Here is a 72,089-nt window from a genome sequence, read left to right as displayed (position 1 = left end):
GACAGTTCTTTTTTCAATGTGCCTTTTTCAAACCTACCAACTTTGAGAAAGTGCTGTTCTGGATCTCTGGAGTCTTCCTTTAAATACTCTTTCTTTGCTTTAGTCTACTGATATAGTTTTCCACCATAATTACCACATGGGGACATGCAAGAGTCTACTTTAGTCTGCTTCTGGAAAACCTCATTCTCTTGTCATTATTAGTAATGCTGCTGCTTTTTCTCTCTTTATTTCTATTTACAGGTAACTAATTGCACTCTGCACCAATCAAAATAAGTTGACTTGGAAATGCTGAAAGTCATTCAGGGAAATGTAGGAATTCAATCAATTAGACAGTACAGGTTGAGAGAAAACACAAAAAACACTATAGACTGATTTACTTCCAAATTTATGATTTTTTTTTTTCCATATGATAAGTAAAAGTTCATTAAATCACAACAGAAAAATGTAAGCCAGCAGCCAAAGACTGGTAAACACAATTGGTACACATTTTCTTAAAGTCACTTGAAGGAAAACTGAGCAAAAGAATGACTTAAAACGTGATAATGATGTTGCAGACTGGAAAAAAATCAGGATTAAATACTTTACTAAACAGATTTCACTTAGAAACAGTTATCAAAGCATCAGTGTCCTTCGTAGAGCATTGTTCACAAACCGACAGTAGCTAATAATAGAGACTGACCATCCCAATGTCAGATGAACAGGACTCCAAATCGGCCTTGGGTCACTCAGTCAGCTAAACTGGGTATTCATCCTTCAGGGTTAAATATGAGGAAAACATTCACTGAGGAGTGAGGGAAACAGATAAAGGAAGGCATTTCAAACTTTAATAACTTAAGAGAGCACTCACTGTGGGCCTTCGTGAGGATTAACTCTTTGTTCTCCAAATACTCGCCAATCAATAACCAACATGCCCAGACATCTTTATTCGCAGACAGCTCAAATGCTGCTCAAAAGGAGGAAAAAGAACAGAGCCCCCTATTCTGCTCTCTCTGTGTGTTTCAAGGCACAGTGATATTCCTGTCTCCCCTCCTTAATCTGGCTTGCATTCAAGTTGGCCTTCTTTATGTGCAGTGTTTTTTTTTTTCTGCGTGCGTGTTTTTATGAACATATGCCGCATCGAGTGAGCGGAGCGGACACCTAATGGATTAGAGGCAACAACAAATCAAATAAAGCATAATATACATATGTAAAATCAATGTATTTTCTCAGGAATTATTCTTTTTTTTTGGGACAAAATAATTAAAGTTCAGGGTGAAAGGAGCATTTGGAAATTTCAGATGAGGGATGAGAATAACAATAGAGGAGTGCACTAAACATGTGTTTGCCTACCTAATCCTAGGGCTTCACTCCCACATCCTGGCTTCTTCAGGCTAATCCAACTGTAAACAAACAACAATCTTTGCAACACATGTAATTATTAGAAATATGACAGAATCGGGGAAACCACACGAGAGGAAGGAGAAAAAAAAAACAGTTTTCCTCTTAAAATGTGTGTCCTCATTCCTTTCTCCCCGATGGTGGACTCCCACAGTCCTTGGGCCTTTGTGTCTGTCTCCTCTTTATGAATAGAGGCTTAACCATGGCCTGAAGCAATGCGTCTTCTGCTCCCTCACTGATAGCCAATGCATTATTCATTTATTTTCATCATATCATCAGACGTGCATAAGCTTCACCCAGTTATTTTTGGGGACCGACATTTTATTATTATTTTTCCCTCCATTACTTCTCAGGGTCTCGTGAAACACATTCACGCTATTCAATCATTCATTGCCTCTCAACTTTATCAAGACCCCAGCTGAGATGAAAACTAGTCTGTATTATTGATTATCAGAGGGATTAGCTCTCAGTGAAAGTTAAGGTTAGCCCCCCAATGCCGTTGGTCAATGGAAGGGAGCCAGCCCTTTTTGTCAGCAGAGTGTCACTGCACGCTACCCTCTCATGTGAGGGTTAGATGCTTTGTGCGTATGCAAAGACAGGAGAAATAATGTTCAAATCATATATGCATTTTTAATAGTCTTATTTTTGATTGAGCTCTTTCAAACTTCACGAACCTCCAGGTAAATGATGAAAAAGCTTTTTCTGTCTTCAGCAGACAAAACACAAGCGGGCCAATAGGTAAGATGAGGAACTCACTCATAGAGTTTGAAAGTCTATATCCTGCGTCCACAGCCCTGTGTGTAAGTCAGCGCCCTGGACCAATTATCCATAGCTCTTTCCCCTACCTTTCTTTAGTTAGAATGAAAGACAAACAAAAACCCAAAAGCAGCTGGCTTTCTTGGTGCTTCTGTATGAAAGCACTGCTTCTCTCTCGACCCTCTCTTCATCCCAGTGCCCACAAGTCTCCAGCCTTGACCATACATTATCTTCCAGGCTCAATGCTCCTCTTCCTCCTCTCCTTTTTCCTCTTCTCTCCTTTTCTCTACCTCTACAAGAATAAAGCGCTCCTAATGACCGTGGGCTCTCAAGGGCCTGCTGGTGCCCGGGTACTCGAAAGTGCGGCGCGGTGGAAAGGGGGGCACCTCCTCCTTCTCTTCCTCCTCTTTTATCACAGGTGAGAATAGAGGGTCAAGAGGGGTTAATGTGCTGCTGTTGCACAGAGGTTTGGGCTGTCACCATGGCAGCAAGCGTGTCGAATACCAAGGTGTATTTCCTTCCTCCTAAAAGAGAGGTTTGTTTGTGACTTGTTTTTTTGGCCTTTGAGATCAACTTCATTTTCAAATTGTTGGTTGAAAAGGTTTAGCTTTGACACTTTCAAGTGAGTTGAGGGTGAAAAGACGATGTTTTACTGCTGATGAGCCAATATTAAGGAAGTCCCGCAGCCCAGCAGAGAGCACCAATTCATCTCAAAGATCCACAAGTTCCATATCTATCACTAGCACATTTGTTCCTGTTATAGTTGTACAAGGCCTGCAGCACGTGAACGGAAAGTCGCAGGGTTAAGGCCTGAGGTCACTGGATGGCTTGAAGGGAAGATAACAACTGTCCAGTTGCTGTGAGGTTCAGTGGTGCAGCAGGCATGTACACATACATACTGTTCATGTAGAAAAAATACTTCCTTGACTTGCATGGCACAGATACACTTGGCTTTAATTGTGTGAAGCAGAGAAATTGTTTTGCATGGCGCAGACCTGAGAAAATTAATCATTAAAACCCTGCAAGGCTCTACGTGCTAATTTAAATTCCACGTCTACAATAAATTAGCTTGCTCCTTTATTCTTTTCCCCTCAAACTTGAAACAAATGCAGGCAAATCTAAAATAATTAATTTCAAAGGGTGGGAATTAAAGAACATTTCCATCTAACCATTCCGATGCAATTTGCATTTTGATTTCTGCGATTTCTGCACTTTTTTTTATTATTATTATTTTGCTCCCTCACACTCTCGCACTTTTTCTCTCTCAAGGTTCTCGCTTTAATATCAGTGTGGATCAAAAGCCTTTCATTAAGGTTTTCTGCACTCCTTCCAGCATTGTTTGGCTCCTAGGATAACAACAAAGTGCTTTCCCCTACTCCAGGGCCAGGTTAGTAGAGAAGAAAGGAACAGTTATTCCTGGGCTAAGTTCACATCAAACACAAGGGGCTCCAAGTGAGAGAAGATGAAAGCGCCAGGCCTGACCCGGAAGATTAGACCAACACTGCTGCCAGCTCTGTAGCACCCAGGGGCCATTCTCACTCCGGGATCCTACCCCTCCTCTTCATACAGCACAATGGACTTTAGCACAGAACAAGCCCAGAAGAAGAGAGTAAAATATGAAGAGAGAAGGGGATGAAGAAACAGACGGGGGAAGAACAGAGAAACAAAGATACAAAGGAGCAGAGCGAGGCAGACAAAGAAGGAGAAAGGGAAAATGGATGAGAGGGGAAAAAAGAAGAAAGAAAAATGTAATATAATTTAAAGAGTGTAAAACTGCAGACTATCCCAACCTACTTTTCTCGCCTCTGCTTCCGCCTCCTCTGACAGATAGTGGTGAGGGTAGGAATAATGCAGATTATCATAATTGCTTAAAGTGTGTGTGAATATTCATGATTTCTGCAGCCTTATTATAGCAACAAATCCACACCACAATGAATGTAAATGCATTGTGATTATTTTACATAGCGCAATGCCCCCAATCCTTCTCCCCCTGTGTGTGTGTGTGTGTGTGTGTGTGTGTGTGTGTGTGTGTGTGTGTGCGTGTATGTGTGGACTGCAGCTGCGGGTGTCAAGGTTGGGTGCTATCTCTAACTGGCCCTCATCAGCTGGCCGAGCTGTTGCCATGCATCACATAGAGAGGAGAGAAAAAGTGTGATGTAGGAAAGAAAGAAAGAAAAGAAAAGAAAGGATGTAAGTAAGATGGATGTAAGTACGAAGTGGGAAATGAGGAGGGAATAAATGGGCAAGAACAACAAATGTGATCAGTTAGCCAAAGAAGTAAAGAAGGCAGGGAAAAGAATATGTGAGGAAGTGATGTGAAAACATAAAAAGGTTGTCCATGCAAAAAAAAAACAATAAAAAAAAGAAAAAATGGTTTTAAACTTGTAAACGGTTAAAGAATGAAGGACAATGAAAAATAATGTGAGTAAAAGAAAACATGGATACAAGATGTTAAGGTGTCAAAATTAGGGGTACGAAGGAGTGCGGTTGGGGCACATGGGACATACAAGGCACATAGCGTCGTAATATCCCCCCTGTTCTACACCACACACACACACACACACACACACACACACACACACACAAACACACACAGCCCCCCTCCTGCTCCTGTGCCCATGCTTCTGAGGTGCCAGATGGCACAGGACAAACCCTCCTTAGGGGAAACAGCATAATGACCCCTCCCGCTCTCACCCATACTTTCTCACACATTGAAGACACATGGAAAGAGATGTGTGTGTGTGTGTGGGAGGGGGGGGGGGGGCGTTGAGGTTATCAATGATGCCCATCAGAGCATGCACACACACACACAAGTTTTGCACTGACTAACTCCTGAGATTCAGCGATATCAAGGCATGTCTTGACATATTCTGAGGCAGCCGAAGAATTTGAATAGCCCTTCAAAAAAAAAATGTGGCTAGCCTGTGGGCCTGCTGCTCTGCCTCACGGACAGTGCCCTACATCAAACATTAGCTGCCTTCACTTTGTCTGCCATCCATGCCCTGCTACCTGAAGATGCTATCTCACCTCCGCCTGCATTGTACACAGTGACCCGCCCCCTAGACCTCTGCTGCCGTGCAGCAACAGGATCCGTGAATTCTGTCCAAAAACTTTCATGAGGAGTGGTGGTGGTAGTTATGGGTGAGTGATTCAGAGACAGAGAAGGAGATAGAGGAGATAGGAAGATCAGGAATGAATGTGGGTGAAATTAATCATAGCACCTCCATTATATGTCATATAAAAGCTGGCTGTGAAACAGTTTCATAATTCACTCTATCTTAATATATAACACTAGTTTATTTCAACTTGTTCATACAGCAAAGTAAAAAAAAAACACAAGTGGTCAAATGATTAGACAGGTTGATTAGACAGGTTGTAAAAAGTGAGCACACCCACCGCATGTTCAGTAAAAATCTGTCATCGTACAAGACGCAGTACAGTAAGTACAGTATTACTTTGGCAGTTTGCCTCCTGGCTGCTTGTGACTTCTGCTCTGAATTTTAAGCAGCTTCCTTGCTTTCCCAGGTCTTAGAAATTGACTTCTAATTAACAATTTTGTTATTAAGCTCAAATACATTTGAACTAACATTCATATGCTATACATTCATTCAACATGTAATTTGTTCAAAACTATTAAAACCATCGTAGTCAAATTCTGAACTACAAGACGATGTAGAATTAATAACGTCCAGCTCATTCATGGTGTCTCTGTTGCTTCACTGGGTTTTCTGTAGGTACCTTCGTCATTAAATTTGCTATGATGTTGAATGCCTCCACACAATATTTTTTTATCTATGAATGATTATCACACAGAGAGCGTACATTTCTACATTTTGAGTGAAAATAACAGAAGCTATGTTTAATGAGGGCAGCAAGGCATGTGCTGGGTCAGTAAAAACAGCTTTACTGTTTTGACTTCTTGTCTTAAATGATGAGGATTTAAAATTTCAACAGATGATTACAGATGAAATATTTTATTTTCCCTTCATATGAAAGGTAGTTCAAATGTAACAGCAGTAGTCTCTTCTGATTCATTCAATGATATTTGGCCACAATTGCATCCAAAATTCTTCTGTCTTTCCAAGGCTTAAGAGTGACCTATTTGGTTTCATCTCTCTCCTCTCTCTGCGCATCGGTTTGGAAGGAAAGACTGCACTGGGAGGACAGGCCAAGCCGTCCCAACGGGCTCCACCACTTATCACCAGCCTTCTGAGATTCCACCAAGATTCACCCCCTTATGAATAATCTCACCCACAGGCACAATGGAAGGAGGGGAGGGGAGGGGGGGGACTAGCGATTATTTAGAAAGACACAAGGAGGGTTAGGGATAGTTTGAGGGGTAATGAGAATGGAAAAAAAAGAGAGAGGAAAAGAGGGAGACAAGAGAGAGAGAGAGATGCGGGGTGGAGAAAAAGGAGCGGGATGGAGGAGGGTGGGAGGGGACGACTAAGGGTAGAGAGAAAGTGAGGCGAGAGGAAGTCTTTTGATGTGTTTCACTCTCCAGAGCGGGCACCAGGGCGGATGGTGGATCCGAAGCTGGCCCTGCTGCTTGAAGGGACTGACTGGTTTATTAAACGCTCCCACCGCCCCCATGCCTCGGAGCATGATGGGATTAATGCTGGCATAACCCTTTACTTAATTCATTACAGGGGGACGCTGGCTAATTTGATTTGATATTATTTTAATAAAGTTCTGTGATGATTTGGAAGATTGTTTCAGGCTATCAGAAATAATTTTCCAGTTATTACCGCCGTTCAGGCAAGTCCTTTGATAGCGGCAGTCAGTCTTGGTGTGTGCAGAATACATTAGCCGTAAGTGCAAGTACTTTAGCTACAAAGCTACTGAAGAAATACTAATAATGAGACGGCTCTGAAATGCTGAGTGTTGTGAAATAATGCTGAAATGTGCTGTGGGCAGGCGCCATCTATGACAAACAGGACAGAAGAAGAAGAAGAAGAAGAAGAAGAAAGGGAGAAAGAGAACAGAGAAAGAGACGGAGCAGAGGAGAGATATTTTGTATGCATTGAGCTTACACATGTCACCATTGTTAAATCTCCTAGGGATACATGGTTGCCTTTCAGAGGAGCACCAGTGCTTTGTGTTATTCATGTGGTTATTGAAGAGCCTCTACTGCTAGCGTGGGTGTCTCAGAACAAAAAGATGGACCATTTTCTTTTTTCATAGCTGTGGATTTTGTTTGTCAGTGCGCAAATGATCAGACGTAGAGCATAAAAAAAATGACATGATAGAGTGTTATCCTTTGAAAGTATGTACTAGTTTTATGCACTTTTTTTTAGCAGAATTTGGTACATGCCTCTGATATATTGGGCGGATTTTATTTTTATTTTATGATGCTTAGTTTGTACAGTTTTAGAGTATAATTACGTTCCAAATCTGTCTCTGTAATATATTGCCCCCTCAGTGTTAGAATAATCCTGTTTTCCACCGAGCCTTTTGTCCACCTCATGTCATGAGCCGTTGCCAGTTGCATATAATCCCGCCACTGTCTCTTCACCTATTTACATATTCCTCAAGATAATTGGAGACACTGTAGTTGTCTCACACTATTTCCTTAAGCCTGCGTCCACACTGCAAGTTTTGGAAGAGAAGGGAAAGAAGTGAAGGACCGGGGGTTTCGGGGAGGGGGTCGAACTGTATGGTTAGTGACAATGTTTTTGTTTTGGTTTTTCCTTAAACCCCAAATGACACACATTTCCCTCTGAAAAGATAAGCCCTCAGTCAAAGGCCGCGGGAGATGTCTGGGACCCTGTGAAAGAAGTGGGAGAATTACCTACCAGGGGTCTGGCATGAAGGGAGGGGGGAGGGGTGGTTGGAGTGGAGAAAGAGTTTGGTGGTGGTGGGTTGGGGGTGGGGGGGGTTACCCTTATTCATTAGTCCGTCTGGGGTCCAAGGAGGGGTCACACAATGTGACGGTTGTTCTCCAGACCCCCAGACCCCAGCAGACACGTTTAATGGCCACCGTTTCCTCTCCAGACAGAGAGAGAAAGAGTGGGAGGGGGGCGGAGGTTGGAGTGAAGGTGACGGAGGGGGGGGGACTTTGAGAGGAGAGGATGGAGAAAAAGGTAAAGAGAAACGTGAACTTGTTATAGAAAGAGAGGAAGGAAAAAACAAGATGTAGGAAGAGGAAACGAAGAGGAGGGATTTAGGTGGACAAGCACTCAGAGAGAACAGACACATTTTTGGGTCATTGAGGTTCTCACTCGGGGCACGTTAGTACCTGCCCTGGGAGAGAAACAGCAGAGCATTCCACCTCTGGATGCCTTCGTCTCTGTTTTTTTCACAAGCTCAAAGGTTCACAGGTCACAATTTGGAACAATTATTGGGGTCAGAGTTCATGGTTATTGTAGGTAAGTGCATTCACGAAAATGTAGAATTTCATGGCCCACAACAAATTTTAAAAAAGGAGAAAAAAAAGATCTCTTGAAAGTGGATGGTTTCCACTTTACATAAATACTTCAACAGCAATTGACATAGCCATCTATAAAATCTAATTAAAACTTTTCTGTAATGATCGAGAGCAACACCTGCAAACTAAAAGAGATGATGTGCAACTTCCCCTCACTTATGCAAATGGCATGCAAATCATATGTATAGTACACTGCATTTTCATTCCATATGTGCGTTTTAACCAAGGCATTTGATAATGTCAAAATGTCAGAGGTTTTGGTAATAGCTAGCTTTCTTTAAGTTCATTATATCCGCAGAGATACGCTGCGCCAGGTTCAGTAGTATTGCCCTAGGCAGAAATCAATGTCCGCAAAAAGGTTTTTGATACCACAGCAAGTAATCAAGGTTACAGAAAAGGGCACGCATTAACACAATCTCACTGAAATATGCAGAGTTCATGCGCATATGTTCCTAGATTAAATCAAAAACTCAAATGTCAAGTGTAAATGCATGCGGATTCAAACAAATAGGGCAAAGATGTTGATATTGATACTATGGCTCAGAGAAAGCTCAGAGAGCTATATGAGTTCAGTTGATGACCAGTCAGTGAAAAAAAACAATTTACTAATGTTCAATATTTAGCCTTTCCAAAAAGAAAATCAATCATTGCGTATTAATCATCTGTTATAACTGTAATATAAAACAATTTAGACGTTAACCCCAAAAGACAGACAGAACTAGACTCTAAACTAGAAATATGTATATGTACATACTGCACATTACCATAAGTCAAATAACAAATTAACACATGCTCTGAACAAAGCATAATGGATTATGGCAATTTTGATTTTTATCTAATGGACTGTTTTTACCCCCCATTTACAATAGGCTTTATGATGGAATTAAAAGATATAACATTAACTACCTAGGTATCCTTTCCTACATCCATCTCTAGAGGTTCCCGCTTAGTCCCTAGTGTGAAAGGTAGTAATTTGTCACTTTACGCCGGCTCCAATTAGATTAATTGCATTAGACAGGCTAGTTTAGTGAAACCCCCTCCTCTGGAGCTGAGAGACATGGGTTTTCAGTCTTCTTTTCTTCTCTCCGTCCTTTATACGCAGTTTCTATCCCCAAAGGTTTTAGTCATGATCTTGAAAGATTTTGTGATCCGCTGTTGAATTTTGTAAGTATATGGAGCGAGTTAAATCAATTTAAAAATAAAACTGTATTTCTATGTAAAATATGTTTTATTTAAAGTGTAGTTAAACATCCAGGACACTAATTTTTTTCTTGGAATAACTACAATATGTAGGAGTTTTTTTTTTCATTTATCAAAACAGCAATAAAACAGACAGATACCTGTCCCACCCACCTACATGTCTCAACCATGCTAAAGACACACAAATAAGAACTTGTTCACCCATAAAATCCTCAGCGTTCTGCACCTTCCTCTTAAAAGTCTAGTGGCCAAAACACATGTTGGTGCTGCCAAAGCCTTAGTTAGCACTGTTCGCCCCGCTGACTAGAGCAGGAAGATTAGGGGTCATGTCAGCTCCAGATTATTGGAGGATTTTACATTTATAAACCTGTGCTGGCTCTAATTTAACTGCACCTTCAGGGACCTTAAAGCACGGCTGGAATGAGAGAAACAGATGTGGGGCCCAGTTAATGGGGAAAAAGCAGTGCTGGGATGGTCCAGCAGTCACTTAAAAAAGAGCCAAAAAAGCGCTGTGGACACAAAGACAAGGCCAGACAGGCTTGCTCATGCTCCCATATTCTGCATCTTTTTCCTGGTCTGATTTTTCCCTTTCTGCTCCACCACTTTCACACCATTTCTCCCTCAATCTCCGCTTTCCTCTCTTGCCACTTCCTCTTCCCTGCCCTTTCTCCCCTGTCTCCTCTTCTCAGGTGGAGCTTTGCTAGGCTTTCCTGCCAGGTACTGTTGAGTGGGGTCCCTGCCAAGTGCTCAGCGTCCAGGGATACTTGCCTGGCACTGACATACTGGCCGTGGCCCAGGTCTGTGTAGCTTGTGCTCTGGTCAGCTGGCAAAGCAGTTGAAAGTTAAACACTTGGACTGTAAAATCAAAGGCATTGGAGTGATTTGACTTGTACGATCTTTGCAGAATATTATGTCACTGAGTCCTGAGGGTAAGACGGATGAAATGAAAAGAGGTTATCGGATGTGAAATACTGGGTCCTGCGGCTGTCTAAAGGAGAGAAAGATATAGCCACAGGGCAGCTAGCAGGGCAAATAATACTGACCAGAAAGAAAGTGAGAGCTGATATACGGCACAATATTCTGGCTAACTTATTGGTTAACTATGTGTGTAACTGACTGATAGTACTTTAGTGTGTTAGAGCTTATGTAACACCAAATGCTAATATTTCTGTGAATCTCCCCCCTTTGGGTTTTCAGTCTGAAGTGGGTCAGAGTTTAAAGCAATCTGCTTCCCATTTGAGGGCCCTCAGCCCTCACCATGCCTAATGACAGAGGGCACTGGATTCCTCTTTCTTTCTCAGTCTGAGAAATCTCACCATGGAAGGACCAGCTACCACAGAGAGGGCTGTACAACTGCTGATTGCTAGGTTACAGAGTGCCTTTACATCCATGCAAAATAATGAGCAGTATGTTGCAGTATGCTGGTAAAGACACCCTGTGGACTTTCCTTGTAAACAAACACAGTTATGTTTACAGTGCTTCTCACCAAAGCGTACAGTTTGTTTGTGAGGCACAACAAACTGTTCAATGCAATTCCTTCCACATCAGCGAATAGCATGAAATTGAGCATCATCACATAGCTTACATGCGCTTCAAAATTTACACAAATAAGTAGAGAATTGTTCAGGGTAATGAGGAGCTGACTGAAACCTGAATTCATTTTAAATCTGGGTACTAGTGAAAACGGAAAAATGAGATGTGTTTTTGGATTAGGTGACCTAATGAAAGCATTGAAATTGAGAAAAGAACAGGCCCAAGGAAGGAACCCTGCGGGATCCCACAGGAGATAGAGGTTGTTAATATGATAGAGCTAGACCAATTTATTGACCACATGTATGTTGGCTGATGAGCAAGGAACCACATGCATATGTAATGATGTGATATGAAGATACACTGTTGCCCATAAAGTTGGAATAATAAAATATTTTTTACCTCTTCTCATGAAATGATTATGACAATGTGATTTATTCTTGATAGCTAAAGTGTATCTTCTCAATACTTTATTGATCAATCTCTTCTAAACATATCATAGTGAAAATTAAACCACAATTATGAATTTAAAAAAAAGAGTAATGTGTCTAAAAACGAAATTATTCCAACTTTATGGACAACAATGTATATTTAATAACTATAATGAAAGCCGGTTTAAGGCACAGCCAGACTTCTGTCAGAGCTTCAAACTATCAATGAAAATGAAATGATCAACTGGCAAAAGCTATGTTTAAGAAGAACATTTTTGTCTCTACGTATTCATTGAAACTGTGTACATTTAACCATGGTATGCTCTATCTCAGAATTGCATTAAAACTATCCAAGCAATGTTAAAGAAATCCTTTGTTAAATTTCAAAACTCCAGGAATTTTATTGTAAATCCGTTTTTGCCTCTTTTTATTGTGTGTCATTGGGACCATCAGGCTGAGTAAGTGTCATATCATGTGTGACTGACTGGATAAAGTTGATAATTATAAGCTGTCCCTTTAGATCAACTTTCTCATAATGCCTCTGGCAAGTCCTCTTGTCCCAAAACTGCAAATCTGAATCATCCTCATCCACATAAAATTACTGCCATAATGTGCCACATCACACACACACACATACAGACATACACCCACCCTTGTCATACAATGCCTTGGTGTGAGAGGGGCAAAGCGGTGCCTCATCAGCGGCCAATCAGTGGTTCTGTTCCATATGGCACAGATCGGGAGGCATCACATGCTCGCAGGCTTCCCAGTCCTACTGCCAGACAGGCCTGTTAATTGGGCGACAAGATCAGAGGCAATATTACAAGCCAATTAAAGCGATCGGGACAGATTGCCAAGTGATGAGCTCCACTGCGTAATTGAGAGTGTGAAGTGCTTGTCGCCTCTCTCTCTCTCTCTCTCTCCCTCTCTCTCCCTCTCTCTATATCTGTCTCTTTCTCTCTCTGGGTCCATCTGAATAAGTGATGAGACTGCAGAGGACTGAAACTAGTTAGCACATTAGTAATGTCACTTGAGGCCCCTTCATCACTACTCTTAGAGCAGGACGCAGCAGGATTTGGGTTAGAGGATTTACTGCACCCCCTCACTTTAGCTGTTACTGTAGTGAGTGGGCCCACGGTGCTGATGTACCAACATCTGAGCATACGGCAGACATTATACAGCGAAACAGGCTCTCTCTAGACCCATCTATTCAAGTTTGAGAGATTTGTTGTTTCATGAATCTTTGTTTGTTTGATTGCTGCCGTTCTCCTGTGATTTGAGATCGGCTGTGTTATTAGTTTGTTTTTAGGTTGGTTGTGTGTGCGCATGTGTGTGTGTGTGTGTGTGTGTGTTTGTGTGTGTGTGTTTGTGCAAGAGAGAGAGAAAGAGAGGGAGAGAGAGAGAGACTGATCCATACGACAGCTACTTTAATTTGTTCTGGGAATATTGTTGTACTGGTACAGTCCACTGGGTAGCACCTGCATGCCAAGTTTGCTTAATCATGCAAAAAGAACAGAAAAATGCATTACAGATGTCAGACTGCCTCCCGATAGAGACAGAGATTTGACACCTTGAACCCTGAGAGAACAGTTGTGCAAAATTCATTTTTGTAGCATTCAGGTAGATCTCCTTGTGACCAGAATAAGAGTTCTGCACCTGATATTTAGTACATTAACCACACTTATAGTATTTAATCATTTTCTATTTCGAAAGTGAGGAGGGAAGGTAACAGTTTGTTACATAGAACTATATGGGACCATGTACGAAGCCTTGTCGCAGCAGCCCAGGGTTCGAATCCAACCCGCAGCCCTTTGCTACATGTCATTCCCCATGTCTCATTCACCAAATTCCTGTCACTCTTCAGCTGTCAAAAAAAAATAAAAAATCAAAAAAATCAAAAATAAAAGGTTGAAAAAAGCTCCCCAAAAATCTTCTTAGATCTAAAAAAACAAAACAATGATGAGTAATGTGATCTTGATATGTAACAGCACACCTGTCAATCAAAGCGGCGATGCTCTTAATTATAAATAATTTCTAAGCCTAATATAATTTGAATTTTGAGGTGAGTTAAATAGATATTCAGACTCAGTACAGTGGTCATGAACAAGGAAATTATCTATAGAGACCATAACTGTTTTTTGTACCAAGCTGTGAACATTTCTGCTGTGAAGTTGAACATTTTAATATGGATGCTTATGGAGATTGACTCATTCTGTAACCAGCCTCAAGTGGCTGTTCATGGAACAGCAGATTTTGGCACTTTCCACATTGGTTTTATTTCCCATCCCCAGATGTTGCCTCTTGCTAAAAAATCTTTCAGGTTGCTAGTTTCCTAAACTGGTTCTTTATTTGTTTGTTGCTAATGTCCGACTAAGACAGGAGGCAAACATTCAGTTTTTATTGTCTCAGGTTCAGTCACAACCATGAAAGATCATGACAACCTCAGTTTGGATGAGAACCACTAAAATAATCTCACAAAATAACTTAAAAATTACTTTTTTTTTATGTTACTGTATTGAGCTGTTGGAGACCTCCAGAGAATTTTAAAACAGCTGATGAAACACAGTAGTTATATAGATATGTTTTCATAAACCAGTGGCAACAGAGCACATTTACTGTAAGCTCCTTGTGATTATGTTATGACAGTTATGACACTGAAGACTTATCTTTGGCGATAGCTCCATGTCATGTGTGGTTTGGAGGTATGTGGTATTTAGCGTAGCTCAAAACCAAAGTCTGTGCCCTTTGCTATCTGTCTCTCTCTCCCTCTGTCTCTCTACCTCTCTCCACCACTATCTGTGTCTCTCTCAGCCTCTCCCACATCCCTCCATAATACCACGGTAGCCCTTTAATATCCAACGGCTGTGATTATCCAGTCAAGTCAGAGATTTTCTCTGATATTTTCCATCTGATTTTCAAAACTAATGGGGTGTTGGTGCATGTTTTGTGTATGATACACTTTTTAAAGGATTGTAGGGGCTCCTTCTGAGGGCTCGGAGCCATTTCAAATAGCAGCTAATGCTAGACTCAACTGGCTTTGTTTGTTTTAAAGAGGGGAGAGTGACATTTAGTGGCTAACCGAGGGGCGAGGGAGAGAACATGAAAGTGAAAGTTTCATTTTTAAAAAGAAAATGCCAGCCTAAGGTTTCTGTTACAGGCAGGTTGTCGTACCACACACACCCTCCCAAACCACACGCGCGTGCACGTGCATACACAAACACAGGCACGATTTAACGACCATTTTCAGTTTTCCCCATCAATCTTAAATGTCCTGCAAGGTGCATCCTTGTCACATTTAAACACACTTCTCTTTAAATGGGCCATAACTTTAAAGGGAGTTGACACCAACTTCCCATTACAAAACAGTTACAACTTTCACAACCTTTTTTATGAGCTTTATTGACAACTCTCCCTGCGACAAGGAGCAACAGCAGTTCAATAGTTGAATTGTCCCCCTTTCCTTCTTCCCCTCTGCTCGTACTGCTGATGTTGTTCTAGTACTACTCGGGGAATAAGAGACCTCACACTGTGGGGACTTGTAAAACCACTGTCATGTTGATGGGGAGACTCAGCAGTGTGTATGTTTGTGTGCATGTGTGTGTGTGTCTGTGTGTGTGTGTGTGTGTGTGTGTGTGCGTTCAAACTGTGTGTGCGTCTTTGGATGTGGGTATGAGCACACTGCAGAGACCAGTAAAATGCTGTCTGAATGGAGTCCCAGTGCAGCAGTGGTGAGTAGTGTTTGATGGCCATGTGATTTGTTTGTTCAGCCCCAATGGCCTTTTCTCCTGGCCGAGGGAGGGAGAGAGAGGGAGGGAGAGAAAGAGAAACCAGGAGAGAGGGAGGGCTGATCGCTTCACACCTTCTCCCCTCCTAGCCCCACCAATGAGCCATTTAATCCTCCTTCTTACAGCTAAATCAACACCTCTCACACACTCCTGGCTAGTTCAGACCACCACTGCCGACTGTCTGCTGCTCTGTCCGACGGTCTGTCTTGGTGGGATTTCAGGGTATGTGTCACTTCACCATACAGTATGCAGTCCTTCACTTACAATGAGTCATCGACAGCATCCATTTCTTTACCATATTCCTAATGAGAGTTCTCATGGCACGTTATTTCACGATGGAGAAAAAGAGGGCAAGAGTGAGAAGTAAGGAATGGAAGAAGAACAAACAGGCTGAGTGTGTGAATGAAACATATGAATAATGGAGAGTGAAAGGCCAAAAGCATCAGAGGAAAAGAGGTTCGAAGAGAGTATGGAAGGTCTTTGATGGGTACTGTGGCTTGTGGGCGGCACATTTAGCCCGGTGTGGTAATTGTGTCTCTGGGGTGAGATCCTTGGACCTGATCCTGGCTGAGATCAGAGAGCAAGGCAGATCACTACAAAGCAGAAGAAGAAAGAGCAAGAATGAGACGGAGAGAGAGCAAGGGAATGCTGTGCGTGCTGGTACTTATATGTAGGTTGATGTAATTGTCAGAGTGAATGTCTGCACACCTTTATTACCATTACTCTATGTTTTGCAGAGGTCAGATGCAGTAGGTGTTAATAGTAACAGTGAGTCAGTTTAACTAAATAAACTGTATACATCAGATTAGATATCACCTCACACTAAACATACAGTGTAAGACTGAAGCAACAGATAACAGACCTTGTACACTATTTTGACATTTCACAGCGGCTGAATTCCATTTAGCTGCATCAGTTTCAGCATCCAGGTATTTTTCATGCTGAATAACTGCATCACTGTTGAGACCTATTGCTCCTATGCTGCCATATCATTGAGACCATAATTATGAGCTGCTGAGTCAGAAAAAAAAAACAGTCACGTCAACGTTCTAGTTGTAATGGTCAGTCAGACATATTGGGAATTTCAGTGGCAACAAGGGTCAACAAACTGTTGGCAAAATGGCTGAAAACCACTACTCCTAGCAGTTAGGCCTAAATAGTAAAACCCAATGTTAACACTAAAACAATTTATTCTGCGACTTTAAAATGAATTATGCATGTTTGTTTGAATCTGGTTTCATCCGGGTCAGGGTTAATGCAAAAAAAACTGCAAAAATATCTAACCCTGCAAAAGAAGCCCAGATATTGTAGGTTGTTTATAGTGAATGGTGTGATGTGGATCTTGTAATAAGGCATGAACACTCCTAAATAGGAAGCAAGAAGAAACTATAATAACATGCATGATGTATCACGTTGTTTTCCTGAGCCACGAGGCATTATTAGCATAATTTTGCTAACTCACTTTGACCTCCAAATAAAGTGGTTTGGAAAATCTGATCAGATCACAACAATTTGGTGAGATGAAAAGATGGCCATCTACTAAATTCTCCTTTAACAGTAACAGAGAGCACTGATAAAAATGAACTAACTAAATAGATTAGTCACCACACACTGGGGATGTAACATATAATATGCCACAGACAAATTAATTACCTGTGATCATAACCTGTCAAATAAGCAAAAGTAAGTCAATTTTAGCGCACTTCCACATACTTAGAGCTCGTATCCAGCACAGTTTATGTGAAGGAAGCTGTTCTATGTTGTTGTGAGCCAGTGTACAGAGGGGCCACTACTTTGCTCCCTGCTGAAAGACCAACATACTCTGGTGTGAAACACCTCCTTATCTCCCTCTCCCAGAATGACCAGGTTTGTTTCCCTGCAGGCCCACCAACACACACACACACACACACCACCCAGGGAGCTAGTAAGACTGTTCACAGACACATGCTGATGCACACATAAAATTGTGTATGCAGTCGCACAAATTCAGACACACAAATGTACATATGCCCTCCTCCCCCCTCTCCTCTCCTCTCCTCTCCTCTCCTCTCTCTCGCCATTCCTCTCTCTATCTGGTGACAGCGAGCGAGGGGAAACGTGAGCGTTGGCGGTCCAAGTGCCTTGGTGTCGACTGACAGATATAATTACAGGAGCGGTCTCTAAAATGCCCCCGCCCCCCCTCCCACATCCCCCCCACTCCTTCTTTTTTCCTCTTGCTGCCCCTCTAGTACTAGCCCCCCCCATCCACCGCCCACCGCCCGCCCTCCATCGCCACTCTTACCCCCTCGGCCCTAACCATTATTTATTTTAGCAGCTCCAGCCCGCTTCAGAGGGCTCAGCAGCACTCACAGGGCCCCTGCCAAAAAGTGGCTTTCTGACTGAAAGCTTTCCAAACAAGCTCCGCTGGTCCATTTGGCCGAGATCCAACGCTGTGCGGTCTCCCTACTACCGCTCCCTCTCCCTTTCTCTCCAAGAAAAGAGGGAGAGAGGGAGTCTGGTTTGCATTAGGTTGAATATGTGTGTGTGTAGCCACATGTGCACCCATACTTCTACAAGTTCTTGTGTGTGTGTGTGTATGCGTGTGTGCATGTGTTTCTGGCGATCTGACCCAGACCCAGAGTGATGGTCCCTGGAACCTGAAGCCACACCGTGCTATATAAACAATGAGCAGTGTATTTACACAGAGCTAAGAGAGCAGGAGACTGCGGCTCCTCCAGTGCATCACAGCAAAGCTACGTCTCTGATACTACGCAGACAACCTGTTTATGGCCGTGTGTGTGTGTGTGTGTGTGTGTGTGTGTGTGTGTGTGAGAGAGAGAGAGAGAGAGAGAGAGAGAGAGAGAGAGAGAGGGTAAGAGAGGCCCTGCCAGGACCCTTCTCTGGTCTACCTCCCTCCCAGGTATCTTATCACTGTCTGTGAAGATAGGAATATATGGAGAAGCTGTTATAATGGCCCCCTGAGATAAGTCTGTGTACAGGAGAGCATGGTGGGCAGATAACACATGATTAGATTAAAAAAGGTGGTCATACACTGAAATATAATATGTTCCATATTGCTGCCAGTCAGCACAAACATGTGGAGAAGTGCCTTACAAGTAGGGCTGAGTATTTTCTGAAATTCTTTGATAGAAGTGCCGGTATGAAACTTTATTCAGATGTTTTCTCTGCAAAACTTTCTTTCCATTTAACATAAAACATCAGAGTTATATGATGTTAACGTTTAATGCACCCATACAAGAACTTTGCCCAAATAAAATGGTCTAAATCTGGAAATGATTACAAATCTCAATGGGTGTTTGATGCCAATTTGCACAATTTTGATTCTGGGTGCAACAGATGACATCCAGATTGGGGAGTGTTGAAGTTTGATACTCAACTCAACTTACACGATTCTCTCTACTAGAGTCTCACGAAAAAAGAGAAGCAGTGAGAGAAAAAAGATGTGCTGAGCTCTGTTTGTGTGTCTTATGTCGTGGCATTTGTGTGAGGTTTTGCAGCTGTCCACTCTTCCAGGAATCAGGAACCAGACCCAATCTCACCTGACCTCCCGTGAGTGGTGGAGTGTGACCAAAAACACAAACGTACACACACACACACACACACATGCATGCATAAGCCCTAGAGGAACAGAGCAACAGGACACACACTCTTCCCCAGGCCAGCAGAGAGGAAGGAAGTAAGGGCTGGTGGTCACAAAGCACGCTAACGGTAAACCTGCCTGTCACACACTACAAGTTGCCTTTCAGCAGTGTAACCTCCAAAATGAATAGACGTTGTAATGAAATATGTGGAGTTATTCAGCGTTTGTTCCTTTTTTAAATCAAACATGAGCTAGTTCTATTCATCATCAAGAGCAGTTCAGCTTTGGCTTTGAAACTTTGACACTTGTGGGAATTTCAAACTATTCAAGACACCTTTTTTATGCTTTCCAAAAGACATGATTTGACAATAACGATACAATTCTTAGAGAATATTTGTAAGTTGATTTCTGAAAGTGGATGGAACAGGTTTGGGAAAAGGTGAGAAAGTTTCTGTATATCCTATTTAAAAAGTCCTGAAAAGGTACAGTCCAATGATGAGAAGTAAGTACACCTTAAATATAAAATCTTTGTATTTTCTAAGCGCATGACAGCAGCCGCATAGAACTTTCAGTACAAACATCACTGCAACTCTTCTCCACTGACAGTGATTTGACTCATTGTTACTCATTTTCATTGTTACTCATTAACAGTACCAGCTACATTTTGAAGTACTGCATATAATACAGATATTCATTTGTGAAATACTTCGCTGGCAGGACATCATTTGTGATATGGAATGGAAACCTTCAAACATTAGACATAAATGTGAGATGTTCTATCTTTTGGAGCAGACTTGCATTCATACTTGATAAGTAGATCCGTCCGAGCAATCTGATTGGTCAACTAGACGTTTAGAATGTGCTTTAATCAGCATGACATCACACCTGACTAATCACTAAAAATATCACTCCGCCATCTCCACGTTGTCACATCCTGAAAATATATAACATGTAATTTATTTTAGTTAGTAATTGTTGTATAATTGCAATATTACACTTGAGGGTGTGCTTTAATTTATTATTGGCACTTCAGCATCACTGTCGTGCCAATAATGACATTAAAGCACACCTTTGAGTGTAATATTACTTAAACAGCAACTCACTGGAAAGACCTAATATATTGTTTATTTACTGTTCAAAACAGGTTACAGTGTGATATTCATGTTTCTTGTGTAGACTACGAGGGAAGATGTTTGATCATGTTTAAAAATTGCAATGTTTAGGAGGACTTATTAGCAAAAACGGAACACATAATATTTTTTAATTAATTTCCTATCTTACAGAGGGAGCGGGTCATCTTCACACCATGTTGAACCACCATGTTTCTACAGTAGCCCAAAACAGTTTAACTAAACACTGGCTCTAGACAGAGCCTTTCGTATTTTTAACAAGTTTCATGTCCAACATAGTTTCTCAATCACACTTGGTTGAGTCGAGGGGTATTCACTTGGTTGCAATATGCAATCTCATCGCTAGATGCCGCTGAATCCTGCACACTGGTCCTTAAACTGTCAAAGATCTCTGGATGCACAGTCATGTTCAGGTACATCATTATCAGCTGTAGAAACAGGCAGATTTACCGGCCTCCCCGAGGAAAAAAGGCTGTTTGTGTTGTGATTTAGGTTAGATTAGAGTGCATTGTAAGTTTTTTGTTTTATTGCTCATAATATGAAAATATGATTTAAGAGCTCTGCTTTTTAGTAAAATATCATATTTTTTCTAGATGAATGAAAACATTAAGTTGTGCACTAGTTATACTTTATTTAAATGTAAACCTACTTTGTTTGCAATCTAATATTATATGTGAGAAGTTTTGATATTTTTTCTTAATTTTTAAGCCTGTTTATTTTTCTGATGGTTCAACCAGTTTAGTTCTCTCTCTTTTTACTTTTTTTTTTTTTTTTACATCTTTAGAAGGGTGTGTTTATGAAACATTTGGTGTTATAGTTTTCAGAGCACAGCCAGATGAAATATGTTAAATTTGACTGTTTATTCTGCTGAGTGACAGCAAACAATAACAGCCATTTGAATGACTTACTAGTTTTATGACACCAACAAAAAATGTACAAAACTGGAACAGCTGGTTTTATGTGTGAACACAATGTCCATGTTAATAACCAGCGTTTACAGGAGCACTGAGCGATGTCGCAGAACAGAGAAGTGATTGTTCAGCTGGTTAGTTTGCAGTTGCTGTTTATCAGAGGGGTCAAGGCTGCCGGTTATTGTTTGAGTGCAGCCACTGGTCCTCTGCTGCACGTAGATGACTGTAATGAGCAAAAGGTTGCCCTCACTGATAACTGTCAGCGAACCAGAGTGTCACCGCTCACATCAATCATTTCTCCGGCTGCTCAATTCACCCCTTTGTGTCCGTTCTTTCTTCCTCTCTTCCTCTGTTTTCTTTTTTCTTTTTTTTCCCAATCTTTTTATTACCCTGCAATTACAGCTTATCTGCAGTGGTAAACTTGGCCCCTCTACTTCCTTATCTCTCTGCCTGGGCAGAGCAAGGGTCTCTTGAGTAAGAAGACAGGAGGACGAGAGAGAGAGAGAGAGAGAGAGAGAGAGAGAGAGAGAGAGAGAGAGAGAGAGAGGGAGAGAGGGAGGGAGATAGTGTTGACAATAAGACAAATCAAGGAGAGAAGAAGGAGACCTCAAGCAAATGAATGAGCAAGTTGCAGAAAGGAAGCAGGCTTTACTTATGACTTCCTACACTTCTCTTCTATAACAGCCAGCACAATACACTTTCTTTTCATTTTCACCCTTTCACACTGTCCGGCTGATAAAGAAAAAAGCTGGATTATATGGATTAATAATTCACATTTGCTGCATAATGATAGTTCAAGGTTGAGGAACTTTTTTTTAAGTCGCACTGAAATTATAGACAAATTGTTTTTTTATGAACTTATCTGCTCAGTTAATACGTCTTTATACATGTACTCAAATATGAAGCCACATTTTACCATTAGTGCTTCTTTCTTTTCATTGAACCATCCCCCATCATTCCCTTCTTTTACTTCCCATCACCCCTCCTCAGTGTAACCCTTTCTGCTCTCCCGGCTGGTCAGTGGTTTTGTGTGTGTGTGTGTGTGTGTGTGTGTGTGTGTGTGTGTGTGTGTGTGTGTGTGAATGTGTATCGGTGCGTGTGTGTCTTAAGGGTCACTAGGGTTAGGGAGTAGACCTTGGCCTTGTGGTCTGACCCCAGAGAAGAGACTGGTGTCTGGGTCTGAATGCCCTGTCTGACCTCCCTGTCAAAGACTGTGTGTGTGTAGGTGTATGTGTGTGTGTATGTGTGTGCGTCCATCTGACAAGATGCTTTGTGTGGACGTCTATGTGTGTTCTGTATATTTGCGCACATGTTTGCATGCAAGCACATTCTTATACCCATGTGTGTATGCTTGTGGGGCACCTATTTAGATTTAACTATTTGCATGTGTGTATACACGCATGAACATATCTGTGCTTGTCTGTGTCTTTGTGTGTGTGTGCGTGTGTGTGTGTGTGTGTGTGTGTGTGTGTGTGTGTGTGTGTGTGCGTGTGAATTATCCATCCCTCCCACTGTGTGTTGGGGGTGCAGGGGAGCAGGACTCTGACCAGACGAGACAGAAGTGACAGGTATTGATCATCGTTGTTCCAGTCAAGCAAAGACCCTCTCAAGCCTGTGTGCTTTGGGGAGAGTCCTGTCTGCATCCAGGGGGAGAGAGGGAGAGAGGGACAACCACAATCAATGTCTCATCCTCCTCTTGGAGCAGCGGGGTCAGTCTGGATTTACCTCACTTTTTTGTTCCTGACTGACAGCGGTAAAATAAGGCATGTCAGTAAACAAACAGCCAAATAACAAAAACATCAAAATGTCAATAATCATATTTCTTTTCCTTCCTGTCTTCAGTCAAAAAAAAATGTGACAAAATGCAGCAAGCTTTGCAGCTAGCTCTTATGAGAGCACAAAATCACATCTCTCTGTGCTAATTGGCCTCATTGAAACCCTGCTTATTTGCAACAAATGCAAAAGGCGTCGAGACTATGACATTGTTTTCAGGAGGGAGAGTTGCATACCTCAGTCTTTTCACCGAGTCGTCCTCTGAGCTCCACAATCCCCCATCCCACCTCCTTGCCCTCACCCCTTCCACAGACAAATTGATTTGCAAGGGTCCGGAGCTGGCGAGCCCTCAGAGCACCACCTTTTTTGCATACAGAGCGCTGCAGGGATAGCACAATGACTTGGTCCAACAAAAGACGAGAGGAGAGAGGGATGAGGAGAGAGAGAGGGAGAGGGAGAGAGAGAGAGAGGGGAGAGGGGGAGGTTTGTAAGGGTGGTGAGTGTTTGCAGGTGGGGGTTGGTTGCACCAGGCCAAACTCAGCAGGATGGGGAGAACTGGCTGGTTCAGAGGTCCATGATATCAACTAACACACACACACACACACACACACACACACACATGCGCAAACACAGCCATGAACACACACACACACACACACACACACACTCCAGTGCCCTCATGCCCTCAACCCTCCCTCCTTGTCCCTTTATCCCTGTCTGGTTGGAAAGGTCAGTGCATGTCTGGGAAAAGGGGTCCCAGGATCCCCAAACCCACACACACCCAGACACACACACACACATATAGAAGTAGACAGAGATATAACCATTCATGTTTATGTGAATTTGCTATAACACCAATACTGTACACACTTAAAGATAAAATACACAGCAAAATACCTTTGGTCATGGTGTTAGGGCGTCTGAGAGAAATGTATGTGCGCTGGTCAGGATCAGCTGAGCCCCCCCTCCAGACAGTGCACCTCCCTATTACTCCTCACCCCCCCCCGCAAACCTCAGTGAAAGAAGAGAGTGAACACATTCAAATGGAAAACCTAGTCCATTGTGACCCGTGTTTTGTCTTCTCATGAAGTAAATAGCTACACTGGGCAGCAAACAGAAATATGTAGTTGTAGCAGCAGCAGATAACAACGCAACCGCTGTCAGTGATGTCAGTGATGTCAGCGATGTGACAAATGGTGTTTCAGGTACATCTTTTGTATATTCACAGCACAAGGCATGTGCCTGTACAGTTAATGTATTTCTTCTCTCTGGGCAACTGTCCCATCTACTCAATATTATAATAGAGTAGCAGCATAGAGTAGCATCTGTGTGTGTGTGTGTGTGTGTGTGTGTGTGTGTGTGTGTGTGCACGTCTGGGTGTGTGGCGAGATGATCTGCTGTCTGGCTCTCTTCCTTTTCCCCTGATGCCCCTGAGACACCTCATGCAAACACACACACACACACACACACACATACACACACACACACACAGTCTACGATAGAGAGGGAAGCCCTCTATATCCTTCATGAACCTCCCGACCTGGAGCCCTATACAGCCTACCAGGACAGGGAAGGAAAGAGGGGGGAGATGGGGGAGGGAAGGTTGCAACGAGGGGAGAGAGCGCGGGCCCAGCTGGGGTGGGGGAGGAGAAAAAAAAAACTCCCTCACCCTCTGCTCCCTGACCCGCTGCACGGAGGAGGACTTGCCGTGTCTGGTCCACTACACGGCTGTGGACGAGTTGTCCAGCACTTTGCTCAACTTCGCTTTGATTTGCTGCACCATAATAAGAGACGCTGACTTCATCCTAAGTCCCAGAAATTTATTGCAAGCATCACACATCCCATGCATGTAGTTCAGATGAAAAATGGCGAGCGGTGCACTTTAATAGCTCAACTGTGGAAGAAAGTCAAAACTATCTTCTTATTCTTGGATGTAATAAACTATTATGTTACACTGAGCAGGATTTTAACCCCACCTCAACATTTCTACAAGACAGGAAGTCTACAAATATTTAATATCACACTTTTAGATTCAGTTTTGACTGTCAAGGTTTGTCTGACTGACATTTTGTGTCAAATGTATAAACACGGAGCTACAAATTTAGATTTTTTGACTGTCAAGCTGTGTTGTGTTAAATGTTTATTTAACACCTGCTGAACATGTTTCATTTTATGGTGACATCGACAGTGCACATACATTTGTATGTGATTATATTTTTGCATTCCTTCCTGTTTTTTAGTGGTTGGCTGTTATTTAAACACATGTTGACACTTTCTTTAAAATTAGTACATGAAAGAGGACATTAGGGAAATGAGAACACTTTTCTTAATCTTTTGTGCATCACTTCCACTACAACTGCAGTCAAATAATCTAATCTGTTTCTCAAAAAACTTAAAGATTACTTACCTGCTTCCAGTTTGTTATGTCCAGTTTGCATACTGCACATCCACCAGGAGTGTATCTTCTATATTCTGTACACATGAGTGCAGATATTTGCTTTCCTGTAGAAGCAAACCTCTTAAATGATTTTTTCCCCCTTTTGGTACAAAGTATCTGTTGTTGAAAATCAACTCCAAATTAATTACGAGATGTCAAATTTAGAAACACTAATAAGATAATAACATTATGTAATTTTGCTGTTAGGCACTATGACAGAAAACAAACAGGAGTTGGTGAAATCATCGTCATAGGGGAAATTATCAGACTGAATAAAAGTCAGAAATCAGCTGAAGGAATTTACTCGTACATAGCATCCATCAGCCAGTCAGGCTTGTCAGGACGATGTTGAACTGTTAACCTTGGTTACCAGGTGATGCATGAGGACTATATGCTATGATGCTACCCAGTTCAGTACTCCATGGTTCTGCTTTGATATGTAATATTACACTACAGTTTATGTTACCCTGCAACGTACTTATCTCTACTACAGACTGTGCTGCTAATCCCCCCAAAAACATGTAACCCTCAGCTGTTACATGAAAATTACACTGTTGCAGATGTTTGTGTGTACTCGCAGACACAAAGCTGTTGGGTGTTGACGTCATATTGAGAGGGGTCTTCTTCTTCTTCGCTCTGATCTGCGCTCTGAGAGCAGCTGCCTGGAGGCAGAGACGTACAGACAAAACAGTGACACGGATCCACGTCGAGGACAAATACACAGATAAGTCACAAAGAAAAAAACAGTGGGAGGGAAGGTGAAGGCTATATTATGTCTGAAGAAGTTGTTTGTCAGTGACACTGATGGAGTGCCAGCGCTTTGTCTGTGTGTTTATATATGTGTGTGTGCGTGTCTGTGTAAGAATTTGTGTGTGCGTTTAAGTTTGTTTACATATTTACATATCAGTACTTTTAGTGGATAGGACACAGGGTCTTGTTCACCTGGTACTTAGTACACTAGGTGGATCACACACACACACACACACACACACACACACACACACACACACACACACACACACACACACACACACACACACATGCCATAGAGGTTTTCTCCTGGTCTTGCCCCTGATCTGGGTCAGGGTAGACCCCATTCAGGTCCATTCCATCCCCCAGAACCCCCTGCTGTTTCTGTGCTTCATCCCCATCCCAGCAGCCTCTCACTCCTCCATGCCAGGGATTGTTTCCAAAGATTAGACTTAATATGAATATCCATAAACAGAATGGGACTCCCAGACTGTGAAAGCTATCAAAGACATATTTGCATCTAATCCTCAAAGAACCCCCTCCCACCCCTTACAGAGAGCTCACTACCCCCTTTCGGCCCCCCAAAAAAATCCTACTAAACCTCCCCCGAAAAAACCCTCAAACTTGCCATCCCCCAGCCCCAGAAACCCTCCCCTCTTGCCCCCCGGACCATCCCATCCATTCCCCAACCGTTGGGCCAGACAAGACCAGACCAATTCTGTTGGGGATTATTTGGCTTAGTGATGAATAATGGATGACCATCTCCCCTCTGGCTCTCCACCACAGCAGCACCTCTCAATTGGCCTTGGCATCGAGCCATTCACTGGCCTGTCTGGATGGCTGCTTGGCCGGCTGGCTGGCTACCCAACCCAAGAGATCTACATGATGATTGCAATATTGGGAAAGTATGGACAGAATATTAGTTCTGAATATTGAAGAAATGTTGATCTTCATTTAATTATACAGTGTCAGATCTGTAATATGTGGGGGCACTATGGTGGTATAACTATTATCAATTTACCAAGTAAAATTGTGGATTTCCTTCAACATGTGATATTTATTTTGGCACTTTTATTTTGGTGGCTAATGGTAAAAAAAATAAAATAATAATTTTCAGCCTTAGAAATCTGCAATTTGTATTTGTCACTTTGAAAGCGTTTGTCTCTCCTTGAAATCTTTACTGGAGAACTGCTCACTAGACATGAAATTACTGAATGCTTTTCAATGAATTAAAATATAAACTGATGGTCTCGGACCCTAAGTAGACCACGGGGGCAGAGAGAGTGTTGTACAGAGCGTGGGAGAAAGGCCGAACATTGTCCTTGCCCTGAAAAGCAAGGAAGCCACTCTTCTTTTATTCCTCCTCTCATCCTTGTTTTGCACTTTATCTCTTTTCATTCGCTCCGCTCTCCGTCTTATTTTCAATGGAGCACTTGGGGCCAAAGAGATGTCAGTGCTGTGGATACACACACACACACACACACACACACACACACACACACACACAAGGACACACCTGGGCATAAGAGCGCCAGCTGAAAGGAGACAAGTTCATCCAAAGGGCCTGGCTAACAGTAACACAGGAGGGGCCAAGTCCTATTGTGCCCCAGGTCCGCTCAGAAGCTTCTTACCCCTCACTTTTCCTGAAGACAGGCTCCCAAGGTGCAATTCGACAAGATGGTTTTTGTACACTCATTATTTGTGACCCTTTTTTGTCTTTCATTTTCTTGTTTTACGGCTTTGTTTGTTTGTTTCTTTCAGGCGAGAGTAGAGTAGCCTTGGGTCTTTTGACGACAGCTGTGCTGCCGAGCGCTGCATAGAAACAACACAAGTTCAGCACAATGACTGACAAGCGCTTTGTAGGACAGGAGGCCCACAATGAATGTGTCCCCACTAAAGACCACCGGTTGGCCCCATAAAGACCAGAATATTAGAGGCTGCCTTGTTCAAGAGAGTCGACTGCACTCCTGCGACCCCCTGGAGTAGTTTGGACAACTGCGACCTCAATCCTGCTGGATGGTGTGATGTGGGCAAAGGCTCTTAAAATATGTACGGTCTGGACAGACTAACTGAAGACAAAGTAAGGAAAGAAAAGGTGTCGATGAGGGTGATAAGTTTTATTTCGAAGGCTGGGTGTGACTGTCTGAAAGAGGGAGTGAGACATAAAAGGAAAAAGAAAGAGCTAAAAAAGAGAGTCCATAAAGAGTCCATAAAACACCAAGTATGGATGTGACACAAACTCTCGAACTCTCTCTCTGTGACACACACTTAATACTATCAAATTGACATTACTCAGAGGCAAGTAAAAATGTACATACATCCAAGCTCATACACAAAAAACTGTAAATATTGCAGGCAGAAGGAAGTATGTGCTGGGTGTAATAAGGTTAGTCTGGAAGGTCAAGCATGTGACTGTGGCCCTGCAGTCCCTCTTCCCTCCCCCCATCCTGCTCTCTTTGACCCCAGGGCCTCAGGAATGACCCAGGAGTGAACCAGGAGTGAACTAGGAGTGGCGCTGGAATTCTCAGAAACTTCCAGAAACTTCCAGAGCCCTCTCACCCTTCAACCTCGGCCAGTCTCAGCCTCTGTAACCCCTGTAACAGCTGGAGCGGCTCAGAAAGCTCTGCTGGCCCCCATAGGGAGGGTCAGTCCTGCCATATACACCTTTAGAGACACACACAAGAGAATATATATAAGATAAATATAGATAAGAAAGAATTGGGTGGTTGGATGTCTTATGTTTTTATGGTTATGGACAGGATTGGACAGTGGTTATGGTGAATAAAAAAGGCAAACTGTAAAGTGCAGTAATTTAGTGTTGCTTTTACATAAAACTGAGAGACTCATGGTACTTTTACTGACAAGTAAACTGTGTAATGTGTAAAAAATAATTTTGTTGCTAAAACTGTTTTCTGGCTCAGACCTAGATCAATATATGAATACCACTCTCACATTGAATATGAAGCTGCAGCCTGCAGCCGGTTAGATTTGGTTATCATAAAAACCAATGACAGTATAATGGACAGAGGGGGTGTCAACCATAGATTTCGTGGATCATCAGCGGACCTGAGGTTGTCCGAATGACGCCTGAGTCCTCTAATACGCCATCTGTAACCGCACCTAACCAATCACAGCGGCCACACTGTTAATTATACATAACTTTAAGTATTTAACATGATTTGAACGGGTGAGTTATATAAAAAATCCCTCAGTACAGTTGTCATGAACGGGGAAATTAGTTATAGAGACCAAAGCTGTTTTTTGAACCATGTTTATTTCTGCTGTCAAGTTGGGCATTTTAATTCGGGCACTTATGGAGATTGACTCACTTCTGCAGCCTGTCTCAAGTGGCCGCTGGAGGAATTACAGTTTTTAGCACTTCCGCATTGGCTTCATTTCCCAGCGCCAAAGGGTTGCTGCTTGATAAAAACTAAAAACGGAAGAAACAGCCTAGCTTGGCTCTGTCCAAAGCAAACTTAATCCAGCTCACTAATTAACACTTTATATAATGTTTGTTTTATTCATCCAAAAACTGAAGTTTGGAATGTATTCGTGGGACTATTTCTTGGAGGGGAGGGTTTTGGCACCACCACGAGGTAAGCTAATCAGCTGCTGGCTGTATCTTCATATTCACAGGACCTGTAAATGTGGTATTAATCATCAAACTCTGCATGAAGAAAACAAAGCAAGCAAACAATGAAAGGGGTCAAACAATTGCTTTAAAGATATTGAAAACATAAGAATCAACCAACCCTGTGCAGATGACAGGATGCCAGTGTCTTCGGTGGTAGCTACAGTTCTGGAGAACACATCAAAGACAGGAAAAGTACCCGTAGAAAAGAACAATTCCTATAAAGCTATAAATTATGTATTTACTCACTTACTGTCCAGTCTTCACTGACACCAAATTGTGGCATAAAGAGGCCAGAGGATGAACTTCACTTCTTCATTCACAGGACTGTAAACAGACGCCCTACTGTCTTGCACTGCACACACATCACACACACATAGACACGCACGCAGGTGCAGTGAAAAGCACGCACAAGTCCGAGGGTACTGATAATATGACCCTGTTTTACTGGTCATATAAATTCTGCCAGCGGCGTTGCACCTGGAGAACACACACACGCATGACACAAAAATATGACCTATGCATACTCAGCATACACTAACCAAGCCATATGCAGACGCATGCGTGTGAGTGCACACACCCACACGTATAAGTCTGTCTGGGCAACACATCCATATGTAATAAAGCAAAACACACACACATAAACATGGGCTAGAGTTTTTGGCAGCAGTGGCTGAACAAGAGAGCATGGTGCCACTCTGAGCTCCACGCCCCATGGTTCAAGGTCAGATCAGCCAGTCTCTGGAATCTACTGCCCCTGCCCCACCCCACCTCCCTCACCCCCCTGACCCTCCCCTCTCCTCCAAGCACACCATGCTCTGGAATGAACCACCCGTGCAGTGTGCCAAAGGAAACCCCTTCAGCAAGCAAACCACATACTGATACTGTAAAGTGCAGATAGTGCTGACTTGTGCAAGGCTGTCCCTAATGTTCCAGTGCACACACTGTACACGCACATAGCAGCACAAACACTTGACTGGATGCTGGAATATGGGTAATGTGCTGTACAGTTTGTGGGAATGTCAAAAGTCCCAAAGATCAGTAATAAAGGCAATACCTTAAGGCTTATATCTGATTGCAAACCATGAAACCAAAAGAGTCCGCTCAATTATGGTCAGCGCAGTATTTAAGGCATTCCTTCCCCCTCACCCCTCGCCCCCTGTCCTTCTTTTTCACTCTGGGGTCAAAGTTTTCACCTTATCTGGAAGCCATCAGCAGTACCAGTCCCACCTCTGTGACTCATTTAGTTCAAACTGTTGCACATCGTTAAAATCCTTCTCTGTACGTCTGAGAAGTAGGAAAAAGAGGAAAAAAAAAATCACGCACAGAGACATTTTAAAGCAATACTTCACAAGCGAGGTAATCCGGTTCTCTGCCAAGATTTTCACTGCCAGTTACAGCACATATTGTCTAGCGGGCAGACTACGACTCAGATCTTGTGAAGGCGAAAGAGGAGAAGAAGGAGGAGGAGGAGGAAGGGGGGATTCTGCTGTGATCCAGTTTACTATTTTGGCTGTGGCTTTCTTCTCGCTGTGTGGTCATGGGGGAGATCGGCGCAGCCAGCAGGCACTGAGGACACTGGCTGGCCGCAGCCCGACACAGAAGCCACATGGCCAGAGAAAGAAAGAGAAGAAGACAGAGTTAAGTGAGGGTAGGTGTAAGGAGAAAGCCAAGCAGCTATAGGGTGAGGAATGTGTGTGAGGTTATTCAGGTATTCTCTTTTATGTTCGTACATTTTCTCACCTTCCATCCCTGACTTTTCTTCTTCTATCTCGTGCTCCTCGAACACTTCCCTCTCGCTCTTGCACTTCAACTTCAGCATGACCAAACTTCAACTTAAACCCCGTCCCTCCATCCATCCCTCTGTCCCTCTTTTCTCCCTTCCCCCCCTTGCTCTTTCCTCAGACAGACACAGCTACCCTCCTGGACGTTTCCTTTCTGCCGGCCTGCCCCAACAAAGGTGCTCAGTCATGTGAAACCTAATCTCCAGCCCCCCAAAACCTGACCCTTGACCCCTTCAGTCTTCACACAGCCAGAGGGGGAGGGGAGCCGGGGCAGGAAAGGGAGGCTTTTGGGAAAAGGTCACATTCCCGAAGACACTTTTGTGTACGCACGTGTGTGTGTCTATGTGTGTGTGTGAGTGTGCATGCACCCAATCCATTATGTGGTTTGTGTTCCAGCATCAGCATGTGTGTTTGATTCTGTGTCCGCGTACAAAAGTGCATGAGGGGAAGTTTTCCTGTATACTCCTGTGCACTTAACTGCCTTTTAAGTTTTCATGTGTGTGCATGCATGCATGTCTTTATACAGTAGGTATGAGTCTGTGCATGCACAGGCACACTGTATGTGCATGTTTGTGAGAAAGCACTTTTAGCCCCCAAGCGTTGTTGCTGCCCATAGACAAAACACAGACTTTGTTTTCTAGCCAATCTAGACCTATGAGTCTTGTCTGGGCAGAGCTCCTCTCCTTCCACCCTATAGTGGCAATCCTCAGATCTTTGTGTGTGAGTGTGAAGCATGGTGTGTATATGTGTGAGGCACTGGGTGTCAGCTGTCCTGGGTGATTAGTGCTTTTATATTGTTCCAAGGAGCCCGGCCGAGGCCCCCTCTTCACTGCACCACAGCACAGCTGCAGTCTGCCTCTCCATCTCTGCTCTTCAGCCTTCCTCTGCTCACTGACACTCGTGAGACAGGCTCAGGGCCCAAGAAAAAAATGAGCCCGCAACAGAGGCAAGAACTAGAGGAAGAGGAATGGACAAAGAAACGGAGCATGACAGTACATATAACATAGGGAATGAAGAAATGGAGGTATAAGGCAAATAGAGAGGGATGATCCACTGACAGTTGACGCAAGGAGGAGACGGGAGAGACAGAGGAGATGGAGGAAGGTAGCGGACTAGAGGGAGAGCAGTGGACAGGGAGAAGTGGCATATTAGGAGGATTAGGGAGTCGATTCAACGCGCCGACTCTCTCCTGGACAGGATTTCCCCAGCTATGCCTGGGAGGCCTCCCCTGCTTTAAACACACAGGCAAGTCAGGACAGAGAGAGAGAGAGAGAGAGAGAGAGAGAGAGAGAGAAAGAGAGAGAGAGAGAGAGGGGTGAAGTAGTGGCGGAAAAGCAAAAGGAGGAGGGGGGAATCTTTATCTTTTCAAGAGTGTCTGTGAACTAGTTTTGATTAGCATAATGAACCAATAAATTCTTGCCCTTCAAAAGAGAACCAGTGTATCCCCTTAAGACTCGCCAGAAATTAGAGTAACAAAAATAACACTTTTCATTTCCTCCAACATCTTGTTTTACAAATAAAAAAACAAGCAAACTGTTCAAATAGGACTACAGGCGTTTGTCCCTGCGTGATGAACTTTTTTTGAAATTCCTCCTTTCAGTGTAAGAGCTGTGACTGTTGCCTTTACGAGTTAAGGACATATGTCTACACAAGGAAGAAGAGGAGGGGGGCTGGGGATGGTAGGCAAGGGCCAAGAGTCTGCTATGGGAAAAGTATGTCTGCTATGCATGGGTTAGTTTGGTGGCGGGATTTGTGGGCCAGAGCTTTGTTGCTCTCTTGACATTGAACTTGGGAGATTGGAGACAGTCTTGGGTGGGGGTGGGGGGTGGTGGTGGTAACCACCCTCGTGAACTTCATAAGTGTGTATATGTGCGAGAACACACACAGGCTAACAATTCCTCTCTCCCAACACCCACCCAACCACCCCCACTTCCTTGCGACTCTGCTTTATCTTAACTGTCAACACCTGGCCTAAGCAGGAACCTCTCTCTATCTGTGAACTTTAATCTGGCCCTGCTAGGCAAACAGCGCCAGGCTCGGACAAGGAGAGCGATTAGTCTGTCACGTTGCCCTCCAGTGCTTCAGCAGAGAGAGGAGGAAACGGGGAAAGGGAGAGGTCGGAAGAAAAGAGAGGGAGACTGGGGACATAGGACGATATAAAAAGTTAGATAAAGTGTAATGAAAAAAGACAAAAAACACATAAAGGAGGGTGAAAAAACACAAAAACAGAGCAAAGGTTGAGAGAGTGTTGTGGTAAGGAGATGGGGGAGGGGAAGGGCAAGACAAGAAGGGAGACAGGAGGAGATGGGAGGGTTACTGGAGATATAACACAGACGCTTCACTGACCTGACAAGGCCACAGACCAGAGATATGGTGGTGAACTTCCACCCTCCATGACGGGTGACTCAAGCTGAGCCATGCAAACACACCTGGGTGCAATACAACCAAACACTTATGCTCACGGTGGACTTTGGTGTATTGTAATGTGTGTATTTATGTGTGTGTGTGTGTGTGTGTGTGTGTGTGTTAAATATAAAGTGTTTTTAATTACACTGTCAGTACATAGACTGCAATAAAGAAAGCAAAAGCACCAGATTCAGATATGTATGTATGTAACACTTTTTATTTTTTTCAAGACAAAATGGCTGAGTGAAGAGAATAATGCAGACAACAGCTGAAAATAGAGTGGCATCTCCGTAACTGAAAAATAACAACAACAAAATCTGTAAGTCGAGCAAGAACTCATAAATGTTGGTCAATGACCTTTGGTCATCAAATAGAGAAATTAAGCCATCACAATTCATCAGGAGGGAGAAAAATGAACTGATTTGTTTTGCAGTGACTCTGTTCTGAACAGAGCATGTGTGTGTGTATAGTCATAATAAATAACGTCGACCAATGCCGTAGGTCAACTTCAAGTTCAGTTCAGAACAAATAGCTTGAGAGTAAATACAGAACACAGGATGAGATCAGGCTGAAAACTCAAATGTACCTCAATACGATCAGCAATGATAACATGTACCAAACTTTTTTTCTTCCTAGGATTTCCATTGTATTTAGAATATGCCTTGCATATGAGATGTACCATATTTAAATTATAAAGCACCATGGTTGTTTTGGCAATGAAAAAAAAAGAACAAAAAGAAACTGTAGCAAAACAAAAACAAAAAAAAATGCTTTTCAGATTGATGTTGAATTGAGTTGATTGCATATGACAAAAGGTCTTTTTCAAAAACGGCTGGAATGTTATCAGGTGGTACATGTTTAAGGACAGTAAAAAGTTGGCTACCGAGAAAACCCAACAATAGCTTGTATTACTGCATATAAAATGGCAGGAGAGAAAAATATATAAAACAAACTAAAAAGATATGTACAACCACCTGTTTTTACCTCATTGTGGTCACTCCAGCGGGACTGCCTGAAAAGGCCATTATATGACCTCTCACCCTTGGGGAACACCACAACATTTTCTTTTTCAAAAACATACTTATTTTCAAGCATACAAATTATTCACACTATATTATCCTGCCAAATTAAGAAAATATACGGTGGCAGCTTGTTGGGATTTTTTTCACTACAGAAAAAAAGGGTACATTGAAACCTTTAAAGAGTACAGGCAAAACAGTTAAAAATACAGGCTCCAACATAAATACTATAAGTGCCTACACTAAGTGAACATTAATTTCAAATACCATTCTAAATACAGGAAAAAAGTAGACCATAAATGTGTTTTGAACATAGGAACTTACATGAGTGTGCATTTTCCTATGTGTTTTAAGTTCTCTCTATATATTTATATATCATAAATCTCTCCCCAATGCAAATTTTTGTTCAACCTGAAGACTTGTGTATAGTAAAGGCAAAAAAGATGAGAGACATGTTCATTACAGTTCATTACATAGTGATCAGGTCTTGGATGTCACCAAGACAGAAAAGAGAAACAACAATAATAAAAAAAAATAATTAAAACAAAATTTAAATAAGGTTCTCCCCTAAAGATATTGAAGTGTTACTTTAAAAACTCAACAACACAATTTACTTATCTTTTTAAATCAAATTTGTAGAATTTTTATCTTTCTGTACTGAGCTGTATATTTCTATAGTTGGTATGAAGCAGGAGATTTCTATGGCGGTTCCTGCATTGATACCCCCAAGAGCCAAACTGATGTTTAGTTCTCAGGAGGAGACATGGCTGGCAACAGTTTCTAGTTCAACTCTGTTTTTTTCTCTTTTTTTTTTCTTATTTTTAATGCAAAGCAATGACACCACACTAATCTGTCAGCATAAGAGCAAGTTTTCCCTTGAGTGTCCGACTGTAAACTGGGAAAATTGAACAGTGCACGTAGATAGTCCCAGATCTGAAATCTGGTCCTCATTTTATACTCAACCGACTGTACCTCCGATTAGAGAGACAGATACAGAATCCAAGGCAGAGTGACAAGTGCTATATCATCACCAATGACAGGGGATGGAGATAAAAAATAAAACTACCACAATGAGGTCTCGAGCGTGTTAACTGAAAAGAACACAAAACGTGAAAATTTTACTCTTAAAAACATGTGTGGAGGGAGTACGTTTTGGAAAAAAATGTTTTTACTAAATTCTTGACTTTTGATTTGGACTTTGTTCCCAATGTGAGTTAATTAAAAAAAAAAGGTTTCAGATTACTTAAGGGTTTCTAAGATCTAATGCGGTAAAGAGAATAAGCGCTATAAGGACATAAACATTTGAATTGTAGAGACACCTGGTCAACCCACTCCCCACCCGCTACCCTGACCCTCACCCACCTTTACCCTCCGTCGTCAAACACCCAAACCCCCCACCACCTAAAATCTGTCTGGCTGAGAACAATTAAAACCCACTCTGTGGTCTTCAAATGGCTGCTGGCTACACTGCCTGCTTGCTGACACCGAAGAAACATAATTATGTGCTACTTACAAAAAAAACCTGCAAACTTTTAATTTTCAAAGAAAATAAACACTCTGGAAAATTAAGAGCTTTACGTTGGTTAAATCAACTTGTCAGACTACCCTCTCAGTATGGTACACATGTACCGGAAAACATGAACTCCTAAAACCCAAAACTCTACACACCAAACTCCTACTCCTTTTTAGCATGTAACATGCCAGTAAACAGAATCATAATCTGGAGAATAACAATATACATGAGTCAGGCAGATAAATGATTTACCAGAGATACACATAATCTTTTTTTTTTTTTTTTCGTTTTTGTTTCAGCTGGTTCCTTATGCTCCGCTAAGTCACAAAACGACAGGGTCGTACAGGTGCTTGATGCAAGGACCTGCTTTTTCCATATGTGCAGAAAATGTCCTGTAATTTTCTATAGCTGAAACTCCGAGCTTATAGCAAAAAGGAGGATTAACTAATGCAGGTAAAATATCCAAGGCACTCTTTGTTGTCATTTCACACCATATTGTTAATTTCATTGCTGTTTGTCAAAGAAATATTTAATGGCGCTAGTGCCTAGCATTTCATAGGCAGCCTAAATTTTATATATATATATATATCTATATATATCTCTTATCTCAATCTTGCATGGAAAATCTTTCACAAAGATCAGTTTTAAGTGTGACCCTGCTTGTCTTGATGTTTTGATAATATGACACTGTCCACTATGTTTGAACACAAAACTGTACATGATATGTAAAACAGTATGTACTGTATGCAGCATGGGTTCATAACTAACTTTTTTTTTTTTTTATGTTGAAGAAATCAAAAGTATTAACAGCAACACATGTACAACCAAACCCACCAGCCAAGGACAATTTTCTCTCTAAGTAGCCAAAACACACTGAGCATGCTGTCCAGTTACAAAAAATACAAAACGTGTAAATTATTGCACAATAGAAAGGCTCAAAAAGTTTTGCGTTTGATGCAATAGTATTGCCCCAATGATGGATCATGCATTCAGCTTTTTCCAGTCGGGGATGATAACAGGGCGGTACCGTGTACTGATGTCTAACCCTGATGTCCTTTCCCCTCATTTATTGGCTAGTTAGCCAGGGTCACTTTTTAGCCAGGGGAGCTGAGAGAGAGAGAGCTGCCAGCATGCTGCTCTTTGCCTACTCAGTCTTAATGTCATTAGCCAGAGGGCGGTCGCTGTGCCACTTCTTCATGTGTTTCTCTAGAGTGCTGTATACACTGAAAGGCATGTGGCAGATTTCACATTTGTACACATCCTTGCCCATCTGTCCGTGGGTCTTCATGTGGCGGGTGAGCTTTGAGCTCTGGGCGCACGCATAGCTGCACAGCTCACACTTGTAGGGCCGCTCTCCAGTGTGACTGCGTCGGTGCACTGTCAAGTTGCTGCAGTTCTTGAACACCTTGCCACAAAACTCACAGGTGTCACTGCGGCGGCCGTCCTTGGAGTTCGGCCTGCCATTCCCGTGGGGAGTGCTGGCTCCACTGCCAGTGCCACTGCGTCCTGAGGTGGCCCGTTCCCCGTCCAGCTCGCCAGGTGGAGTGGAGAAGCGCAAGCTGCCATTTTCTGACGAGTGCTCAGATGAGGAGGCGAAGGGCGATTGTCTTGAGTCCCCACCTGTAAAGTTGATGAAGGGGTCCTTGAGTTGTCGTGAGGCAGCGTAGCCAGCTAGCCACTGGGAGTAGACGTTGTCCGTGTTTGGAATGGTGGGCGTGGGGGGGTCAAGGTCCTTCTCCACCTTGATGCGCTTGGACAGAGGACTGAGGGAGCCAGGGCTGACCCCTCTGCCCAGCAGCTTCCTGGACAGGCTATCAGTGGATAGAGGTCCCAGGCCATTGATGGTAGTGGTTCCATCCTCTGCTCGGTCGGACTCCATGGCCGAGTCTTCATCACCGGGTTCCCGGGACAAGCTCCGGCGGTGTGGGTGCAGGGCCTCACTGTTCTGGTGATGACGGGCCCCTTCTAGCCGCAGGCTGAAACGATAGTCATTCCTCCCCTCTCCTTCTTCAACTCCAGGCTTACTCTCAATTTCTTCCTCCTCCCCCTCCTCCTCCTCTTCTTCCTCTTCTTCCTCCTCCTCCTCTTCCTCTTCTTCCTCCTCCTCCTCCTCTTCCTCCTCTTCATCTCCATTTTCAGATATCAGGCCATTGTTCTCACTCTTGAACTTGGCCACCACTGACTTGAGAGCATCTGTGGCGCTGCCCATCAGATCACTGGTACCAGGTTCAGGAGAGCTTGCAGTTGAGAGGCCATCATCTGACTTGGCGTTAATCAACGAAGACTTGCTTTGACAGTGCGTCTTCATGTGTCGTTTCAGTTTGCTGGCCTGGGTGCAGGCATGGTTACAGAGGTGACACTTGAATGGCTTTTCACCTGTGTGGCTACGCCGATGAACGATTAGGTTACTCTGGAACTTGAAGGTCTTCCCGCAGAACTCACAAGACTTTGCCTTGAGAGGTGTGCCCGGTTGGACCGCATTGGATACGGCATTGGGTGTGGAACGTGAGCCAGAAGGTGACTGAGAGGTGGAGAGGGGAGGCGTGGCTGAAAACGGAGGCTTAGAACCTGGCTGGAATGGCTGCAGCAGCCGTTGCATAGGGTTGGGCCTGTTAGGGGAGAGAGGCGGGGAAGCCCCAGTGGCGTTCCCAGCCAACTCACGTAGACGTCTAGAAAAGTCCATGCTTGGAGGAGCTTCTAGTGGCACTGAGTTCAGCCTCATCACCCTGTCAAAGGCGCTGGGATGGTGGGTTGCCAGGGCCAGGTCATCAGGGCTGAGGTGGTGGCGTGGCGGCGGGCTGAACAGCGGTGGAGTCCGAGGGTAACGGCCTTCACGAGGTGTGGACGCCGAATCCCGGCCAGACCCAGAGCCCGGCATCCTCAGGAGGCTATAAGGACTGCCATCAGCCAAGTGGACAGCATGGAGGGGAGGCTGGGAGGAGGCACAGTCACCCCCCATCCCAGGAGCTGCACCCACACGGGGTGTGAGGGGGCTACCGGGTTCACTCTCCAGGTAGATGCGGAAGCCGTGGGTGTTCTGAGCATGCTGGAGCAGAAACCAGGCACTGGTGAACGGCTGCTTACAGGTAGTGCAGGTGTAACTGCTGGGCTCATCTTTATCTGAACAAGAAAGGGACACAGAGAGAAACAAGATTTTAAAATGATATAATAAAATAATAAAACAGATTTCAGTAACAACTTACAATGAAAAATTAACTGATATTACACCATAATTGTAGAAAGACACTTGACAAAATGTCCGAAATGATCATAAAAATCTGAGCAAATGTGGCAGAATTTAGCAGCAAAACCACTTCATTTTTTTTTTTTAAATACAAGTTCACTGCACTGCTATCTTTTCATTTTCTAGCACAAAATATGCCCGTATTACATCATAATTATATCTGGCCTCAATGACTATGGTTAGATAGAGCTTTGAAAAACATTTTTAAAAATTTGAAACAGAGCCACAAAATTGGATGAAAATAATTCTCTTAACAGAGAAATAAATCTTACTTTTGAGATCGTTAACCATGACTTAACACACTGCACAATGCATTTTAAAATTGTTATTACTAAATCTAAGATTGACCCTTATCAAATGTGAACGATAAAATATGCATTTCACAATTTTTCAAAGCAGCATTCACTTCCAGTGGGTGCACGTTTAACAAAAGAATAAATAAAACAATAATGAGAGCTAACTCAGGCAGCAAATACACAATTTACACAGTTGAGCAGGCATAGGAATATTTAAAACAATAATTGACTTTCAATAGCACTTGCACACTGACCGGAGATTTGCCTGACAATGCACGCCTAATCTCGTTAAACACACTCATCTCCCCGCCAATACTATGTTTACAGAATTAGCTAGGCTAAAGTGGGACATGTATCTGATGCTGCATATTAATGCTGAATACAAATAAGAGGTCACATGTTAATAAATTATACCAGCGTTTATCACAAGAAACACACATTCACAGCAAAGAGAAGCAAAAGGGAAAATTGTGTACGTGTGTTTGTGTGTGGGTGGGGAGGCGCCTATGAAAATGCATTTCATGCATTACTTTTCTATTTCAGATATTTCATGCTTTATGGATTTATTTAAATCCTCTCAGGTGAATAGAAAAGGAGAAGAAGGGGAAAGCAGAAGTGAGAGATATGCAAAATAAGAAGCATCCGCCTCTTGCAAATGTGCACCCTCTTTCATCTTTTGGCTTTCTTATCCTTTCTTCTCTTTTTTCTTTTTCACTGGAGGGCATTTTTCTGAAGTCATTTGCAGACACTGAACCCAAAACCATAGCTATACTGTGCTAGGGAAGGAGAACGAGGGAGAGGGAGAGAGGAGGGTATGCCATGTGTGTGCGTGATTGCGACTATGAGCGATCCCTAAGATGGTGGATGGACAGTCTCGCTGCTGTGGTTAAGAGACAAAGGGGTGAAGAAGGGACAGAAAGAGAAGACGGCTGCTGCGAGAAAAGAGGGATGTTTTGGATGAGTTATAGACAGAACAGATTGATGTTTTGTGGTTCCCCTTCCTGTCTCATGTGTCCATGGCCACCATGGCCCCCTCCGAACAATCTCACTTAAAGACCAGAACACGGCATAAAATGTGCACCCAATCAAACCTCCACACAAACCTTTTTCTCTTGACTGAAAAGAGTTGGAAGGGGGGTATACTGGTAAATTATGGATCATTACAATCTGCAAAAATTACAGTTAATTGCTGCCACCTGCAAGGGGCTTTGACCCACTATGGAATTTTTCCATCATAAAAAAGCCATTTGCCCATACACGTTTTTGCTCCCTCTCTCATAAGCACAAATAAAATGTGCCCATTACATTGGCTTTGGCTATATGTATGCTTCCTGATTATGTGTGTGTTTTTATGGCTTAAATAGAAAGCCCCATATCACTCGTAAAACGGTTGCAATAACCTGGCCTCTCCTGTTCACTTTGCTTTGATTTGCAGCCTATACGCAGTTCCTCAACCCCTGTCTTAATGTGTGGGCAGAGGGTGTATGTGCACGAGGAGGAAAACAGATTTTTTTCTGCTTTTGTGAAGGACGAGAAAGGGAGATTGGGGGGGATTGTCTAGAATGTTGTCTTCTCCTCCGAGACAGAGCCGCATCCATCGGAGGAAAGAAAGCACTGATCGTGGAAGTGGAGGAAGGAGGCAGGGAAACAGGAAGGGAGCGAAGTAGAGAGAGAGAAGTGTGGCATGAAGAGGACAATCCACCACATTTCTGAAGGGCACAAGAGCCACAACGCGGCCTTCAAAGCCATAGTCAATTTATTCTCTTGCATGTCTTCTGCTATGCAATCAAAAGCCCATCTATGGACATTTGACAAACTGTGCTCATGCCACAAGCAGCGACAATAATTGTTATTCCTGTCCAGGCAGTGGACACATTGATGGGCATCAATACGCCAGACCAACACATGCCCAGATTCACAACAACAGCAGAGAAGATATCTAAATAAGCCCACTATTGTCCTTAATAGCTGTCCTCAAAGGGATAGAAGGACAGTTATTCAAAAGGAGAAAAGACGTTCTGACAAGGCGTTTGACAGCCTTGAATTTTTTTTTTTTTTTTTTTTTGGCTCATAAGAAGAGCAAGAACTGTGCGAGGGAGGACAGATGATCTTATAAACGAGTATGTCCTCTAATGGAATAAAGGAGAGCTCCCTCTCGCTCTCTTCGTCTGTTTCTCTCCTTCCATTAACTCTAAGTCTGTGGAGAGTTAGGGCTGGAGAGCAGGAGAGTTGGGGCTAATGCTGGATCTCCAGGTCCCTTTGAAATAGGATCAGCAGAGAGGAGAAACCACACTGACAACCCCTTAGCTGCCATTTCATGGCAGGGGCTGAAAGAGGGGACTTTGGGGGAAAGGAGACAGAGCGCATATAGGAGAAGTGAGAGAGAGGGCAGAAGGATCAGGAGCAGAAAAGTGGAAGAACGATAATCGCAAAAAAAAAAGAGAAATATAAAGAACTAAAGGGGCAGAGGACAGAGGAGAGACGCAGAACAGTCAAAGGAAGAGAAAGGGGGGTTAATAACTCCTTCAAAGCCATTTCACCACATTGCAACACAAAGCAGGGGGAGGCTATTATGGTGTCTAACGGACACAGTGCATGGCTATCAGGCAGAGAATATGATCCAGGGCTCATGCAAAAAGCACAAGGCCGACTGATGCAAGGCCAGGGTGGAAATTATGGCGCCTTAAACAGCAGATATGTTCACCCGTAGCTGCTGACACCATATTCACACCAGACAACAGTGTTGACCAGACAAAGCATCGCACACAAGCGGCGCAGAAGAGCGAGGCATCATGTACACTTATGCAGATTGCTCTCGTTAGTGACCCAACCCCCAAAGCCAGTCTAACACGCACTCAACAATCACAGCACACACACACACACACACACAGAGTAACCACGCCACCCCCTACTCCCGTTATCCCATCAGCCAAAACAGACCCACAAACACGTACAACAAAACATAACAGACGCCAAGACAACGTTGAAAATGTTGGCAGGTTAATGATGTGTTAAGAAAAAAACTTATTTTTAGTCTTTTCCTCCCTTCATCTCTCAATCAAATCCACCATCATTCAAATGTATATACTCGCTGAAACTTTCTGTCCAAACATCCAAGAGTTGGCAGACTTTTTGCGTTTTTTTTATTTTTTTATTATGTCCTTGACCAAGCCTGATAGTGGGCTCAGGCTGTCCTGGGGTGACCACGCAGCTCTCACTGATATTGGTCATTTAGCTAATGGAGGAAGAAGCTAACAGGATTAGCTCGCGTGTCTTCCAAAAGGAGGAGGAGGAGGAGGAGGAGGAAGACACAGCATGTCACTGCCATTTCCCAAAGTTATCAGCCGGCCTCAGCTCAGGAGCACTCACACACACACCTGAAAAGTGATTATGCTAATAGCAGGTCTTTGCCAATATTCATAAGTGTTTATAGGTGTTGGAGTGAGTGCCTCGGGAAGATGGAGGGTTGTCAATACAGTGCCTCTTAAGAGTGCCTCAGCCGTAACTGGCGTTAATGTGATTACGACTCTGTTTATGTCATTAGGGTATTCACAGTCAGGGATTGGACAGAGGTGAAGGGTGAAGCAGGAGAGGATAGGTGGTGGTGGGGAAGTAGTGGAGGCTCCATTAGGGCTTCCTCTTTTGCATTTTCTGAATTCGTGACTTTCACCTGACTTGAAGGTCTAAGTGTGAAGAAGAAAAAAAAGTTGGCAACTGCACTAAAATTATTTGTCAGGGGCTCTTGAGTCTTAGAGCAGCGGTATAACTAATTTCATACTTGGATTTTGACAGGGTGTCTCATCATTCTACTCAAAGATGTTTTATCAATCTCAGCATCCGTGAATATTTGTTAAAATACCTGATAGAGCAGCTGGCTGGCCTTGACCTTCCTCCTTACTTATCTCTCTCTCTCTCTCTCTCTCTCTCTCTCTCTCTCTCTCTGTCTGTGTGTTTGTCTGCGTTTCTCTGTCAGCCACACACATCAGGGCTCATACACTCACTTCTTTGTCCTGGGCCAGACTCGTTGTGGTGCGCTGAGCCACTGGCCACAGACAAAAGGCTTGTTTGACCAACACTTGTTCCTGAGACAAAGCCGGATGCAGGAAATACGGTTTACTAAACAGAAAGCCAGCCAGGGAATAGAACAGGCCTAAATCCCAGCCTTTTACAAGTCTGATGTGGACCGGGGCCTGCAACGCTGGCTGGTGTTGAAGTCACACATTATACAATTGGGAGAAGCTGACCACTAACCACTACACACATCACACATGGGGAGGAGTGAAAAAAAGGAGACTTGGAAAGAGGCAGCAAGAAAAAGAAAGAATGGAGAGCTAAGAGAGCAAAAGACGGGGAGGTAGACTGGGACAAGAAAAGCCTAGCTGGCATGAACAAGCAAAGGCAGGGGGGGTGCAGATCTCCAGATAAAGATGCATGGTGGTCTTTGAGGGCCTGTGCCCAGTATTAAGTAATCTGCTGGCTGTGGCTTTGTCTCCAATCAGACTTTCACACTTCTTACCTTTCCTTTCCCCTTCTCCTTCTCCTGAAAGTTGATAAGAGCAACAGTGGAACTGAGGCGTCTCTCAGAGCCACTGAGAAACCATTATGGACAGATGGCACCCACACAGGGGCCAATGAATGCATGCTCCATACACAATAGACAAGTGTGTGTGTGTGTATGTGTGTCTGTGTGTGTGTGCGTGCTGGGGAAGTCATTGTGTATTTCAAATGCATGCGCTTTTGCATGCATGAGCGTTTCTTTAATGGGCATGCATGCTCGTTGTTAGCGAGTACGACCACATGACTGTTTCCATATACACGTGCATTTGTGTGTGTGTGTGAGTTGTGTGTCTGGACATTAGTATGTAATACACTTGCTACAATCATTTTAAAATTAGCATCGCTCTACGTCGTCTGTTTCCCTGCGTAACCTCCCTTTGATCTCTTCTCGGTTCAACTGTGTTTGAACTGACCGTCCACCCCTCCCTAGCCGCCCGTCCATCCGTCCGTCTCTCTGTCCTTCCATATATCCATCCATTCATCTATTCCGGCTAAGCCCAGCTGGACAGCTTCGTGCTTGGGTGCGGCTCGGTCCGGCAGACCTTATAATAGGCTGGGCCAGCCGTGTCTCTAATGCAGATCATTATTTGCTCTCTGCTTACCAACATCGGTGGGAGGCCCATGCTGTTGTTTCTCATACTAGCTCTAATGGTACAGTGAAAAGACCTCTGGGCTTCTCAGCTTAACCAGTCTAATTAAATGGACCATCGCTTATGTAAGCATCTGCAGAGATTATTTATTGAGTTGGGATCCACTTCACAGGATCAAACCGCTGTCAACAAAAGGCAACGCTCAATGGAGTAGGTATTAAATAAAGGAGTGGAATCAAAGAAACTGCAAACTGCCAAGTGTCAGTTTAAGCACACATATCCAGGTACATAAGAAGACTTAATCAAGCAGGAGTATTTTTGGACTTGGGCAATATCCCAGATGGGCGAGAAGTCTCTGAACACTTCAGAGGGGAAATGTGAAAAGTGTACTGTCAAAGAAAAGATATGTCTCAATAAACTGCAGCTTAAGGGGATGAGAATAGAGTAAAAATAGGCTAATGACGAATATAGCAGGATAAATTGGATTACAATAGAATACAATAGAGCACAACAGAACAGACATTTTTGCCTTCTTTACTTTTTAAAATGCAGGCCGTAACATTCAGATGAGAGCATCTGCTGTCTTTCCTTACAAGCATCATCCCTGTTTGAAGTGCACAGACAAGAAAGCCTTGGTAAGACATGAGGCCAGCAGCCTGATCTTCACTATCTCTGCATAGCTCAGCTTATGACAGGCTGGCGTCCCCGCAGAAAGGATGGAGAGGGACCAGGGAGGTCGACTAGCTGCACATTTCTGCATAAATCTCCAGATAGATAGCATCAGGAAAAGAGAAACAGGGGAGGGAGACAGGCAAGCAGCGGAGGATGATAAGGCCCCCGGGGCAGGGCATTCGACACTGTCAAAACTGTTTCGTCTCTGGCTATTGGACGAGTGGAGCGCGTTATGAGCCTGCATACCATTTGCCAGGACACGATTCGGCTTCACCGGAGCATACAGGGCCCGGTATCTGACCTCATCGCTTTCCCCCTCTTCAATCTTCGCAGACATGCAGGGAGCTGGACAGAACAGCACAAATACAGCATGGATAAAGATTATGAAGATTTGAAGTGAACACATTACAGTTACATTACTACAGAGCTTAGAGAAAGCTCCACACTGCACTGGCAACAGAGAACAGGGGTCTCACAGACAGTAACAGGTCAGACACTTAACAGGACAATTATTAAATACCACATAGTGATGACAGTCTAACTAAATCAGAGTATATTTGTTACACAGATACAAATACTGATACAATGTGAAGAACTGTCGACTGACGACTGTCAGCTTTTCATAAGACTCATATGTCAGGGCTGTCATTCCTAACAAAGCTGCTGAGTCCACGTGAAGAGAATACCAAACAACAAGAATTGATTGTTTTTAAGTATTTAATTTATTCCCAGAATAATTAATTCTACTTCTTTTCCTTTGTCAAAGAACACGGGACCAGCTAGGTTGCGGCACCCTCGGATGAAGTATGAATGAACTATCTTGCTTAAAGACACTTCAGCAGGAAGGCAGAGTCATGTGCCAGCGAGTGAAGTGTGACAAAGATTTTCACATTCTCTGATGCATAAAGAACAAGAGACTTTCCTTCCTCAGAAAGTGTCTATCACCACCTGCATGAAGCACTTGAAGATCTTTAGAAACGAAAGGACAGCCATGCCCTCTATCAGGTTTTTTACATGTAGCCTATTTCATGTGGGTGTTTCTGATATTTATCCACCTGCCGGGTGTTTAAACCACAGGTTGGCTTACTAAATGACTAACAAGAGGTTACAAACTAAAGTATGTGGTAACAGTGTTCACCACGTACTGTGCACTATAGATAAACTTGTACGCGTATATATAAAGCATGAACATAAATGCGCAAATAGCCACACACACAAGTATATTGCTACACGCATAAATAGTATGTTAAAAGTAGGGGTGAAACAAAAAAGAGAGAGGGTAGTGCAAGAGGAAGCATGTGAGTGCGATAGATAAATACATAGAGAGAAAGAGAGAAGAAAAATTAAAGACAAAAAGTGGGCAGGGAGGGTTAGAGACTTTGCCTGATCTACAGGCACAGACCTGCAGTCAGGGTATCTTTGTGCTGATGGAAGTCCGGACATGCACACACTCAAACTTTTACACACACACAGACACACACTGAGTCTGGCTGGACTGAGTAAACACTTCAGCCTGTCTGGAGGATAGAGTCATTCCCTCTCCCCCCTGCTCTCCGTCCCTCACGCAGCCTGCATGCTCCTTTGTTACTCCTCTTTCCATCGTGCTATTTCCTTAACATGCTCTGATGACAGCACTGAGAGAGGTTAAAGTGGGTCGGTCTTTCAAAACCACACACACGCACACATGAGTTTCACACGGTTTCTCTCACACACTTCTTTTTATCTCTGAAATACACACACACCAATACAGTCAGATAACAACTAAATAAAACAACACCATGAAGTGTCTTAGTCAAGGGTTGATTCTCTTCGATGAACTCTGCTGGAGGGATGAACACTGTTCTTCTAAAAGATATTTGGTGTTTTGATGATGGTGAGAAGAGCTCTGACAAACATGTCATTTTGATTTGGGGTTGAGATCTGGTGACTGCCATTCGCATCATTTTTGTACCCAAACCATGGCAGTAAAATGTCTGTACAGTATAACAGAATCACTGGACTCTTTTCTGTTTACGGTTTATGCCACACACGCACTGACCGTATCACTTTTTTACACATCTCTGTAGACCAGTGCCGATGGTTCGTGCACCACTGAACTTTCAAATGTGCATTCATCTTTGTAATGAGGGGTTTATGCACTGCGGCCCAACTATAATATCCTCTCTGTGTAATTGTAGACGGACTGTTGATGCTGACAGTCTGATCACATCCTGCGTTGATGTTCTCAGTCCCCTGAAGAAGAGTTGCTCTTGTTTTTTCTTACATATCACACTAATGTATGAGCAATACAATCGCCAAACACAGATGTCACTTACTGTTCCTATTCAAACACCAACCAATCGATCAGTCTTTGTGACTGAAGCTGCCATCTGTGCCCCAACAATGAACTTTTCCTCTTGCCACGTTGATGCAAAATCAAAATCAACCGGGTCTGCTCAACATTTTTATACCTGCCACAAAACACGACTGGATGTTAATTGCTTAATTGTACTATGCATTGCACCTATGTGGAAGCATCTGCATTAATTATGCATCATCAATGATCATTTATTCAGGTTTTTTTTTTTGTTTCTCCAAATCTTTCTTTTCTTAAGCTCCAAGGGACACTACCTGTACTGTAAACACCTGTGCCATGATACACCTCTCATTCTCTCCACCCACTCATTTAAAGCTGGGTAAATCTCAAAAACCATCTATCAGGCCAGTGTGTACAAGTCTTTTTTTTCCTCTTCTACCTTTGCCTGAGGTGCTCGTCACTGTAAATAATATTTCCAGAGAAAATGAGACACATAGGACGAGCAAAGGAAAAAGAGAGGGAGCCAAACAGGGAAAGATACTCATCATTATCTTAATCTCTGTGGGACTGCACTGAAGGCTGGTCTGGGCTTCCAGATGCACTTTGATCACTAGTAAAATACCACATTTTAATGCCCAAGCGGAAGTAAGGATCTGTTATAAAACACCAAGATACAGCTAATATTGACCTAAGTTGTTTGTTCCTGAACACGCTTGCAGTAGCCCCAGAAGCTCTCAAGCGTGGACCATCGTTTAGATACCAGTGAACAAGGACTGATTTAAACATGCAGTTATTTTTCACCCTGTCCTACCACCTCAGGGTGAGAGGACCAGGGCATGTGAGCTCGGGCCAACCATAGCAGCTCGTTATGCATACGAGCCTCAAGGCATTGTGGAGGGACATGGCACTTTAAAACAAGAGGGCCAGTGTGTTGGAGTGTCCCGTGGCCTGGAGCTGTGGAGGATGAGGGTTTAACACGCGTCCCATCTGCTGTGTGTGACTGTGCACACGGTGGTCGAGTGGTTAAGAAAGCATCAATAGCTGGACTCTTTAGATCGAGGGGTATCTCAGGGTCAGATGTAGCTCACAAATCCATTTTTCTTTGAAACAGAGAAGAGAGAAGTGGAGAGAGATGTGCTTATATATGCGGTGATCAGTCTGGACTTTGGATAAAAACAGATTCTATCAGAAGTTCATCCTTATCTTACCCTGTAAAATTCACTGCATTGTCATAACCAGTAAGGTCTAAGATGAAGTTCCCTAATCCTGTTATAAGGACACGGCCACTAACAGAGAGACCTGAATGCCCCAGCCCATCAACATCCATTCATCCAACCCTCCATTTCCCCATTCCATTATTAATTCATCGAGGAGAAAACAGTGCTGGGCCACTTCTCAACCCGGACGCTTTCCAAATCCTGATTAAAATTGCAAAATGGCCTCCTGTTCGGCCCTAATTCAGCCCCTTCATGACAAAATGACAGAAGCGGGAAGCGACGTGGCAGAGCGAGGACGTGGTCAGATATCCCAAGTGACCTACAAATGATTCTTTCAGTGCTCCTCTGCTTGATGCTGGAACTTGACACTAATACTGCTAGAACTACCCTCGACTTGATACCAACCAGGGCCACACCTCTATGACATGATGTTTTGGAAAAATGCCCCAAACAAACGCTTGCCAAATCACATTAGTCAAGGTTGGATCGTACATTACAGGGCACAATATTGTTTTCCGATGACACAAGACTGTACTGCACATGCCAGAGAAAAGGCTGCCGGGTTAGAACTGGGTGAAGGAACCCAGTTAATACCTACATGTAACGTTTACCATCAATAACAGTCCATAAGATGGATGGACCATATGCCTGGCAATGGCAGGCCACGCTCCACACAATTCTTCATCTCAGAGGCTCTCCGTACCAGATTCCTGCCTACTAATTGAAGACATGTGGTCTGATCAGCCACTACAGCAAACCAAGAGGGTAAAATGGTGGACAATAGAACCAGGAAGTTAACACACAGAGACGCATTTTTATGTCTCAATTCTTATAGGCAAAATTTGTATATATTAATGATACGTTTAACTTTGTGGCACTGTTATGTCCTTGTGAGAATCATTCAATGTCTATTTAACATAGCTAACCTGTGTCTTCTCAGTTACATCTTGTTCACACCCACACTGTCACTGGCCTGTTAAAAAAACAACACTTGGACCCTTCCGCTTATTCTCCCTAGAGGTGTGTCAGGAACATGCATAGGTCCAAGCAGTAGTGAGCATGATATTAATTAAGGTAGCCAACCTGTAGGTTCCTTTGTGCCCAGCTGTAGAGCATAAATCAGGCTTTTAACGAGGCTAGGGCCCTAAGATCTCAAACCGTGCTGGAATGCTACCTGCACAGCCATGCCAAAAATCTGTCTGGGTCTAGGGCTCCTATAGATCACTATGTTTATAAGGGGGGGTATAGCGACCTACCCTGGGGAGGGAAGAGGGAAGGCGGAGCAGAGGAGCAGAAAAGGAGGGTGGCAAAAGGGGGGCAAGAGCTATTTCTATTGGGTCATCAGGTTTAAGTAAACATGTGTGGTGTTGCATACATGCATATGTGCAACACCACAACACATTCTCTTGTTTTTATGAGGACTCTATAAAAAGCAAAGGTAACCCAGGAAAAATAATAACACAGACGGCTCAAGTAGAAGGCAGACAGATAGAGACTTAAGACAACAAAGGAGGACCACAGTAACAGGTACAAACTTCCCCAGTGGATCAGCAAAAGTCAAGGAATCGTCAGCAAAAAAACAACAATAAATTCCTTCCTCTTGAGATAGTTAATACATGCATCAGAGAAACGCTAAAATGAGCTTTTAGACTTTGGAAAGAGTTGTTGAACAGGATATGTGAAGAAAGCCTGTGTGCCTTTGGTGACAGAAGGATTTATTCACAGACAGCTGCGGGACAGGACACACACATGTACTGTAAAGACTTACTGAGAGGCTGAATGTCAGACTCCACCTTTAGGCCATCGTTTCTGCACAGGAAGGGTCCATGAACTCATGGACATACTTACACATACGTATATAGAGGCAATACAGGCATGATGCAAATACACATGCATTTACAGTCACTACGGTATATTATGTAGCCACACAAAGGGGTCATATTTTTGCTTATTCGACTGTACTTTAGTTTATTGCCCTATGCATTAAATGGCACAGCAGTACTTTCCAGTGCAATGCCTACATCTTGGAAAGCCTACCAGCTAACCAACCGCATATAAATAAGTCAGTGTGGAAGTGCGGAAATTTGGATTAATGGCTGATCAGGGGATGGGTAGAGCTTGTTTCTCAGGCTGCACTCCGCAGCACCACCTGAGATTTATGGGCCAGATGTTTGTGCCATTGCTTTTCTAACAGACTATAAAACTTCATTTAGAGAGGGCAACAGTGGAGTCTCAACATAAAGCATCACCAACACGCAAAAAATTTGCTGCGCTGATGCAAAATGTCAACTCCAAAAAATAAAAAAAACAATAATAATAATTGGGAGTTCTTGTGCACTCCTGCAGTGTCTCTCCTCGCTCTACCCTTTCCTCTTTTTCTTCCTCTCTTTAGTGTCACTCATACAATGACAGCCCTGACAGGAATGTAACTCCACTCCCTGACAACATGAACTCAGGTTCTCAAGATCCACCCTGTCATTTTGAGAGGGGCCTGACAACCTCTGACTGACGCAGAGGTCGCAGGGACATCGACCCCAGTGGACTGCTTGTGTTGCATTCCGAGAAATGAACTTTGTAGGTTTGCGCAAGGTCAAACTGTAAAGATCCTATATGCTCATTCCATACATGTCCAGCTGATATGGTGTAGGCCTACAGACAATCCCAAGAGGGGCACGCTTTAGAGGCGACCCGACAGCTATCTCGTGTACCTTTGACACGGCCATATAGATATAAAAAGACATAAAAAGATATGTTTGCTCTTAAAACATATGGCCTTTATTGCTCTCGTCCGGTTTCATCACCTTTGCAGTACACAGGGGTAGCTCATGAAAAGAGGAATTAAGGGCAGTGAAAGAACAAGGATATTATCTGAAGAGGAAGGGGTGTAGTTGAAGGGTGTCAAGAATGGTGTAAAAAGCAGTGGAGAGGAGAAAAAGGAAAAAACAAAAGAGTGGTGGACAGCTTTACACTGCAGCACCCCATTCTAGATTACATTAGTGGCAGCTGCTTCCTTTGTGTGGTTTTATGGCCTGGCCCCAAGAAAAAGCTGCTAAAATTTCATTTAATCTGCTGCAGAAACTCAAGTGTCTGTCAGCCACTCAAACAACGGAGCCTAAAAGCACCATGCTCTCAGATATCGGAGGCAAAATAACGCTAATAATATCTCTCTCCGTGGCCATACAGGCAGACATTTTGTGTAACCAAAGAGGGCTTGCCTGTGCCGTCGGTGCATGGGAAACTGGCCCGCTCTCCAAGTCCAGGGGCAGGCCCTTAATGGCGGGTGAGGGAGGCAGACAACGTCCCCCTTCTTCCCTCATTCTCTCCCTTTTTATCTCCACCTCCTGTTCATCCTTCCAAGTCATTAGCTTATGTTAATCGCTAAAACTACCAAGAGTGACCTCCAATTTCATTTAGTACGCCACTATACTTAACAACAGATGACGACGCAGCTGCTATAACTGATTTATTATGGTAAACTGATGACGGAGTCTATATTTGCTGCTAATTTGTGTAAGTTGCACACTCTCTCACGCATGCAGTATGTGATTAAATCAAATCCAATCCTTAAACAAATTCTTTTTATTTTAAAATTTTTCTTTCATACAAAATCAATTCATGAAAATTCAAAGACTGCTCTCTCTATAAATCATTTGCTCCTTTTCTTGCGGACAATAACTTTGTTTTACTGCATCATGTTCAAATGTGCTTTGTAAGAACCATATTTTTACCCTACAAACTCTGGGCACAGGCATATAAAATGACTTTTGCCAAAAATGTAAATCTATAAAGTGGGCTAAAGTCTACTAGGATCTAAGCCACAAACAAAACAAGCCAAAATGTAGACATGCCAGCATTATCCTTTAAAAACAAATGCTATATATCAACTGCCTACTCAATATGCTGTTCCTAAAGAGCCAGATACTTAAAAGTAAACACAAAAAAAGCCCCACAACATTTTGCTGGCCATGTAAGCCTGACACAGGGATGGAGCTTTGACAGCAGTGGCAACTGACAGAAAACAGCAGTACAGGCAGCGGTTAGGGCCAGCTTCCTTCCTGGGCTTTTGGTTCACAAAGCGACATGTCCACATATGTCCAAATACATTTTATTCAGATAAACTGAGGGGAAGACGGAGGGGGTGGGGCTATTTTGCCTTGTGATGCCACTGCTGTAGCTCAAGGCAAGAAGAAAAGGAAGAGGAGGAGGAGGAGGGGATGCCCGTTTCTTTCGACCTCTCGGATAATAAGATGGCTTGAGAACCAGTGAGCTGGGGGAAGCAGAAGGAACTGAGAGGATCGAGGAAAAAGCCAAAGCATCAAGCAGAGACCGAAAGACAGGGAGCTGTCTGTCCGAACCAGGTCTCTGGATCCCTCTGCTTGAATGGGGTAAATGACGAAAAGTAAGTTAGTGACTCTTCATCCCAAAGGAGCAGGTCTCACTTGCATACTGCCCATCCTCTCAGGTTTGGTTTAAGATGAAGAGACTGACACCAGTGTGTGAGCATAATGACAAAGAAGGATGTCCACCACATAAATCAGCAGCTGTCAAACGCGTTTCTCCTTGTCTGGCAAGATTTTCTTGGCAGGTTTTTCTCTTCACCGTCTAATTATTAACAATTCTTAGAATTATTGTAATGCCTAATGCAAATTTTGCTCCTTGTTGAGCAAAATGAATTCTTTGCTATCAAGATGGTAATTTACAAAACATGATTAGTGCATCACCTTCTGTTTTAGAAGCACGAGTAAGTCTAAGACTAAGAGCAATTAAATGACTTCAACAAAGTTTTAAAAAATGATTCATTTTGTTATTTTGCTCTTTTTCGCTCTCATTCGCTAAAGTGGCATCAGTCTTCTCATCTAACAAAAAAGCGAATAAGTGCATTTCTCAAAATGTCGAACTCTTTCTTTAATCTCCTGCTTCCTTTATACTGAGGCTACTCAGTTTAATCAGAAATTGAGCTGATTTTAACTTGAATTGCTCAGAGGAGGCTATAAAAAAAAGGGGCACTTTGCGACCATTGAGAACAATTTAAAAAACATGCCCGCTCAGACAAAAATATGCTAATGGATATTCACCCTTACCTTTTCCATGTAAAGCAGTGTTAACTAAAAAAGCAACAGGAGAAAGAAAGAAAAAGAAAAATTCAAAGGAAAAGCAACACAGAAGCACAAATGAGTGCTAATGAAGACATAGCAAGCTGTAGAGGGGGGAGGAGGCGGAAGAGATGGGCGAGGGCAAATTAACCTTTTTAATTGGAGAGTGGTAGTTCTCTTTGGACCCTGCAGTTGGATCCAGAGTGCTGACAGATGATGAGAGGAAAATGGCAGGCCTATTACAGGCAATCTGGCCCTGCAACTTGGCAGACCACAGCAGTACCAGAGCCTGGGGAGAACAGGGCATGTCCAGCATGGAAAGCATTCCCTGCCAGACCGCTCGCTGGCAGAGAAGGGCTTGCCTCAATAAAGGTATAAATAGAGAATGGTTATCTTGGCACTTTGAACTATGGGGTAAAGGGTTGTCATAAGGGAGTCTGGTTTCTTGTCTGATAACAAAATACTACCTGGTCAAGAAAAAGGAGAAGGGCTTTGCTTTAATGAAAGAGAGAGAGAGAACCAGTCTGACAGGTATGAGCGAGGAGAAGGGCCAAGGAGGGGGGGGGGGGGGGGGGGGGGGGGCGGGGGGGGGGGGGGGGGGGGGGCTCATATGACTTTGTACTGATCATGCACACACTTTCAAACCCAACACATCTGCCCCGGTGTTCACCGAGGAGATGCAAGATGCAAGAGAAAGACATCAGAGAGGATAACTTCCTGTCTGTCTGCGTGTCTGGATGCAAGAGCCATGTTTATGTCTGGGGATACAAGGAAAACAAACATCAAGGTCAGAGAGGCTGGAGTCTGTCCAAGCAATAGATAGCCCCTTCTTAACAGGGCTGCAGGCCTGTTTTAACACACACACCCTCGGGGGGACACACCAGGATTTAGACAGAACCCTTAGGCGGAATTTTGTATTGACTATCTGGACTTTTGCCCCCTTAGAGCTATTTCCCAAGCTGAGGACTTTTCACCTGACACCTCAAAGACAGCAGCACAAAGCATGTCATTGGAAAAAGATGCTCACAATATAAACATAATGTGCACTGCACTTTGAGCCATGTCCTAAGAGGCCATTAGTGCAACCTTTTTCTTCTTCTTCAAGTTTCATCTGAAAATCAATCACATGATCTCTAAAATAAACGACAACCAACCCATTCATTGTTTCACTGTCCAGCAGACAGTTGATGTAAACATAATCCTGACGCCTGGTCTTTAATGCTGACCCCATTAGCCAGACATCTATGGGCATCTCTAACCATTAAGACAAAGAATTACCAATGCTTACCTCTGTCCTTCACCTACCCCCCCCCCTTCCCCTTTATCTGTCTGTCAGTTCATCTCTCAATCCACACCTTCTCTTTTCCTACCCGTCTCTCTCTTTGTCCATCTGTCTTGCATTATGTATTCTAATGCATTTTGAACAAGGCACAGACAACATGGAAGAGACCACACGGGGTCACTTTTAGTCACATCATGCAAAGCCATCTGAGGGATGTTACATGCTGTGTATGTCCATAAAGTCTCACACTCTTCACATATATGCACATGTGCATGCACACACACACACACACACATACACACACACACACTCCTGTGTCCCTCCATCAGCATCCTCTGTCTGAATCTCACGCACACAAAGTCTCACTTGCAAATTTCTCTCTCACTCTCTCCGTCTTTGTATCTGTCTCTGTCCATAAACACACACACACACACACACACACACATACAACCAGACACATGGCCGAAGAGAGCAGACTACCATCTGGGAGTAGTGGCCGGCTTTGTCTGGGGGGGGGGTGAAAGCGCCAACACCCCCCCCCCCTTCAACACACACACACGCACATAAACCATACACACAACCCTTGCAACGGCCCCCATCGCCCTCCCCATCCAACTGCTCTAAGTGTGAGAGCTCTTCTCATACAATCTGCACATATACATATGCAAATTTGCAGGGGGGCATTATAAAAACAGCCATCATCACACACACACACACGCACACACACACACACACACACACACAGAAGCGAGATATTTAGTTGGCTTCGACACTAAAGTAGCCAATGCAAGAGTTAGTTTTGGAAAAGAAAAACGTGTTTCTGAGAAATAGAGCAAGAGCTGGAAGGCTGGAAGAAAAGAGCACGTGAAAAGAGAAGATGAAAAGAAGAAGCTTCTTTATAAATAACAAATTAATGTGAGCATGTGTGAAATACATGCAAATAGGATTGCATGCATTTACATGGGGACACACATGCAATAAACACATGCACACACAGACACGCAAACATACATTATCCATGTTTGCCCTGCAGCATGCATGTGATGAATTTATACATAAAAACTAGCTCCATTGGTTGACACAAGATGTATTACAACTGTCCCTGGATTCAAGTTCACATGTGGGTAGGAGGCCTAGCACAAACAATAACCACGATGCACCAGATGTCGTTTGATTTTGGTAGGTTTAGACACCCAGTTATTCTATAGGTTGTGGACAGAGCCGGGTATTGTTTTTGCTCAATGCGTGAATATCAACTGACGACTTGACATAAGTTTTCCTGATTTAGATCAGGACACATCTGGTCAAAGAATAAGTGAACAAGCCTAGAAATAACCAACTTTTGATATTTGACACCTTTCAATGCCCAACCCCACAGATCAAATGAGAAGACGTTTACACATTCATCACACCTTTACATACATTAATGTACGCCTCGCTTCAAAAAAATCAAAAGAAATGAATAATATGAAGATATTTAATACAAGATGAATCAGCATCTCCACAGCTGCACATGAACTTGAAGTCTTTTGTCTAGCGTCCATTTGTCATAATCAAAGACTGCAAGGCCGTGAGCGAGGACAGAAAAAGGCAGAGCAAGGTAGAGACCGACAGAAACAGAGGGAGCAAGACAGAAAGACACCTGCAAGGCTAGCTCGGAAAGCCGACACCTAATCCTCTCCTTTTCTTACATAAACCTCATCATAGCTTCACACACAACCTTTCCACAAGTTTCGCTTTTCTCACTTCAGCAGTTTACTTCTGCTTTAGTCGTGATCACATTCTCTCCCTTTTACTTGAGTGCATGTCCAAAATGGTAAACATTGCAATCAATCACAGACTCTTTAATGGAGATGATAGACAGATAATAGAGCAGCCTGAACGAGGACTCAAATTAAGAATTTCCACAATCCAGCAGCGATAAAAATCTCAGTTTCTCGAATTCCTCAGAAGTGACAGAGCTTTGTGATCTGCCATCTCGAGGCAAGGTTTGTGTGTGAGCTGAAAGCATTTGAAGTGGAATGGTGAACAGCCTGCTCAAAACTCAAGGGACACATCTGAGTCGTAATTAGGAGAGGAGCCGCGTCCATATTTTATTGCGTACACAGACACAAACACATTCACAGACACGATTTCCATTACTGCCACATGTGTACATATATGATGTATGGATCCATGCGTGATAAGCTGACACAAATAGAATATTTCTCGTCCACACGGCACAACAGTCCATTATGTACATCTTCCATATCAAATTCTCTCCCCCAGTTTTCACCACTCTCATGTTTGCTGTAATGTTTTCAGTACACAATAGCAGCGGCGGTGTTAAGCTCATGTTGCCCCATCAAGAGGAGAGCACCAACAACAACCAAACACTTTTCCCTCCTTTTCCCACCCTGTTTATGACCGGATCCTTTCGTTTCTCACTTTGTTCCCACGCTCCCTCGCTTCTTTTTTCTCTCCTCTGCATTGTCCTGTGCCCTCAGGTTAGAGGTTCTCTCTGTTTCCTCGTCTAAAGCCTGGAAAACAGAGGAGGAGGACGAGAGGAGGCAAGCTGGAGAGAGAAGAGAGAAAGAAAGAGAGAGAGAGAGAGAAAGAGAGAGAGAGAGAGAGAGAGAGAGAGAGAGGAGGGCCGGGCAACGTGGCCTGTCCGTCTGCCTCCTTGGGCCTGGCTGGCTAACCGGTCTGAACTGGTTCTGACATAGGTGAACCAGAGACGTGTCCTCTTTCGCCTCTGGACAAAAAAGAACCATGGTGGCATTCCATCCACGGTCAGCAGGTACCAGGGAAGTGTGCATCCATGTGTGTGTCTGTATGTGCATGTGTGTGAGCCTGTCTCCCAAGACCTTTGAGGCTTGGACCATTGCCAAGTTCATCTGTTAATGGACAGCTACTAGGAGAGCTGCCCCATCCCCCCTCTTTCCCTCCCCTCTGTCTCTCCAGCAGCCATGCCTGTTCACGACCCCCCCCTTAACCTCCCCAACCCCCAGCCAGGCCTGCCCAGATACAGGCCCTCACTCTCCCTCTCCCTCCTCCTCTTCTCCCTTTCTCTCCCTTCCCCTGAAAGCTATATCATTCCCTTTCTCCTCCTCCTCCTCCCCCTCCTCCTCCTCCGCCTCCTCCTCCTCCTCCCCACTGCCCCCCAACACTCTGTGCTTCTCCTATTCAAGATAAACAGAGTGCTTCAAGTTCAGGGGACACCCTGGGACCCTTTAACAAAGCCATCTATCATGCTGTCTGCCTTAGACTCCTTTGGCCATAGCGGACTCTGCTGCTGCTGCCGCTGCTGCTGCTATGTCTTTCTCTCAATCTGTGTGTGTGTGTGTGTGTGTGCGTGTGAACAACACAGGCTGGACCAGCCAGCAAGCCTACTAACCCTGACTAGCTACTTGCTGATCCCGAGCTGGACAATTTACCCATTGTGTGCCCCCCACCCACCCAAGACCAGAGCAAAGACACCCCCAAGCTCTCCTCTGCCAACGCACCCCCCTCTCCTGTTAAAACGAGACAAACTCGCGTCATGAAGGAATGCCATGGAGCGAAGAACAGTACGCACGCGTAGGCCACTTTCTCTCCACACCTCGGAGACGGACTCCGCTGACCCCTCTCCGATTCCCCTGAAGTCAAACTGCGGGACGATTAACCAAACTGTCAACAGCTTAATAGTTGGGGAATAAGAGACTGACAGTAGGCCTAGGAGCTGTGTGTAAACGCTATGGAGATCATGAATGGTACACGAAACAGAGAGAGAGAGGGGGAGAAACAAAGAGAGAAGCTCCTTTCATACATGGATCCTGAAACATTTATGGATTCAATTATGTAGCTAGCCTTTTTCGGCATTCAAGCACAGGTCTGCAATATGGAAATATTCAGTGGCAGGTGTTTTCCCAAGTGATGTGGTATTCCATGCATTATTTTCTGCTCATTACAGGTGGCAGCAATGCTGCACAAAGTAGGAAAATAAGGACACGACAGAGGAAGAGCGATTGTCACAGGCCGACTAAATGATAGAAACTTTACAAAGTGATACATGAAGTTTAAATTTTTTTAATGCACAACACTGTAGCAAAAACTAATGCATTCTAATTAAACATCTCTGCTATAAATCTTTTGTGAAGTTCTGGATATGCTGTGGTCAGTTTGTGGTGCGGTTGATCCTGTTGGTATTATTCTACTAATAGTTTGGCTACCCTCTTTATATAAATGAGGACAGATTAGATATAGAGTATGTTTGGCAATAAAACAACAATAAATACTATTTTGGGGACTACAATGCTAACCTCTGCAGCATCTAGAAACAACATGTTTTTCAGCTCAGTGCCATTGTTGCTGTGGTGGGGAAACTATGTCCTAACCTTTGGCATTCATTATTTATCTTCTTATTTCTATTATTCAAATCTAATTTAATTAAACTTGTTTATTGCTGTTGCTTTGTCTCTACTTGACCTATGCTGGAAGAATTCCAGAAATCATGCAAAATGACAGAGAGCTCATAACGTTGGAATTGTCAGGAATATTTACAAGTTATGGTGCACGTAGTGAACGGGCCAGAGAGTTTCCTGGCTAACAATTGTGACACCACAAGCTCACTCTTGGCAGGAGAAAGAGACTAGCACTCAAACGCATTTTCTTTCTCTCCTCCTCCTTTTTACTCCCTTTCTTTCTGCTTGTCCTGATGTCTCTCTTCGGCACACAGCGGCCCCAAAAGCCCAGCAGCTGCTGTCCTCTCCTGCCTGTTGGAGAGGGGGACCGGCCTGCCGGTTTTAGAGCGCTAAATTATCCATTAGATGTTATCAAGTTGTAGAAGGGCGATGCCATTCTGCTAGGAGCCATCAATCTTTCATAAGTCCCAGGCACGGCGTGCATTGGGATGCACTACCAGAACCACCCCACCGCTCCCAGCACACCACCCACTTCATCCACCTCACCGGATAGCATGCAAAACTTGGACATGTACACACAGTCAGGCGGACATCCACGCACACAGTCAACAAATACACATGCTGACATAAGAGCAGCCAGGTACACGCTCTTGCACTCAAGCTCTGCAGAAACAGGCTGTTGTTTAGGGAACATACAGTTCTACATTTCTTCCTTCATCCCCCTCTAGCTCACCCCACTATCCTCCCTAAACAAAATTTTCAAAATGTACGTGGCCTAGACCGTGTTTCACCCCTCACACCACCTTCCCTTACACACTCTCTCCCTTTTCTCTCCTCCACATCTCTCCCTCCCTCCTTCTTCTTCTTGCCGTGGCCTGGCAGGCAAGCAGGGCAGACATGTTCAGAATGCGCTCCAGTAATGGGCTAATCAAAAATGCAAAACAATTGGCAATTACCGCGCGGGGCCCTAATGGTCATTAGAATTTACAACAAGGTAATGAACTGAGAGTCAGCTCAGTCCATGCATATTCATAAAGCAATCAGGCCTTTGAAGATTAAAGAAGCGCTTCAAATTTAAATGAGGGCGCCAGCATGTTATCAGTGAGATTCAGCCTGCAAAAGTAAAGGGTGCCTGGGACAGGAGTGTGCATTTATGAGCGTGTGTGTATGTGGGTGTCTGTGTGCGATGAGGGTTGGGGGTCAGTTTGGTGTTGGGGGAAGGAGTGGAGGTGTAAGTATGTGTGTGTGCATGCATCCTTGCATAAATGATGACGGTGAGTGTCGTTCAATTGCAGTGCCAACTCGTGCCTGCCTGCTTTTGTGCACGGCAAACGGCGGTACACCAATCCCACCATATAGCCTAAAGTGATTCTAATAACCAAATTAAGAGTCTCTTAAAAATGAATGAGGCCCCTATCATCTGATCACGGTTTAAAAGACGAGGGATTTGAATCTAAGATCAAATGTACCGTTAACTTGAGCGATTAGGAGGGAATGAGCTTTTGAACAGAAAACCCTCCGAGGAATACAGCAATCTATTAGTATACATTCATGAAAAAGTGCAGCGGCAGACGCGGTTTGCATGTACATGTGCATGCTAAAGCACTCTTTCTCACACATGCACACACAGACAGAGGACTGTGACTTTTCACAAGTGCAACGTCAGACAGAGAGGGGCCCTCTCTGTCCTGTATCTCTCCGGTCGAGATAAGGCTGGCGAGACACCGCTTCAGACGACCACCCACCCATATACAAAAGGTACAAACAGACTCGCACACACCCATTGACACACTCATACTGACAGACCAAGCCCAGGGCTGGGACCTGCAGTGGGACAGATAGCGAGAAGGAAGACAGATAGTGACCAGAATCAGTGGGTTCAGACTAACATGACATCTTCGTCATTGTGTCTCTCCCATGGCCTCAGCATTATCACTATGGGTGTGAGAAAGACAAAGCAATAGTCCTTCAGCACCACAGCTTTAAACACTACAGTCACAATAGGAACAGCCGAGGTTGAGCTGACATAGTGAATAGTTATAAAGGATGTGATAATGCGATACACACTCAAAATACTAAAAATCTGGATCACTTTCAGTCAGTGACCTAAATGAAGGCTTAAAGCAAAAAAAGGTTTATCTTTTAGAAAAAAAAAGAAAGAAAATTACCTTGTTAAAACCTCTGTTCTCATTCTCACCCCAAACTAACCTGCCTACTTCCTAAAATACCACTCCAGTCCTTTTTGCACTCATCCGCCACTTCCTGAGCTACAGCTGTATCAAAGACACTTTTTCTTCTCTGTTTCTGTTCTGTCTAAAAATAAAGTCATTAACCTGCAGGTGGTGAAGCCGGCGGCTGGCGTGACAGGCCCTGACGCTGTCAGATGACCCCTGACCCTGTGATGTGACTGCCTGCCACGCTATTGACAGGACAGAGGCAGGACACGCTTATTTCTGAGGATACTTCTTCATCCTGCGTGACGCGGCTGTGGACAAACAAGGTTGTTTCTGTCGTATAGCTTCGTTTGACAGTAGGTAGAGGGGATTAGAAAGAGGCAGCAACTGTGTGTGTGTGTGTGTGTGTGTGTGTGTGTGTGTGTGTGTTTCTTTTCTGGCTTGCTCTGCAGCCAAATCTGTGAGAGTGAGAATGAGCTCTAGAGTGGATGTTGGAAGCCTTTAAGAGGTGCAGACACGCTAATGTAGCCAAAACTTAGAGTTTCCAGTCCCTCGAGACAAACTACTGGAGCGACGCGTGGTGAGAGAGTATGAGTGAGAGACGGAGTAAAAGAGATAGAGAGACACAGAGAAAAAGAAAGGAGAGGGAAAACAGAGGGGAGGGGGCTCAAATAAGTATCATATGTTTCTGACAGATCTTGTCAACTCACAACACATCACAGGGCCTCTTCCACAGCACATTTATTACAGACAAAACACAGGTTCACAGGAGGGGGTTTACACTGCACATGTGTGTGTGTGTGTGCATCTGTAAATCAGGGCGGGGGACGCATTGTTGTGTTCATAAAACAGGTGTGTGTCTATGTACATTTGTGGGTGGGTGCATGTATTTGTGCGAACCTCTTTTTATGTGTACGTGTGCATGTGTGTGTGTCCTTGTGTGTACGCATACTTGAGCTAGCCTCCACCTGAATGGCCTGAGGCAGTGGTACCGAGGTTGTTAGAAGACAAACAGAGACACAGGAAGCTCAAGCCAGGAGCCCTGAGGACAGCACACACACACACACACACACATACCTACCCTTAAGTACACACACACACTCCCACTGTCAGTCACACACATAGCATCCACCTCAACATAAGTCCTGCTTCCTAAACCCGCAAAAATGTGCTTTAACACATAGATACACCTCCTCTGCCTCACTCCTTTACACACACACACACACACACATACAAACACACAAATATTTAGGGCCCAGCCCGTCCCCCAGGCCCAGCGCTCTGTGCCAAGTCTGGCCTGGCATGGTCCACAGAGGGGTGTCCTCAGGCAAAGCTTGCCAAGTCAAAGACCCTTTCATGTTCAGCCTGCACGCCCAGAGTAGTAAAGCTTTAACAAACAGCCCAACACACACACACACACACCTAAACACACGAAAAGCTATAAACAGTTTAAGTGGTCAAAACCACACTCATACACACATGTGTGCACACATGTGCATGTACATTAGTTTGACACCGCATCTACATTCAAGACGTAAACATCCACTAGACTTCAGCGCCACTAACACTCAGTCCAACAACAAAGCCTGACGAATCTCCGTCGACAACATTTGTGGGTGTTTAGAGCTTGGCTTCGGAATACAAAAAAAAGTCCTGGATGAAGAATTCCTCCTTAAAACCATTTCTGTTCACCTTCATTAAGACTTAGTGGAGCCCCCATCCAAAAATAGAACCGGTTTTATCAAAACCCAGAGCAACTGTAGGATCACATTAGAGTCAGTTTTTACAGACAATGGAGTGCTTATGGTAAAAATATTAGCTGGTGTCCAATAATTACAATAGCATGCATCTGTGCCTTTTCAGTATCAATTAAAGTGATCACCGAAAACAAAGGCACAACACCACATGTGCACTTACAAAGCGACCCATATGCACACACTAGCCACAGGAAAAAGATATCACTACCAAGGAGCCTCTCGCCCCCACCGCTCACACACACACACACACACACACACACACACACACACACACACACAAACACACACACACTCCATGCACTGCCCAGCCCCCAAGTTCAGATACCCAGTGTGTATACGTGTGCGCTTATGAGTGGGGCGGGGGGGCTGGTGGTTTGGAGAAAGGTGGCACAGTGCCAATACAGAGCCTGCTAAATACCTTTGTCTCCACAACACACAGGGACAAACAGGACAGGCAAGCTGCTGCGGGAAGACATGCTACAACCACAGAGAGGTGTTACAAGAAATATGGCTCCGTTGTTAGAATGTTTTCCTCCTTGTGAAGAAAAAAGGGGGAAAGGTGGCTGCCATAATTAACTCAGTATCGATTCAGAGTCCAGGTTACAATAGAGGCAGTGCACTGGAAAGAGGCAGAAGTGTGAGATGGTGGTCGATTTGAGCGGCTACAATGGCCTCATTAACACACATGGCTACACCGGTGAGAATGCAAGAGGAGCTAATGCTGGGATGGATAAATACAGGACACAGTAATGTAGCAATACAAGCACAAGAATGTGGTACCACACTCATAAAATGTAGTGAGGAGAAACGATTTGTAAAAATACTAATTATGGTATGTAGGACATGATAAAGCCTACATACAGCAGTGCGGCTGTGTGTCCTAAATCATAACAATGAAAAGCATCTTGCTCCAATTACTCAAAGTAGGAAGACCAAACAATCATTTATTGCACTGATAACAACCACATTTAGACCCACGGAACAATGAATGCAAACGTGAATAAAAACTATGAATTTACTTCACCAGTATGCAAGTTTAATAGTGATTATTTACTGCGGAATAAATCCAGTCACATAGTTTGTGTGAGAAACCGTCATCTGCTCTTTTTCTGGGCCATCCATAATCTAGAGACAAGCTCCGGTGTCCCTATGCATATCTTAAATTGTTTATCATGCAAATGATGGCACGCAGGCTGCTCTGCCCTCTTCTAACAGCCCAGAGCTCCAGACTGCAGACCCTAGCCCCAGCTGCAGCCATGAGACTCCCAGACGGCCTCAGCTGTCCCAAAGACGGAGACCGAGAGGCACAGCCTCATCTCCAGCTCTGGGTGTATTACAGACAACTGGCCCCCCCCCCCGACGCCCATCCACCCCCCACCACCTCCAAGTTCAGCCATCCAGGGTGTCAGGCTCCTTCAGTCCAGCAGCTTCTTTCCTAAACCTAGCCCAAGCCGCCATCTGTATAAGCTGCTGTCTATACAGAAATCCATATGCGTCAAATGACATTTCAAGAGGAGAGTGGGGAGCGGAGGGGTCACATTCATTTGAAGCCGGGGTGGCAGAGATACAGTGTATAGGGACAGTATGTATTGAGATGCCTCATCTCAGTGTCAGCCTCTAACTGAGCAGGGCGAGAGAACATGGCAGCTAGCATATGGGATACGGGGTGGCGCGCTGGCACTGCCAGTCTGGATCCATCAATCTTGGACACACAAAACAGAGATGGGTGGGGGGGGGGGGGGGGTGGGGAGAGAGGGGCTGGCTTTTATGCACACGTGACTGATGTGTGTGTGTGTGTGTTTTTTCTTTCCTGCACACTGGCCGCATCTACTGTTTTACCTCAAATCTGTGGCAGGTTTATCCTTTTCTTTATCTGTAATCTTGACCTCACACACTCGTGTTTCTTTCTCTCGGAAATGTTATAACAGGGTTATAACGCAATCAGATGACGTGCCACTACAGGACACGACCCCCGTCCACATACATCCAAATTAATCTCTTCATTACAAAACAGAGAAAAGCCCGACTGTTACACAATGCCAAGAGACATAAGGCCGATAAATAAAGCTCCGCTCACAGTGCTAGTGACCTTATGATATCATGTGAACTCCACTGCATGACGATCTAAATGAGCAAAGAAAAGCACGTTCGAACAGCTGACAAGGCCAAGAGGCATGTTGGATGCGCCTGAGGACGCGTGTGCGTGTGCTCATACGCTGGGCAGATGTTTAACAAACTGCACACTAATGAACAGTGGTCATTCTGTGTGACAGTGGATAGGCGAGCTAACAACAGATAACAGTGGTCTCTTCACAATGCCATCTGCAAAGCTGTAGCACGGACTAATACAGTACAGTGGTGAACATTATTGAGTCTATTGACTCTCTGCACATTTAGCGTGAACCGGCTCCAAATTAAATCACAACTGCCCCGACAATCAGCCCAATCTGGCACGCAATATCGGATCTGTTAAAGGAAATTAATAAACATTAAAATAGGCTGGTAAAAATCAAACCCCGCTCTGTAAAACTAGTCATAAGGGACCCACGCTTGTTTGCACAGCGACTCATGTTTTCACTACAGCCTCATTTAGCCCCGGTGGACAAACAACAACCCTGCTGCCTTAAGAAGTCCTTAATTACTCAAATCAAGGAAAACACTGACAATTAGTGGCTGTAGGGTTCCTCAAATAAACGCGTCTTCCTTGACAGTTCGGCATAATTACATTCTTTTCTATCTCTTTTTAATTTTAGCATCAGAGTGAGTCTTCGCAGGCGCATATTTGAGGGAAGGAGAGATATGGCGGTGTAATAAGCCAGGGAGGGATAGAGATACATCTCTCACCACCACATGAGAGAGAATGTGGAGGCCACAGGATTTGAGCACATCTGTGATGCAGCAACAAACCAAAAGAAATCCATCTTTTTTTCCCTCTCTCTCCCTCTCTCTCTCTCTCTCTCTCTTTCATAATGAGTTTCTTTGTCTGCCTCCGTGTGTGTCTTCTTCACTATCTGCAAATGTTTCCCTTTCTCACAATCATTTTCAGGACTGCTGGTCTTCATGTGGGTTCATGGCTCAGCTGAGGGAGATTCACAGCTCCTAAATGCAGCGGCAGATATTTCACACTCTGGTTATGCAGATTGGATACATCCATACTACTAGAAGTAAAAGCAAAAGGAAATCTGAGGAAGCATTTGCTCCCTATTTAAATAAACTCTCTGCGAACCTTGCAAAGCGTGACCCCACTGCACACCTTTAAACCTTAAACACTCACTTCAACCACACACATCCCATCTTTTTTTTTTCTTGCTCATTTGCTTACTCTTGCGAGGAAACCATTTTAAGCTCCCACTGTGTTTACCTGTGATATTCTCCTGCTTAGGGATTATTCCTTGCAAGGGTGCAGATAAACAATCCTCATCCTGCGGCGACACCTGAACAGCCACCTCCACGGGGTGATACACCCTCCGCGGGTGCTGATGGTGGGTCCGCGAGTGCGAGGAGGATGTGGAGAGGGGTGAGGCAAGCGGGGAGGATGGTGGCCTGTCCACAGGTTTGTCCGTACAGAGGCTCCCGTGGCACTGCCTCCGTTTGTGTTCAATGAACAGCAGGATGTCAGCCAGGGGGAAGCGGGAGTGGCACTGGCCGCAGGTCAGCAGGTCTGGGTCCCCTTTTAGGGGCTCACCCTGAGCCACTCCCAGCCTGGGGGAGTCCTGAGAGTCTTCTTCTGGTAAAACACCCGACAGCGGCTCGGCTATATGGGGGAGACAAGAGAAAAAGGATTGTGAGATATAGTTCAGTGACAGGTAGTGATTCTGTAGAGCTTGTAAACAAATGTGCCAGCAGAGGCAATGGAAAGGCACGTTACTGAGTCTGACACTGCCACAATGTATGCAGACATGTACAGGAATAAGGTCAGGTTGTAAAATGTGTATAAAAAGATTTTTAGAAAAGAAAGAAAGAGAGAAAGAACGAGCACACAGACTACTTCGATAAGGACTGACACGTTCAGCTTGCAGGCAGCAGCCAAACGATTAAGTTGCTTGACCCTCTTTATTGTGCTGCCAATCTCGCTTTTTTAATGAACCTAACACCTCTGAGAATCAAAAAATAGATTCTAATTTGAGTTCAAGATGATTGGACCCCATTTCGTTAAAAGTGCTGGGATCTCGTGAACCAAGGTTAGACATTGAGGGGTTGGATGTGGAGTAGGTCCCTGAAGTACCGACAGAGAGGGAGCGAGAAGAGAGGGAGAGAGAGCATTTTAAAAGAAGTAATCTAGCCACACGGTAAACGACATTGGGCGCCCCGACTGGGATGTTGAGATAAGATGTGATGAATTCTTGCCGCCGGTTCAACCTTTAATTCCGTGTCGGGTCAGACGAGAAGGTGGTGAGGGACTATGCAAGATAGGCACTGTTACCTGTATGTTCAACCGCATTAAAGATGAGGGAATTTGCCCCTATTTTGCTGGAGCTTATCTTAACCAGCTTATGCCACGGACATAGGCGAGGTGTGTGAGGTTGGGTTAGGTGGAAAGATTTTCTTCAAACCAAATAATCTCATTTTGATGGGACGCAAGAGTGATGTGAATAACTTTGAAAACTAAAATATAATCCTTTTTTTTTCAGACATCTGACTGCGTCAGAATTTAAAGTAGTTTAGGTCAGTGTTTCCCACTGGGCTACAGGAGCAGATCTGTTTCACTTTCATTGGAATCATTAGGCCTCTTCCTTTACTATTTTGGACTCTCTGTTAAATCAGAGGATCAATAACTACATTTCAACTCACTTACTGAAAAATGGCAGGAGGGGATTTAAAAGAAAAAAAAATGTATCCGTATAAATATGTAATTAAGTGTCCTTTTGCTACATGACAGCTCACATTGGCTACAAAACAAAAACAATCAAAGTGTGCAGCATTTTGTTGCTCGAATTAATTGAATACATAAAAACATAATTATTATGTCAAACTAGATACAACTGAAGTCAAGGGATCTGGGTCAGAGACAAAAGTAAAAATGATAAATGCTAAATAAATAAAACTTCTGCCAAGTTTTTAAAAATATGTTTTTGTGTAAATTGCTCCAAACAGACTCTGAGCTGCTTGTCTTTAAAATATATTTTATCTGCTTTCTCACTGAACACTTCACTTTCTTTTACCTCCTTTAGAAACCACATGAGCTTTGGAATAAAGATGAAATATAAAATCACTTATTTCTGTTGAAACGATCCTCTGCGTGCGCTTGGTCAAGCAGCACAGGGATAAAGTGGATCAAGTTCAAGTTCATAAGTGGCCTACAGGACTACAATCATATTGCGCCCCCCACTGACAAACCTTTTGACAATTATCCGACAAATGAAGGCATACGTGTTGCGAGAGCGTAATTGGTTTCAGCCCAAATGGGAACAGCATGCAGAGACACATTTACGACAAAAATAATTAAGGACAAAGGAAACAGATGAGCTCCTAATCTCCACTTAAAACTTAAATTATAACAATCTTGTATATTTGGAGACGTCTCCGCATTCACTGACGCACGTGAAGGTGTTCAAATAAAGCAGTTCCTTCTGTGAGCAGAGCGATTGTGGGAAATAATTCCTCTGCAAACATAAATGTATCTCTACAGAGCGGAAATCATATTGTGCAATCTCAATCAATGCCCTGCAATTTTATCACAGACGCGCGTAAAACGACTTTCCTGGTTTCCTCTCTCTTATAGTTGTAAAACAGGGTACGCGCACGGAGTTTCCTGTGGATTTATGTATCACGCACACATACAGCATATATCTGTGGATAACAGGTAACCTGGAGCGCGTTGTAAACACTGTGTTTGAACAGCAGCTGAGAGGAATTTGTGGCACAGAAACTATATTCCTTCTAACGCACACGAGGTCTCTGCGCTGTGGGAAAGTGGGCATGTAAACACCACTTCCCCGTGTCCAAAGCAGCTCAACCCCATGTAAACTTTAACTACAAAAAGAAGAGTGCGGGGTGTTGTTGTGAAACAGTTTTACACGCTACACCTGAAAACTTATCAGCGGAGGGCAGCAGCGGCAGCAGCAGCGGTAGTCCGCTTGGGCTGCCGTCATTTATCCAAAGGTCTCTGGCCATAAAGCCCATGCATGCCCTTTAATGGCGAAAGAAACCTTGAAGGCAGCGTTATACAACACGTTAACCAACACAAGTTGACCCTCTCTGTCACCCTGTTTCAAAACTTCCAGCAGATGATCTCACGATCAGTCTAAAATAACCTGGAGTCTTGGATATGTTTGCGTTTTGTCATTTCACGCAGGACAGCGGCGGCTCCGTCCGTGGTCGTATCACTACCTATCAACATTCCCCAAGGAAGTTGCCCCACACGACAAGAAACAAGAGGTGGCTGGTTGAAAGACAAGGGCAGCTAAATTAAGTCAAAAATGCGATTTATCTCCACTTACGCGAAAACTCCCGTTTGCTCAAGTGCTGGGGTTTGCCTTGCTTGCGGCGAGACATGTTGGTTCAGTGGCGGCTTTTCAGCTGAGTTCACATTGGGAAATCCGTTCCTACAAGGTAGACTCCAAATGAAATATCTTCATTGATGCGTCTGACATCCAAATAGGAAAAGAAAAAAAACAAAACAAAACAAAAAATGAACTGCAGATCATACAGAGAGTGAGGCGTAGCGCGCTACGGGCTGTGCGGACCTCTTCATGACTTTTTCGCAAAAGAGAGAGTGATGGGGGTACGGCGAAGCCCCCCTGAGCTGCAAGTTCAAGTGCGGACGTGACGTTCCTGCGAACTTGAACGTCAGGAGATGGACCGACTGAGACATACAAAACATGGGCAGGGCGAAGCCGGCCAGTGGGAGGGGGACAAGCCATAATAAAAACCAATGGACAGTCATTATGGACTACCTATGGAAGGGGAGGGGGCGGAGGGGGAGAGAGAGAGAGAGAGAGAGAGAGAGAGAGAGAGACCCTGAAGACACCAATGGACAGAGGGCACCGAGGGGGCCGGGCTAAGAGAGAGAGAGAGAGAGAGTTGAGTTATCCTCGGAAGTGGAGGAGCGGTCATGTAGCAGGGATGTGTTGGAGGATAAACCCTGCTCCATTAATATACATTAGAGTTCATTTTCAGACTGATTTAAATATGCAGTGATTATGTTAATGTGTTGTTTTAATTATAAATATTACTTCTTAAATTAAATGCCATTTATAGCCATGACACAAGCAGACTACCATGATTTCTACTTGTTTTGTTCAGTTAGTTTAATTTGGGGGGTTCAAAGCAAACGTGCCATGAGAGGCCAATAAGGAAGAATAAGCTTTTCCTGTTCATTATGCAGAGTGGATCTACTTATTTTGGTTCTTCCCTTATGTTAACTCACGTGGCCTTAATTCAAGAAGATCAAATTAATATTAATGTAACATTAATTGATCTGGATGTGGGCAATATAAAAGCTTACATTTCTAATCTATTATCTTTGGGTTTATAGGCTACAACATCCTTTGATTTGATATTATTAAACAGCGCGTTAAAAGGTGTTAAATCAATTATCTGTGCGTGCGTAACGCACCTGAGTCCGTGTTTAAAAAGTAGGAAGCGAAACAGATTTGTGTTCGCAGCTTATCTTAATGTCTCCATCTGACAGGCGCTGTGTCTGCTAGATAGAAACATTTCTTAACAGTGTTACATGGTGAATAGAAATAAAGGCTTAAAATTTACATTTAAAGCCATGTGAAGGTGCTGAAATATTCTGTGATATTATATAGGACATAGCTCGGATATTTAAAGGATTTACGTCCCCTGTTGAGTATGATTTTACAGTTTTATAGCCTTTACTGTACAGTAAAGTCGGATTTACAATCTCAAGCAACCAGGCAAATAATTAGACATATAAAACCAGGAGCTTAAGGAGTAAACTCACTAATTATGATAAAAATCATTTGAACATTTTTGAAATGTAGCTGCGATTCTCCCGCGTTGTTTGAATATAGTTTTCGACTGAAGCTACAAAGCACAATGTTCACGATAAACATAAAAGAAAAACATATCCAAAAGGATTAATGAGGATTAATGCATCAATGAAGTGTGGCTGCACTTTAAA

General features: G+C 43.7%; 1 protein-coding gene across 1 annotated transcript; it reads right to left on the bottom strand.

Annotated features, from left to right (window-relative positions):
- Nucleotides 1-34,105: 34,105 nt before the first annotated feature.
- bcl11ab (BCL11 transcription factor A b) lies at nt 34,106-70,878 on the bottom strand. The gene is made up of 3 exons (XM_010734188.3): nt 70,441-70,878; nt 67,362-67,754; nt 34,106-39,560 (listed from the first exon to the last, which is right to left on the bottom strand). Exons 1-3 carry the CDS (start codon nt 70,493-70,495, stop codon nt 37,585-37,587), a joined length of 2,424 nt encoding a protein of 807 aa, XP_010732490.3. The 5' UTR covers nt 70,496-70,878; the 3' UTR covers nt 34,106-37,584.
- Nucleotides 70,879-72,089: the final 1,211 nt, after the last annotated feature.

The sequence above is a fragment of the Larimichthys crocea genome, chromosome X (genome assembly GCF_000972845.2).
Source record: "Larimichthys crocea isolate SSNF chromosome X, L_crocea_2.0, whole genome shotgun sequence".
NCBI classification, from domain to species: Eukaryota; Metazoa; Chordata; class Actinopteri; family Sciaenidae; genus Larimichthys; species Larimichthys crocea.
This window is presented reverse-complemented; position numbering and strand designations above follow the sequence as displayed.

Excerpts from the sequence above, each read along its gene's own strand:
- bcl11ab (XM_010734188.3), bottom strand. The coding sequence starts at position 70,495 with ATGTCTCGCCGCAAGCAAGGCAAACCCCAGCACTTGAGCAAACGGGAG. Across the intron at positions 67,755-70,440 it reads GAGCAAACGGGAGTTTTCGC|CCGAGCCGCTGTCGGGTGTT; the intron begins GTAAGTGGAGAT and ends TCCCCCATATAG. Across the intron at positions 39,561-67,361 it reads TAAGCAGGAGAATATCACAG|ATAAAGATGAGCCCAGCAGT; the intron begins GTAAACACAGTG and ends TTTCTTGTTCAG.